Source organism: Podarcis gaigeae (genome assembly GCF_964106915.1).
Source record: "Podarcis gaigeae genome assembly, chromosome: 2".
Lineage (NCBI taxonomy): Eukaryota > Metazoa > Chordata > Lepidosauria > Squamata > Lacertidae > Podarcis > Podarcis gaigeae.
The window spans coordinates 15,159,492-15,230,815 of record NC_139679.1 but is presented as its reverse complement, the minus strand read 5'-3'; the positions used below and the strand labels follow the sequence as shown (position 1 = coordinate 15,230,815).

The 71,324-nt window shown below is 47.2% G+C and overlaps 1 protein-coding gene and 1 long non-coding RNA gene across 4 annotated transcripts; one reads left to right on the top strand and one right to left on the bottom strand.

The window, feature by feature from the left end:
- Positions 1–25,444: 25,444 nt before the first annotated feature.
- Positions 25,445–61,317, top strand: CALCOCO1 (calcium binding and coiled-coil domain 1). Of its 3 annotated transcripts, none has more exons than XM_083728875.1 (15): positions 25,445–25,550; positions 34,776–34,924; positions 40,113–40,218; positions 42,355–42,554; positions 43,926–44,084; positions 45,776–45,924; positions 46,636–46,726; positions 47,625–47,780; positions 48,849–49,103; positions 50,914–51,039; positions 52,706–52,801; positions 55,246–55,357; positions 57,258–57,472; positions 58,431–58,537; positions 59,177–61,317. In XM_083728875.1, exons 2-15 carry the CDS (start codon positions 34,784–34,786, stop codon positions 59,376–59,378), a joined length of 2,115 nt encoding a protein of 704 aa, XP_083585001.1. In that variant the 5' UTR covers positions 25,445–25,550; positions 34,776–34,783; the 3' UTR covers positions 59,379–61,317. The 3 variants fall into 3 exon arrangements, with proteins under 3 accessions (XP_083585001.1, XP_083585000.1, XP_083585002.1); XM_083728874.1 differs by having other exon boundaries at positions 25,510–25,578; XM_083728876.1 differs by lacking the exon at positions 25,445–25,550 and adding an exon at positions 25,576–25,763.
- A 447-nt stretch (positions 61,318–61,764) lies between these two features.
- Positions 61,765–66,008, bottom strand: LOC310839978. Its single transcript, XR_014561710.1, has 3 exons — positions 63,398–66,008; positions 62,045–63,350; positions 61,765–61,989 (listed from the first exon to the last, which is right to left on the bottom strand). It is a non-coding gene; the product is annotated as an uncharacterized lncRNA (long non-coding RNA).
- Positions 66,009–71,324: the final 5,316 nt, after the last annotated feature.

Sequence of the window (71,324 nt, the reverse complement as noted above, 5' to 3'; positions counted from 1 at the left end):
AAAAATGGAAAGCGCAATGCTGGTGGTCAACAAATGAGGTTTAAAGACTCTCTCAAGGCAAATTTTTAAAAATGTAGTATAAACACCAACAATTGGGAAACACTTGCCTGTGAGCGCTCCAATTGGAGAACAGCCTTTACCAAAGGTGTCATGGGCTTTGAAGACACTCGCACTCAGGATGCAAGGGAGAAATGTGCTAAGAGGAAGGCACACTTGGCAAATCCACACCATGATTAACTCCCACCCAAAAACCAATGTCACCGCTGTGGAAGGACGTGTGGATCCAGAACTGGCCTCCACAGTCACTTATAGACTCATTGTTAAAACCGAGTTTATGGAAGACAATCTTACTCAGCTACGAGTGATCGAAGAAGAAGAAGAAGAAGAAGAAGAAGAAGAAGAAGAAGAATCCACCTCATAGAGTTGTTTTGAGGCCATTTGCCCTGAGGTTTCCTTTTACACTGCATTCCCTGTTGCATTATGGAACTGTGGCTTTTTGAGCGATTTTCTACCATGTTGCGCTGAATTTCACTCACATCAGCGAGCGTGGTGTGACATAACAGCAGGCATCATGAGACATGTCATTACCCCTTTTGTGCATGTGTGCTTCTGTTCTCCCATAATTCACCCATGAAAGAACTGTATGCTAGAATACCACCACCCCCTCCTCAGCTTCTGTCACATGGTGTGATCTGTGAAAACCGCAGGGAAATTATAGTGCAAAAATCCCATGATCTTCCAGGTTTGTGGGTTGTAAATGGTTTTTTTCAAGAAGTGATTAAGGCAGAAATCACCTCCCCCTAGATTTCCAGAAGTGCCTCTTACACCCTGTGAAAGATCACGTAAGACGTGGACATTATCAGGTAAGGAAATGTTGCAGAAATGGAGTATTTTCTGAAGGCAACCTTGGTAAGAAAGCTCAAAGTGACTTATGTGAAGGGGAAAGACCGCCATTTGCTTTGTATGTTTAGGGAACTGAGTGACGTGCCACAGGCAGCGTGATGGGTGAGCTGGCCACAAATGGGTAAAATGGGTTGAAATCAATACTCAGATGGTGATGGAAAAGGTAAATGGGAGCCCTTCTTGAAACACACAAACCCCACTCTTCGACCTTCCCCTTTGCACCCCACAAAGCATTCTAAAAAATGTAGCTAAGGGGCTGTCACAGAAAAGTAGAAGGATGCCCCTCTTATAGCTTGCACAGTACAGTGGTACCTCGGGTTACAGACACTTCAGATTACACACGCTTCAGGTTACAGACTCCGCTAACCGTGAAATAGTACCTCGGGTTAAGAACTTTGCTTCAGAATCAGAACAGAAATCGTGCAGCTGTTCAGCAGCCTAACAGCCCATGGATAGAAACTGTTTTTTAGCCTGTTGACACGACTGATTATACTTCTATATCTCCTGCTCGAGGGTAGAAGATTAAAGAGGTGCTGGCCGGGGTGTGATTCGTCCCTGAGAATTTTTCTCGCTCTCCTAAGGCAATGATCCCTTGTGATGTCATCTAGCGGGCTCAGGGGACAGCCCATGATATCATACGCTGTATTCACCACCCTCTGTTAAGACTTTCTGTCTGTGGCTGTCAACGTACCACACTGTGATACAATATGAGAGGACACTTTCTATTGTGGACCAGTAGAAAGAGGTCATCAATTGTTGTTTAACATGTATGTGTGTTGTTGTTGTTTAGTCGTTTAGTCGTGTCCGACTCTTTGTGACCGCATGGACCAGAGCACGCCAGGCACTCCTGTCTTCCACTGCCTCCCGCAGTTTGGTCAAACTCATGCTGGTAGCTTCAAGAACACTATCCAACCATCTCGTCCTCTGTCGTCCCCTTCTCCTTGTGCCTCCATCTTTCCCAACATCAGGGTCTTTTCCAGGGAGTCTTCTCTTCTCATGAGGTGGCCTAAGTATTGGAGCCTCAGCTTCAGGATCTGTCCTTCCAGTGAGCACTCAGGGCTGACTTCCTTCAGAATGGATAGGTTTGATCTTCTTGCAGTCCATGGGACTCTCAAGAGTCTCCTCCAGCATGTGTGTAGCTCCCTGTTAACATTTGGTTATGGAATTCAGATTTCTCCTGTCCCCTCCCCTGAAAATGAGAGCCAATGAAATGGATTTGAGATAATGACTTCATGTTCTAAGTCACCCTTAATGAAAGATTGCCAGGCAGATTCAGGTGGAGAGATGGATTCGCAGCAGACACACATTCATCACTCATGTCCATGTGTCAGTTGAGCCTGACGAAGACAATTCCTGCCCTCTTGCCGGACCTGGCAAGGAATACACACACACACACACACACACACACACCAATTCCACTGATGGGAAAAGATAGTTGTGTGTGGAAGTGGTCTGAGGCAGGTGGGTGAGATGGCAGGATTTACAAAAATAATTTTTATTTCTCCCTCCCCAGCAAAACAAAACAAACCTCTTCCTTCAATACAAACAAATCGAAAAGATATTTGCCTTGCTGTTTTTCCCCTGCAAAGGAAAGAGCTGGGGAGGGGGGGGGAGAACCTTCACCTGAATCTCTACCTTCCCTGAATAAGAAAACAATTAAAATTTCGTAAAAGAGCCTTGATGGGTCCCTGAGCTCCATTCAAAGTCATCGGGTCTCTGCCGCCGAAAGGCTACGATGCACAGAGACTTATATATAGCTGGTAATTTACGTAAAGCAAGTCAGCAGATGGTTCAGCAATTTAGCAATTACCGGGTGTTAGAACATGTAGATCTCGGCTTTATGTAGAATTTTATTATTCCTAATTGTCTCACTTTTTTTTTTTTTTACCTTTGGCTTTTTTTTTAAGGGGGAAAAAATCTTAAACAATTTCTGTGGCTTTTGGTCTCCCCTGCTGCTGCTGCTGCTGCTGCTGCTGCTGTTCCTTCTTCAGTTGAGGGGTTGGGCTGAAGGAGGCCTTCCCAGGAGGCTCTGGGGGAATCCTTGTTTGTCTGGGGGGGTGGGGTGGGTAAGAAGGGGCATTTAGTTACAAGGTTGTTGTTTTTTCAATTTGTCCTTAAGGATAAGTCACGTTAAAGGTGTAATCGTAAAAAATAATTGCCAGGCATAAAGCTTTCGCGAAAATGTTGTGCCCATTACAAATTGCCGTTGCTTTCTTATTGGGCTCTGGTGGCACCGCACGCTAATGCACTCAGCTATTTGCCTCGGGAGAGGCTGGGTTCAAATCCTGGGTAAGGTCACTCGCGAAATGAGCCCACAGGGCATCGGCGCTGCTGCCGTAGAGGGCATTTGGCTGCTGCCTTTAACAGCCTGGTTCCGTAGTAATTGGAAGGAGGGCGGTCTATTTAGTTACAGCAAAAAAGACCAGAGAGGGAGGGGGACCCAAGAGGGCCTTAACGCAGCTCCTCTGAACTTGTTGTGTCTCTGCCAACACAGCGAGAAATTCAAGAGAAGAGAGAGAGAGAGAATGAACCCTCTGAGCAGGAAGTTCTTTGGCGCAGTTTGCATGGCAATTTGGCACCTGGTCGCTTGATGCCCATGTGCTAAGGAACAACCTTAACCTTCCTTAAGGAGGTACAGTTGTACCTCGGAAGTCAAACGCCTTGCGAGATGAACATTTTGGCTCCCGAACTCTGCAAACCTGGAAGTGATTGTTCCAGTTTGCGAACGTTCTTTGGAACCCAAACGTCCGTTGCGGCTTCTGTGGATTCTGATTGGCTGCAGGAGCGCCCTGCAGCCAATCAGAAGCCGTGCCTTGGTTCCTGAATGTTTTGGAAGTTGAACGGACTTCCAGAATGGATTCTGTTCAACTTCTGAGGTATGGCTGTACTTTGCTCCAGGGCCAAATCAGTGGGGTTAGGGAGGGAGCAGGTGGGTTGGGCCCTCAATAGTTAAGTGACGGCCTGGAAGCCTGGACTCACTGAGCACCTAGGGGAGGAATTTGATTCAGCCAAATTTCCTCAAATCCGCACTTTCTGGGAAAATGCGCGAACCGAAACAAAGCCAGCCTTCAAAATTCGCAATTATCTGAATTTTGTAGCACAATTATCCAGCCAAGCAACAATTACAAAATTGTATATATTTGGGAGAAATGTGCAGGAAAAGTGAATATATTTGTGAAAATAATGTGAAAATGCATTAGATCATAATGGTCAAAACTACAGGCAGAAATGTGTTTGTAAGTCACGAGGATTAAAAAACAAAAATTGCTGCAGAAAAGTGGGCATCTGAATTTAATATTGGAAAAATGAGAACCAAATTATCATATCCTTCCATCGCTAGTGTGGTGAGAGAGACAAAGGCAGCCAGTAAAAGAGGATGCATTGGTGGGGGCCACAATCTGCCTCCTCTGAATCTCACCCCCCTCCCCAAAATGGTGCTCCCCATTTTGTGACCTGAAAATTGGCTGGAAAACCAGAGGAGTGGGATTAAAGCCCAACTCAACAAGAAGCAAACTTGTGGAAAGTGGGGACTGAAGTGACTACCAAATTTTGCAAAAAAAAAAAAAAAAATCAAGTTGAACTTGGAGACTTCTCAGATGCTTTTACTATTCACTTCTTGACAGAAGAAAAACTAGATTTCAGTTAGACCAAAGAAATGGTTAGGTTGTATTTTCAGCTGTACCACAGTGTCATTTACATTTTGAAGATTTTGAAGTGTTGAGCTACCGTCATGGGGCATGTTGGGCAATTCACAAGATGGTTTGCTGCATCAATAGACAACAGACATGACAAGTGGCACTGCATTAGAGATGGTGTCAGAGAATGCTTATGGAAAAGAACCCTAGATCAAATTTACTTGCAAAAAAATAAATCTGTTTTCATAACTCAAATCTCCTCCAATTCCATAATCCATCTTTCCTCAAAAAGTCAAAGTAAAATTGGGAAATGTTCACATTTTAGAAAGTTACCTCTGAATTCTGAAGTTGTAACGAATTTCAAATTTGTGTGAATTTTTTTCTTTTCTTTAATGGTCCTCGTGATTTTTTTTAAAAAAGATTCATCCCATAGATAAAACCATCCCCTTCATTGTATCAGTTGACTTGTTACTAACATGGGGAGCTGGTGGCAGTCAAGGGGTGAGGACCACGTATGCTCTTCAAAGGAAGAACAGGACCCAAAATGGGATGATGAAGACACAGGAAATCTTAGTTAAAGGAAACGAAGATCTGGGTCAGTGCTGAGCATCCTTCTTTGTTGTCAGGTCTGAAGGACTATGATTCAGGTGGTCCGACAAAGGATGATGAGATCTGTGGTCCAGGAACATCTGGGAAGATTCCCCACCCCTTTTTCTTAGCAATAGCATCAGCCAGGATGCTCCATGAATAAGGACCTGCAACATCAGGACTTCTCTGCTTCTGCCTCTTTAATCTCCCCTTCGGGTCCTTTCTCCAAGGTTGCTTCTCTCCCATGAAGTTGCTCGCCTCACCCTTGGCCACGCTTGGCCTTTACACTTGACACCCAGTCAATTTTTTTGTAAGCTTCACAACAAGGGATGCAGCAAGGAGACACGGCAAGGTCATCCAGCAATGTCATTTTTAACAACATCAACATACATGAGAGCTCTTAAGCAATGCAGGCGGCGGCTTTAATGGGATGATCAACAGAAGCATATGTACAATTTAAAAGAATAATGGAGAAGCTACAGCTTTTGACTACTGAAAATGCATCACAAGTATTCCAGCAGGAATGGATTGTAGTTCATCAAGCTGTAATCCTAACCTTTGGGGAAATGGAACATTTGTCCCCACGCCAACGCCATGAGGTGTGCCCTCCTGACTGCCCTTCATGTGTTGAGCTGTGACTGAATGGGGTAGGCCAAATTTAGACAAAGGGGGTAAATAAGGCAGCTATTCTTCTTCTTCTTCTTTGGCGATCACTTGTAGCCGAGTAAGATTGTCTTGCATAAACACGGTTTTAACAATGAGCCCGTAAGTGACTGTGGAGGACAATTCTGGATCCACACGTCCTTCCACAGTGGGGACATCAATTTCCAGGCAGGAGTTGATCACGGTGTGGATTTGCCAAGCGTGCCTTCCTCTTAGCATGTTTCTCCCTTGCGTCCTGAGTTCAAGTGTCTTCAAAGCCTGTGATGCGCTCACAGGCCAGTGTTTCCCAGTTGTCTGTGTTTATGCTACATTTTTTTTAGATTTGCCTTGAGAGAATCTTTAAACCTCTTTTGTTGACCACCAGCATTACGCTTTCTATTTTTATGTGCTCTAATAGTATTACCACTGAGGCATCATTTGAGCCAGGACTCATCAAGGACTCATCTTTGCTGACATGGGTGGTTTGGTTTTTTTTCATCTTTCATCTTGTTATTTATTATGGGTGGTTGTTGTTGTTGAAACCCAGCCCTGATACATGTCAAGTATCCATTTCAAATCTGAGCAGAAGAAGTCAAGGCAGTGATGATACACTGGGCTAGAGATTTTGGATATAATGTTCAAATTTCATCTTGGGAAAAGTTATGGAAAGAGGAAATAAAATTTACTGAATGCTGTTTGCTGAAAGAAAATTATATGAAAATGATGTATTGTTGGTATCTAACACTGAGTAAAAATGTATAAAACTAGTTCAGATCTGTGTTGGAAATGCAAAGGGAAGGCGGTTACTTTTTACCATATGTGATGGACTTGCGCACTGGTAAAAGCTTTCTGGGAAACGATACATAATGAATTAAAGAAAATGTTTAAAAACACATTTTTTAAAGAACCAGAAGCATTTTTGTTAGGTATAATAGGTGTAGAGATACCAAAAGAAGATAAAAGACTTTTTATGTAAGCAGGAACGGCAGTGAGAATGCTTCTAGCCCAAAGATGGAAGGAAGGATAAGAACCACAAAAGAAGAATGGCAGACGAAACTGATGGAGTATGGAGAGATGGCAAAACTGGCATGGAAGATCAGAAACCAGGAAGATCAAGTATTCTTAAAAGACTGGAGTAAAATTTATTTAAAAGACCATTGTAAACAGTGAAAATGACTGGCAGGGATGTAATGACACTTGTAATGTGGAATAAAGTATGGGAACTATAGATATTTAACAGAAGAATAAAGGGGAAAGATACAGAAAACTTTATCTTGAATATGGAACCCACTGAGGGAGGGAAGGAGGTCCGAAGGTTCAATAGAAACTTTTATTTTAATGTTTGAAATGGTTAAAGTTAAAATGTATACAATTTTGTAAAAGCAATAAAAATGTTATTAAAAAAGAGAGAGTGTGAATGCTTCTGAGCATATGCAAGATTCATATCCCTCCCTGGTCATTACCAACTCAAGACTTTGGGGGGTGATCAGTGACGTGGGTTTTCCAGGAAATTTTCTGATGCAAATTACTGTAAAAGTTTCCGAAGCCACAGAGAGGGATCCAATCTGTCATGTGTTGTTTACTTGTATTTAGTAAACATCCCTTAAAAAACGTTGGAACTGATAAGCTTGCCTGGTATTTATTTGCAATTGACATCCTCAATGAATTTAAAGTATGGATTCTTTTTTTCCCTCACGGAAAAAAAAAAGCGCTGGAAATGTTTCTATTTTGGAATATTTTCCACCCCACATTCCTGGGGGGTTGAAGGCAAGAAAGCTTTCTGTTCTGTCTGATTTCTGGGCAAATGTTGTTCTGGAGAGGTCACATCCAAGTAAGATAATTTGTGTGGCCTCGGTTTTAGAAGCAGGAATCTCTGTGCAACTCTTTCTCCTAAACAGTATTGCTGACATCCAGTGTGTGGAAAACCTGTTCTTCTCCTTCTCTGTCTAACCAGCTTCTCTCTTTTGCCTCATCCTTTTACTCTCACATCATGCCTTGTTTGTGGCTCCAACTTTACCCTTCCTACCCCTCTCCAGGGGCATATGACTTGACTCACTTGCTCGAGTCCTTTGGAGCTATTTATTCATTAGATTTCTTTGCCACCCTTCACCCCAAAGGAGTCCAGGGCAGCAAACAGCAACGTCATAAAACAATGCGTTTTAAATTAAAACACAACATATTATGAAAGTTCTAAGAACATCAGGAACAAGTAAAAACACGTAAAAGCGCCAGCCTCTGTCTCATCTGGGAAGTAGACTCAAGGTTTCTTTTCCTCCAGCCCTTTTCTGTTTAATTAGGGCTTTAAAACCCTAACTAAATAGTAGCCCCATCCCTAAACTTAATTACAACTGGATCTGAGGCAGGGGCAAGGTGGGGGTGGTCACCAGGTTATTACACTGTGAGCAAACTGACACCCCTTGAGTCAGAGCCATGGGGCAGATTGGGCAAATGTCTACACATGCTTATTTAACAATTTGATTCCTCATTGTCTACTTTATTTGTAGCCTGTTTCACGACTTGGACGCACAACTTATACACACAATTTTATCCTTGTCCTATACTACAATAAATATGGATGCATGGATCTGATCATAATCCCAGGCATGCACACTGGTTGTTCAGTGGGCAGTGAGGCTGCAATTTAACAAACCGAAAGAATGTCAGTTTGCCGGCCATGCAGGTCAATGTTGCCAGCTTTACAAGTGAACTTGAACCATTTGCACTGTTGGTTTCAGGTGTTGAGTGGCAGGTAGCTGGGGAAGGGCTGTAGCTTAGTTGTAGGACATCTGCCTTGCATGCAGAAGGTCCCAGGTTCGATCCCAACCATCTCCAGGTGGGGTTGTGAAAGACTCCTGCCTGTAGAACTGCTGTCAATCAGTGTAAGCAATGCATACAGATGGAGCAATGGGTTTGTCCCAGTATAAGACTACTTGTTCCTAAAGCTGAGTAGACAGCCAGGGCACCTTCTCAAGTCTTGTAGGCACAATGGTTCCCTGCAGCACCTGCCCTTAAATTCAGGCCTGGCCTGTTGCATGCAGCTGCATGGAACAGGAAGGTTCACTGCAACACTGCGAGTTTCTGCTAAAGAACTCTCTTGCAAAGAAACTTCTGGTTCTCCTCTTACGTAGCCAGAGATTGATGGAAGAACTTTCACACGGTTCGCAGATTGATGGAGCCAGTTCCAGGAAAACAATTGCAGGTTGATGGCTCAGGGCTTCACTCGGAGCCTTACCCTCTGGTCTCCGCAGCAAAGATTTAATTCCTCCAGCTGGCAAAGAGGGGCCAGATGGGCAGGGCCAACAACCTTTCCCTCCCTGGCTTCAGCTGGTGCAAGACCTGCCCAATCCGAGCTGCCAAGATCCGACACTTTGCCCCTTGACTTCCTCTGACAGATGGGACAGACTTTTCCAAGACTGGCATGCTACTTGCCAGAGGAGGGGGGAAGCCATTAACCCCGAAGAAGCACCAAGATTTCATTTCTCCAGATGGCAAAATGCTGCCAGCTGGGCAAAGCCAGCAACCTTTCCTTGGATTTATTGCTCTTGGGGCCAGATCTTCCTCCCCCAGCTGCCCTCTGATCCGAGCTGCCAAGATCCAATACTTTGCCCCCTTGCCTTCACATGACAGATGGGATGGCCCTTTTGGAGAACAGCATAATGTCCCTTCAGCGCATGCCAGAATCTACACATCCACGCACAGACAGAAGAGATCCTATTCATGTAATGAGACTGAGATCCCTCAATCAAAGATAGAAACTCAGGATGAGCAAAGTTTGCTCAGAAAGTGAGCTTCGCCCATCTATCCCCAAGTAGACAGGGCAGAGGTAGGTTTGGATCCTGCCGTCAGGGCAGGTCATGAACTAAGATATGCAAAAGACTATGGATACAGATACACCACAGGTGGAGAGACTCAGGCTCCAGGGCCAAAATAAGCCCTCCAGACCTCTCTGATCTTGCCTTCAGCACTCTCCATTGTCAGGAGTGAGCCAACAGTAATTCACACCGTGCGTGTTGAAGTTAGCTCTTTATTAGCAAAAACCCGATTTGCACAGGAGTGTCAGGCCTAATGAGCACAGCAACCCATCTCTGGTAGGTCTTGCCCCTATGAAGCAGGTGCTGAGGCTGAAGGTCCCCCCCCCCTCTCCAGAATTTCCCCCCCAAGCAATCGGAGACTGCATCTACGGGTCGGCAATCTCTACTCTGCACTTTTCATGCCTCATCTGGTTCTGGGAGGCAAGTGAGGAGGGAAGCTTGTCACAGGAGGGGGAGACACTCGTGACTCTTTACCAGCCTGGTCCATCTCTGCCTCTTGGCCTCTCTCCTCCCACCCTCCTGTTTCAGCTTCTGCCTCTGACTCTGGACTTCTCTCTGCCACTGACTCTCCCAGCTCACTAAGACCTGTTACCTCTTCACCTTCTGAAACCTCCTCTTCCCAGTCTTCTCCCTCTTCTCCCTCTGACCACTCATTGTTGTTCTGCCACCACTCCCTGGGTTCAGAGCCTTCTTCCCCTGGGGGTTCCCTAGCTGGTTCCTCCCACCATTCCTCTGCATCCAGCCAGTCCATGAGACCACTGTTCCTTCTCCCTAAGCCCTGTCCATCACTGGTCCTGCTCCACCCACTCAAGTGCTTTTGTCTGGCTGGAATCTATTTGTAAACTGCAAGGGCCTCTTACTTGCATGGATAGAAGGGTGGGTGGGTGGATTTGGCAAGAGGGAGAGGAGAAAGTGGGGGGGGAAAGAGAGGTGCACCTTGTATTTGCATGGCTGAAATGCAACCTATTTTACATATCCTTTGCTCTTCCCTCTTTTCCCTCTGGCCCTGCCCATCTCTGCCAGGTGGCCCTCAGAAGGTTCCCCATGAAGGAATGTGGCCCTTGTTTCCCCATCACCCACACCACCACCCACCACCACAACAACCCTGTTGACAAGTGACAAGTGCACTGCTGTTCAAATCTAAGCATCCCACAAGTTCTATAGCGATGGTTTTCTGGGAGAATAAGTTAAGGTTTGCAAAGGTACAGGTCAGATTGCCAAAGGAACAACAGGGGTTTGAGAACAGCATCAGGGGTCCAACAAAAGCTGAGATGTCTCAACAAATGGTGTAGTGCGGTGTGTCCCAGAGTTGGGTCTCCAGCTGTTGTTGGACTACAACTCCCATGATCCCTAGCTAGCAGGACCAGTGGTCAGGGATGATGGGAACTGTAGTCCAAAAACGGCTGGAGGCCCATGTTTGGGAAACACTAGTGTAGTCGTTAGAGTATGAAACTAGGACCTGGAAAACCAGGGTTCAAATCCCTGTTTGACCCTGGGCTCAGCCTAACCCACCTCACAGGGCTGTTGTGAGCATAATATGGAGAAGGGGAGAGCCACCTTGTGTGCCACAGAAGAAGAAGAAGAGTTTGGATTTGATATCCCGCCTTTCACTCCCTTTAAGGAGTCTCAAAGCGGCTCACATTCTCCTTTCCCTTCCTCCCCCACAACAAACACTCTGTGAGGTGAGTGGGGCTGAGAGACTCCAGAGAAGTGTGACTGGCCCAAGGTCACCCAGCAGCTGCATGTGGAGGAGCGGAGACGCGAACCCAGTTCACCAGATTACGAGTCCACCACTCTTAACCACTACACCACACTGGCTCCTCCATCTTGGAGGAAAGGTGGGATGTGGACGTAATGACAAAATAATAAATAACCTTTTCTACTCAGAAATAAGTCCCACTGAATTCAATGGGGCTCACTTCCAGGTAAAGGAGTTCGGCTTGTAGGCAATTGTGTTTAAGGTTGCGACCCGAGAGCCTGAAAACCTTTTGAGGATGTGCAATGCGGGCTGGCAGGAACTCAGTAGGCAGGAAGTAAAAACTGCGTCTCTTGTGATACCAGCCCAGGAGATCCTGGAGGCAAAAGCTGGACTTCCACCCTTCTAGAGGATGCTGAGGAGCAGTGTGATTAAGCAAGCCACTGACTGGATAATTGCGGACTGTGCATGGTGGAGCTCTCCATGTTGCTCGTTCAGCTGCAGCAGAGAGCCATTACCCGCCAGAGCGGCTCTGCAATAACACACCAAATCCCGGGGACAACAGCCACCATGTGCAGCCTGCAATTATCCAGTCAGTGGCTTGTTTAATCACCGGCTGCCCAAACAACATGGAGGCACAGAAGGTCTCTGGAGTTCCAGAAAGGTGGCTCCTAACAAGAAACAAAAATTCCCCAAGCAGAGCCTAGCGAAGGCATTGAATTCCACGTTGATGGCAGCGGGCGAGGGCTCAGCTTGCACGTCCTAGTCTCATAGGAGGGGAGCATACTGTTGTGCTCATATCCTTGTGAGCTTCCCACTGGCATTTCTAATGAGAGGTTGGATCTGTCATAAATGCATTAGTTGAAATTCCTGCTTTGCAGGGGGTTGGGCTAGATGACCATCAGACCCGCTTCCAGCTCTACAGTTCTATGTTTCAGTCATCTGGTTGGTCACTGTGAAAACAGAATGCAGGGCCAGACGGCCCACTGGCCTGATCTTAGGTTTCTTATGGTCCTGTGAACATTTAGACTGGGTACACCTGACATTTTATTCTAGCATCAGTAGAGACTGAGTATTTAGGTTTGTTGTTGTTGTTTTATGTAGTCTGCACCCAATTTAGATCTACTGCATATTTTTTGCCCCTGAAAAGCACTTACAGTGGTACCTCGGGTTACATACGCTTCAGGTTACAGACTCCGCTAACCCAGAAGTAGTGCTTCAGGTTAAGAACTTTGCTTTGTTTTATGTAGTCTGCACCCAATTTAGATCTACTGCATATTTTTTGCCCCTGAAAAGCACTTACAGTGGTACCTCCGGTTACATACGCTTCAGGTTACAGACTCCGCTAACCCAGAAATAGTGCTTCAGGTTAAGAACTTTGCTTCAGGATGAGAACAGAAATCATGCTCCGGTGGCAGTGGGAGGCCCCATTAGCTAAAATGGTGCTTCAGGTTAAGAACAGTTCCAGGTTAAGAACGGACCTCCGGAACAAATTAAGTACCGTGTTTTTCACTCTATAGGATGCACCTGACCATAAGACGCCCCTAGTTTTAGAGGGGGAGAACAAGGGGGGGGAATCTCCCCCTTTCTGCACAGCGCCCCTTCAGCAAAGCAGCAGGAGAAACTGAGCCCCTTCCATTTCTTCTCCCGCTTCGCTGAAGGGGTGCTGCGCAGAGAGGGAAAGCTGCGCAGTGCCTCTCCAGTGAAGCAAAGCCAGGAGAGCAAGAGGGGTCGGTGCGCACCAACCCTTCTCGCTCTCCAGCTCCAGGGATTGCCGCCTGCTGTGCTCCAGAGGCTTCGCATTGCTTTCGCTGAAGCCATGGAGCCTGCATTCGCTCCATAAGATGCACACACATTTCCCCTTAATTTTTGGAGGGGGAAAAGTGCATTTTATAGAGCGAAAAAATACGGTACTTAACTTGAGGTACCACTGTATTGAGAAACTGGCTCCATTCCAAAAGTAAAAACTCAATTTGAAAACAGATGTAGGTGGCCCTGGCAATGGGTGAGGGGCTATATCTACACCTGTCCAATAACATTGTGGGTGGGCATATAGCAAGATCACAATCCCCACTTCCTACTTCATTCGTCTGAGATGTGCGTAGGGAAGAAAAAGGTGTGGGTAACCTAATTGAGGCGTGGGGAGATTTTCAAATGCTATCAAATGGCCCTACCCACCCAGAGGCGTACCTAGACGGTGACAGCCACAAAGGGCCCCAAAATCACACCTCTCCACTCTGGTTAGGCATCTGCCCACCCATCCAGGTGTTCCCTGGGCAAAACACACAGGTGCCTCAATACACCTCTGGTCACTGGTAGAGTTTCTCATCCATGGTCTCTCCTGGCTTCAGAGCCACCGATACATCTTGCCAAGGGTGCAAGAGATATGCCTCTGTCCTCACTCTTGCAGAAAGCAGGATCTAGAATCAATCTAGATTGAAATCAGCATGTTGAGGATGCAGGTGAACCATTTCAGATTGAGGAAAAACTACGTTTTTGCGCTGCAAATGGGTTAGTGTGTATGCAGGCTGACTTTGAAGGAAGTACTTCTGAGTTCATCATGTTCCACAAGGATGGGGAGGGGCATCCATTGACCATGCTGGCTGATGTTGATGGGAGCTGAAGTCCAGCAACAACATCTGAGGAGGACAAATGATAGCTATCTTCAAATATCTCAAGGGCTGTCAGATGGAGGATAGGACTCAAACACCAATGGCTTCAAGTTACAATGAAGGAGATTCCAATTAAACATACAGAAAAACTTCTGTTTGATAGTGGAATGGTCTCCCTCTGGAGGTTGTGGACTCTCCTTCCTTGGAGGTTTTTAAGCAGAGTTGATGGACAGCTGTCATAGATGCTTCAGTTGAGATTCCTGCATTGAAGGGGGGGGTTGAACTTGATGGCCCTTGCGGTCCCTTCCAATTCTACAATTCTATGATTTCACAAAGAGCCACTTGTTCCCTACCTCTGGCCCAAGGTTATGACCATCAGTAGATTTGACTGTTCTGGGAGTCGGCTCGACTGAATTCAGTGGGACTTACTTCTGAGCAATACATGTATGAGAGTACGTTTCTCAGTTATTTTATATCTCAGGTCCAGAGTGGTTCAGTTTCTACTGTGGGACTGCATAATGTCCTTTTCAGAATCATTATCTGGACTACCTCCCCAATCCCTGCTGAAAGCAGAGTCAATACATCTGTGTCAAATAATTTGGTTCATCCGTATCATCCTATTGAAGAGCTATTAAAAGCTAAACCACTCTCCTGTTGTCATATTTTATTTAGCGGTTTGTTTGTTTTGATTTATATCCCACTCAGGGCAGCAGATCTGAATTGTACAGCAGTGTCCACATCCTTAAAGGACTCTCAATAAATAAAATGTCCCCATAAATATATGCAGGAGTAGAGAACGCAAGGGGGTGGTAACAGGAGCAGGGGAGGGAAAGAGAATTTTGTAATGTTGATTTCAGAAAAGGAAAAAGCTTTCCAACACACAAAGCAGTAAGCAGCAGCAACCAAAAAATAGATTTTTACCCCACTGTGCTTATTAATCTATGACAAGTCGGGCACATTTTTCTCTAAAGCTTATGTTAATTCAACTGCAGAAATGTTGGGACTCAACTTCCAGGAGTCCTGCTTTGATCTAGCAGCTCAGTTCTTGCAAAGCTTCCTTTTGGGCTGCCACCACTAATGTCTTTGAATAGAGTCAAAGAATTGTAGAGTTGGAAGGGATCCTGAGGATCATCTTGTGTGGGAAATGTCAATGAAGAAGTAGCATAGCGTGGTTTGCTGGAGCCCGGGGCAGGAGCACAGGCACCGGGGGTGGAGAGTGAACATGCCCACAATGCTAGCCCAGCCCTTGACGCTGACACCACAAAGAGGCTCAGGGCTAGCCTGGCAGAGCAGCATGAGCAGTGCCCCCCACAAAAATATGTCCTGGGCCATCGCCCTGGCAGCCCCCATCACCACGCTATGGAATAAGTACCTGTTGAGAATGAGGTTACTTTGAAGAGGTTTGGGTGTACAGTGGTACCTTGGTTTAAGAACAGCTTAGTTTATGAACATCTTGGAGTAAGAGCGCTGCAAACCCGGAAGTAGGTGTTTTGGTTTGTGAACTTTGCCTTGGAAGCAGAACATGTTCCACTTCCTGTTGAGTGTGTTCCATTTGTAAATTGAGTCCCCCGCTGTTATGGGAAAGCACGCTTTGGTTTAAGAAAGCTTTGGTTTAAGAACAGACTTCTGGAATGGATTAAGTTCATAAACCAAGGTACCACTGTAACGGGCTACAAAATATTAGATGAAGGTGGCCTTTGCTAGAGAGAACACCAGTCTGCTGCCCAGTAAATATCAGGTCACACCTATCCTCTCAGTATAATAATCGTGGCTGATCCCACTTGTTGCCATGGTTTGCGGTGAGAGCTCGGAGGAACAAATGGGTCTCAAAACTCTCTGCACTCCACATGACCACAATATTATCTCATTTAAGTGTTAAGGTGAAAGGGCCCATCTGCTGCACAGATGCACTCTCCCTGACACCTCGGGGAAGGTGAACTGGCCTCTAGTTTGATGGAATCTGTAACTTTGTACAAGAAGGAGCTTGTGAAGATGCACAGCCATCGCCAGCAAGCCCTTGCACTGCAGTAAAGCCTGGCTCACTGTGGCATGGGTCCCATCTGGCTTTTGCCACACTCACACACAGCCTGGCCAAACAGGGCCGTCTGCTCAGACCAGCTGGCCCCAAACAAGGAGGTGCCAGCAATGTGGCAGCGTGATGGAGCCTTTTGAAACCCCCCCCCCCACAGATGCGTTCAGTGATACCAGCCAAGCATCCATGTAGGCAATGCGCATGGTGAGGTTCAGATGGAAAATAGCTACCATGTGGCCTAGCCATACTTTCTCTGGGCAAGTCACTCTGGTAGGAGATCACATGGTAAATTCATGTTCAGACTAAGTTGCATGTTTGAATGCTCCTGTGTCGGGAAGGGGGAACCCTGCACTGAGAAAACTACTGTTATAGGGAGAAGGCTCAGCCAGAACTTTGATTCCTAGCAGGGAGATTAGTTGCAGACCCTCCACGTGTCCCTATTTTCCAGGGACACTCCTGGATTTACAGATGCCATCCCAGTTTCTGATTTGATCCCAGAATGTCCCGCTTCCCCTATTTTCATTGGAGAAATGTTGGAGTGTATGGTTATGCAATCCCTGAGCCAAGGAGATAAGTAACTATACAACCTTTTGAAAACAGCTGAAGACAGCCCTGTAAAGGGAAGCATTTTTATGGTTTGATGTTTTAGTATGTTGGCACTGTGGTGTAAACCACTGAACCTTAGGTTTGCTGATCGGAAGGTCGGTGGTTTGAAGCCCCACGACAGGGTGAGCTCCCGTTGTTTGGTCCCAACTCATGCCAACCTAGCAGTTAGAAAGCATGTCAAAGTGCTAGTAGATAAAAAGGTACCGCTCTGGCAGGGAGGTAAACGGCGTTTCCATGCATTGCTCTGGTTTCGCCAGAAGCGGCTTAGTCATGCTGGCTACAAGATCCAGAAAAAACTGTCTGCAGACAAACATCGGCTCCCTCAGCCAATAAAGCAAGATGAGCGCTGCAACCCCAGAGTCATTCACGACAGGACTGGACTTAACTGTCAGGGGTCCGTTACCTTTTTATGTTTTTATATATGCTGGAAGCCACCCAGAGTGGCTGGGGCAACCCAGTCAGATTGATGGGGTATTATTATTATTATTATTATTATTATTATTATTATTATTATTGACATGTCCCTATTTTCATTGGAGAAATGTTGGCGGGTATGTAGATATAATAATAATAATAATAATAATAATAATAATAATAATAATAATAATAATAATTTATTATTTGTACCCCTCCCATCTGGCTGGGTCTCCCCAGCCACTCTGGGCGGCTTCCAACAAAGATGAAAGATACACTAAAATGTCACATATTAAAAACTTCCCTGAACAGGGCTGCCTTCAGATGTCTTCTGAATGTCAGGTAGATGTTTATCCCAGGTAGATGGGCATTAAGTCATGTGAGCCCCTTAACTCTGAAGTAGTACCAGCCCTCATTCTCAGATTTAAATCCCCTACTGTTAAATGGGAGCACTGGTAAACTTTCTCACAGGGCCGCTCTGAAAGTCTGCTTTTAACTTGAGCCTCTATGTGGGCTATCAGTCAGAGCAAACAAACATAAGCGCCCATTTTAAACTTTCGCGCACAGCCAAAAAAGAAGGCCCACCACTGCTTCAGTGGCCCAGTTTATACAGTCAACAGTGTCAGTGATCCAGTAACATGAGCCATGGTTTACTGAACAGCTTAGTTGCTGTGGTTTAGCACATGCTGTGGTTTAGCACTGTCTGAGGACACTTCCGGGTCACGTGGCCAGCATGACAAAGCTGCTCTGGCGAGCCTGCACCAGCGCAGCACATGGAAACGCCGTTTACCTTCCCGCTATAAAGCGGTACCTATTTATCTACTTGCACTTGAGGGTGCTTTCGAATTGCTAGGTGGGCAGGAGCTGGGACCGAACGACGGGAGCTCACCCCGCCGCGGGGATTTGAACCGCCGACCATACGATCGGCAAGTCCTAGGCACTGAGGTTTTACCCACAGTGCCACCCGCGTCCTGTGACAGGAATAGGGGTCTACTATCAGTTCTCAGTGCCCTTAGCAAACTATAGCTCCCAGAACAGATCTCTAGTCCCAAGGAATTTATAGTAACAAAGGAAGAGAAGAAGAAGAAGAGTTTGGATTTGATATCCCGCTTTATCACTACCCTAAGGAGTCTCAAAGCAGCTAACAATCTCCTTTTCCCTTCCTGCCCCACAACAAACACTCTGTGAGGGGAGTGAGGCTGAGAGACTTCAGAGAAGTGTGACTGGCCCAAGGTCACCCAGCAGCTGCATGTGGAGGAGCGAGGAATCGAACCCGGTTCACCAGATTATGAGTCCACTGCTCTTAACCACTACACCGCACTGGGAGGCAAGTGTGATGAGATGAATGTGAGCAAGACCCAACCTTAAATACATACATTAATCCCGCAACTTAAGTGGGGGTTATGTTCCAGGGACCACGTCTAAAGCCAAAATTATATATAGTCAAAGCCCATTGAGTTCAATGGCGAGTGAGATCGCCAAAGTCATTTTTCCCCAGAACCCTGTACACTTTTTTTAAAAAAAAAATTGCCACGCATGTGAAGCTAAACATGCACAAATTAAATGCACATAAGTTGCGGGCTAACTGTATATATTTGAGATGGGGGTGCAGGACTCGGGTAGCATCATCATTCTTATTAGTTCAGTTTAAATATCAGGGTTGCATTTCCAGGTTTCCTCGTTCTGTATTACGTGAAGAACGAGAAAAACAGTAAATCAAATCCTTTAACTCGCCTCAGTAACAAATTGAAGGCAGGCAGAGATGATAGATAGATATGGATGATAGAGATAGATAGATAGATAGATAGATAGATAGATAGATAGATAGATAGATATAGATGATAGATAGATAGATAGATAGATAGATAGATAGATAGATAGATAGATAGATAGATAGATAGATGATAGATAGATAGATAGATAGATAGATAGATAGATAGATGATAGATAGATAGATAGATAGATGATAGATAGATGATAGATAGATAGATAGATAGATAGATAGATAGATAGATAGATAGATAGATGATAGAGATAGATAGATAGATAGATAGATAGAGAGAGAGAGAGATAGATAGATAGATAGATAGATAGATAGATGATAGATTGATAGATGATAGATAGATAGATGATAGAGATAGATAGATAGATAGATAGATAGATAGATAGATAGATAGATAGATAATGATGATGATGATGATAGATAGATAGATAGATAGATAGATAGATAGATAGATAGATAGATAGATATAGATGATAGATAGATAGATAGATAGTTGCTTTCGTAGATAGATAGATAGATAGTTGCTTTCGAATAAATAGATAGATAGATAGATAGATAGATAGATAGATAGATAGTTGCTTTCGAATAAATGCACGTATCGCAGAACACAAGAATGCCGTCAAAAAAGAAGAAAAAACTTCCTCTCTTTTCCAACACATGAAAGAAACAGGACACGAAATTAATTTTGCAGATTCCAAATTGCTCTTTAACACGGAACATCACCACAAGAGAATAATCATGGAAGCCATCGAGATAGAGAAACACCCTCACAACATGAACAAGCGTGACGACACATCCCGCTTGCCAGACATCTGGAAATTAGCCCTCCCCACAAAAACTGACACCAGATCCAGAGGCACACAGAACGCCAACACCAATCAACCACACCAGACCCAAACCCAGACCCTCTCCACAGATGAATTACTGACACCATCCAGTAGCCAGTCCATGGTGGCACCTCCGGATGCTGCACCCCCCTGCAATCCCTACACAGATCTGGCTGACACAAGCCACAAAACCACAGCTCGCCCCTATACACGAAGCCAAGCCAAAGCACAACTAAGTGCAATACAGCCATCTTCTCAGGAAAACTCTTCACAAAGTTCAAGAGGTCAAGACACAAAGACTTTAGCAACTAATCCACACCTAATGACCCACCTAAGTGGTACTCAGGATATCACTCAAGAAATCACTCAAGGTATCTCTCAAGTAATTAAGGAACAAAAGAAGAAAAGGCACACTAGCCTGGGAACTTCCTCTCTGCCCAGAACATTGGAGGCTAGACACCACACCCCCTCTACAGTATTTATAGGAACTCAAACATTGAGATCCCGCTCTGTTCCAGTAACAAGAAGCCGAAAGCACCAGCCTGAAGATGACGAGTGAGACCTCGTCGAAACGTCGCCTAGACACCCCAACTTTTACACGGGAAGACACCCGAGGACACCAAAACCTGCATAGATAGATAGATAGATAGATAGATAGATAGATAGATAGATAGATAGATAGATAGAGATAGATAGATGATAGATAGATAGATAGATAGATAGATAGATAGATAGATAGATGAGAGAGAGAGAGAGAGAGAGAGAGAGAGATGATAGATAGATAGATAGATAGATAGATAGATAGATAGATAGATAGATAGATATAGACAGACAGATAGATGATAGATAGATGCTGGATGAATACTGCACTGCCAAATCTTCTTCTGATGAGCATTTTCACTTTAAGCCCAGTGACTGGCAGGCTAGAGGAGGACAGGAGCAGCCTGGCGAGACGAGGCGAGCTGGCACTCAGTGCGGGGCTGGCCACAGAATGCTGAGCCAACAACCCCTTCTGTTCACTTTAGTGCCAGGCCTGGCATCAGAGGCACTAATGAGAGGCAGATGAGCCAGCCGGATCGAAGACTTAATTAGGTCCCTATCAAGCCGTGGTCTCTGTTTTTTAGCACTGCCCCGCGTCGTCATCCTCCAAACGGCAGCCCCATCTACAGCATGCTGGGGCGCAGGAAAACATTTTTTATGTCCAAGTTACGACGCCCTCAGCCTACCCACCAGCGCATAGACGCACACACTCATGCACTCTCAGCACACATCCATGCGCTCCATGCTAGCCTGAAAGCTGCTGACATGGGGCTCTGCGGGATCTTAAAGCACTCTCTCAAGATACTCCAACTCCTGCTTAAAACCCAACAAGACTCTTGTTGCTTTTTACGGCATGAGGCCCCAAGCAGCTATAACAAGCAAAGGCTTATAGCGGCAGATATTTCTTGCTGTATCTTCGCTTCCGCTGAGCGAAACCTGTGCAGTGCACCGTCAGAATTAACTCTGGCCAAAGCACATAAGCAGGGGGTGTGTCCTCTGGGGATCAGGCTTATGGGTCCAAAATGGTAGGCCTCTCTGCCAGCGCCCACAAGGGTAGCAGCAGTGTTTGACAACTCCCATTGTTCTGGGCGCATATTGCAACAGGGAATTTCATTAGCGCCAGTAGTTTCTGAGCTCTGGGCGCAGTGCCACGCCTGAGATTTCAGATTAAAACTGCAGTGTGGAAGGAAAGGGGGGCTTTTTTCTGCCTCTCCACTTCCAGCCACTCTCTGAAGAATGGAGAAGAGACCATCTTAAAAATATTAAGGGGCTGGGCAGGGGAAGCATGGCTTTAGGTTTTGTTGTTGTTTTGTTGTTTTTTGAAGTCTTCAGATGAAGACTAAACCATGTGAAAAAGGAACATAACACTTTTAGCTGTAGTTCATTCATTTTCAGCTTTGTATTCTTGTACAGTGGGCGCTCGGGTTGCGATTGTGATCCATGCGGGATGCATGTTCGCAACCCGCATTTGCAACCCGTGTCTGCATGTCTGCGGGTTGCGATTTGGTGCTTCTGTGCATGTGCAAAGCGCGATTTAGCGCTTCTGCGCATGCACGACTGCCGAAACCTGGAAGTAACCCATTCTGGTACTTCCGGGTTTTGGCAGTCCGCAACGCGAAAAAATGCAACCTGAAGTGGACGCAACATGAGGTATGACTGTACTAAAAAAGTGTGCCTAGACATTCCATTGTTGTACCCATAACCTAGGTTTAAGGTGCCATTTAGCTCCTAGCTTTCATTTCTCAGTTTCTAACACTGGGTAGCAGCTCCTGCGCGATCATCTAGTCTGGATGCTTCTTCCAATTGGTTCTGAAACAACAGGAGTGCTGTTTTTGTGCTGCCATTTCCGTTTAAAGCTGCAGGATGCTTCATCAGCCCATCTGCCTGACAGGAATCAGCAGGGTACTCATATGCCCCAGCATGGGCATAGCTGAGATTTATGTTAGAGGGACAGGACGACACCCACCCGTTATCATCCTCTGTCTGGCTCTGTCCAGCAGATTCAGAATGAAATGTCTCAACAACAGTTGCTTTAGATTACTTTCTTTTGACCCCAAGCACTCAGAAAAATCTGTCAAAGTCTTTCTACAATTCCTACTTTTAGTTAAGTGTTTTTATTTGTTTACTTGACGGGGGGCGGCTCCCACCCCCCTACCCGGCTACATCCATGTAGCCCAGTGAGATTCAGGACAGAGTGCAGGGCACACCGGTGTGTATTGAATTCTAACAACAAACGAAGACCCAAATTCTGCATCAAGGTTCGCCTAAGCAGCAACATCCAAACACATTCTGCAATCTGCATAAATTCAGCCAATTAAACAGATTTGTGTTCATTCCCTTTATTTTGTATGATTCTGCCATTGTTTGGCACATTATTCTGTTTTGGAGAGACGTAAGGGATGTGGGTGGCGCTGTGGTCTAAACCACAGAGCCTAGGGCTTACCGATCAGAAGGTCGGCAGTTCGAATCCCCACGACGGGGTGAGCTCCCGTTGCTCGGTCCCTGCTCCTGCCAACCTAGCAGTTCGAAAGCCCGTGCAAGTAGATAAATAGGTACCACTCCTGCACGAAGATAAACAGCATTTCCGTGCGCTGCTCTGGTTTGCCATGCTGGCCACATGACTCGGAAGCTGTACGCTGGCTCCCTCAGCCAATAAAGCGAGATGAGTGCCGCAACCCCAGAGTCGGCCACGACTGAACCTAATGGTCAGAGGTCCCTTTACCTTTACCTTTAAGGGAGCCTCTGATGGATGGAAATCGTATATAAGCAGCTACTTCTTGAGCTTTTAAGATTTCACCAGACATTACACACATGGACACATGCATACTTTTAAGTATATATTTGCAGCCGTAAGGACTAGAAATTTGTTTTGTTTTTGTTTTTAAGCAATGAAACCTGAGATCCCTGCAGTCAGTTAGTCTCATGGTTTATGGTATTTCTGCATTTCCACAAAATCACAGCATGAATAACCTGGCGCAGGAGTGTTAGCAGGGAGGAAAACAAGCAGCTAGGAGGACTGAAAAACCTGTCACCTTAAGTGCAGGCAGAGTCATCTCTCTATCCCTTTGCACTCTCTAAATTTGTGTGCGTGATGCCGGCCACAGCATGAGACAAACAGGCTGGAGATGCCTCACGGAAAAGTCCTTGCAGAGCCACTTCTTTCAAGGATGTAGCTGACAAGGCCTCCCTCTCGCCCCCACCTAGCAGTGCCGCCAATGTTTGGATTGGCTCTGCTTTCCTGCTTTAGTCAGCAGCCTATCTCACTGACATTTTCCAGATGACATTTTTCCTGGCATGGAGACGGAGGAAGCTTAATGTTCTCCCTATCTTTTGTCAGGCTTCTATTAGGCAAAGGAGCATGGATGACCTCGCTTCCTCCTCCTCCTCTCACTGTTGCTGGATTGGTAGCAATGGTAGTAGCTCCCCTTCACAATAGCCAGAGAAAAGAGGGAGGAGAAGGAAATGAACCCATCCAGTAGGGTTTGGCTGATAGAATGAGTATCAAACACTGATGATAAGGATGGGAGAGACATCCTATCTGGCTCACATTTAAAGGTTAATCTACCTATTTGGCACTTTCTGAAACACAACGTGAACGGAAGTGCAGGTATCTTTCAAAATTCACACTTTTTTGAATTTTGCAATGCACTGCAAGTAACGTGCACCAAAATATACCAAGGTGACATCTGCCTACAATATGTATTGGTGGAAATAACTTTAAAATCATGTGTTATATTAGGGGAAATATAAATCTTGGGGGAAATCCGCTTTGCAAAAAGTGTGTACATTGGGGGGGAAATGTATACAAACATGTACGTATTAGGAGAAACGCACATTAAATCACTGAACAATTTTCATGAGGACTTTTCGAAACAGAATTTGCAAACTGATGTGGAAATGAGGACAACTGAATTGAAGATTAGAAAACTGAGAAAATGTGAGAAACTGTAAAGGGCAGATTCACCTGTCCCTAATCATAGATACTCTCCCTTAATTCTTATCATGTTAATAATAATAGCAAAAACACCAATAATATAAATCCTGCAAACCTGAAGTCTTTCCAACCCTCTTTTTGTGTGCATGTGTGCATGCTGTTGTGTTCTAGTCAACATCCATGTTGTAGGAGTACAAAACCCTGCTTTCACCTTGAAATCCTTATCCCCTAGCTTCTGTCTAATTCTGGTGACTTTCCCTGTCACTGAAGTTGTGTAAAGACCTGGTCTTGCCAAATCAAAGCAGTACCATGCAAGAGCTCAACTCCTCCGCAAGTAAACTGAGCTTTGCAAAAACCCAAGTTGCCACATTCAGCAATAGGTCCTGGGACATCCTGAGCCCTTTAGCAAGTTAATTTAGATAAATGTGGGCAAATTGCAGGACTTCCCAGGGCTGGGGGCACAAAGTTGCAATGCTTGGAGCATAGATCAGAAATGTCTAGGGTACCAACCCCTGCCGTTCCTAAAACTACACCAGGCCAGGAGGAGAAAGAACTTGAAAGCCAGGAATTCCAAGGAACAGGGAACAGGAAAACCAGAGACCTGAAAATGGAGAAGGGAACAGAAAGCAGAAAGGGGAGGTGAAACCTGTCTGAGGCTTTGGAGGCAGGCAACAGCTTTTGCATGAAACACCGAGAGCTTTGCATTGCATACCGCCCATCTTTTCCTATCAATTACACTAGAACAGGTGCAGTGTTTGGCTCTGGCGATGACTCATCACACATGGCACCGACTTCCTGTGCACGATTTCGCTCTCTGCGGGTTTTGCGCGGTATATGAGAATGCCTCTCTAGAGAGTTTCGCACACCTGCGGGTGCACGTGCATTTGTTTCTTCTTATTTGTGGAGGCGGCTGCAAACCAGCTACTCCCTTTTATGTCTGACTGCTTGGATAAACTCTCCATGTGCATGTCGGGGGGTGTATGTGTGCGTGTGCATGGAGCTGCACATTTTTGCACGCGTTCCTCCGCTTATTCCTTCCTATTTGTCTGTGCTCCATCGTTGTGCTTCCACGTCTCTTTTCCATCCGTGCAATTTGCCCCCCGCGAACCCGCGTGTAAACTGCTTGCAATGTTCTTAAAGCGCCCAGGGCAGAAGCTGGGCCCTTTACTCCACAAAACCTTCTCAGCATCCCTCTCTTGGGCAACTTGAGCCCCCTTCTGCATTATCTCCTTCCAGCAAACTGCGCCCGTGTTTCCCCCCCCCCCCCAGCCGATGCTGCTCCCTGGAACTTGGAGTCCCCGGGGCCCCATCCTCCCCTTCTTTCTCCGAGCCTTGGGACTACGAAGCCCACAATCCTTAGCGGCCTCCCCTGCCTCGCGCGGCTCTTTGGGAGATGCAGTCTCTGCGCTGCGCTCCTGCCCATTTACGAGCAGGCGGAGAGGACTACAATTCCCAGCAGCACTGCGAGCCTGGCCTGCCTCCGCCTCCCCAGCTGGCTTGAAGGCTGTTATTGTTGTTGCTAAAAGGTTAGTGGAACAGCTGGTTGCTCTCTGGGTAAGAGACGTCTTCGGGATTGGGGAGGGGGACGTGGCTACTTTCTCTCCTCCTCGCCTTTCTTGGCTGCTCAGAAAGCGGATGGCTCAAACGGACTCGGGGTGCAGTGGGGCGCAATCCTCTATTCCAGGAGCTTTTTAATCCCCCCCACATACTTCCTGCGAATGCTGTGAGCAAAACAATATGTAAGCAAAGAGGGGGAGTGACTTGCCTCCCCCGCAGTCAAAGGAGTCGTTTGCATTGATTTCCACTCCTTCGTCGCTGAAATGAATCTGGGGAGGGCTGGGGAGGGCAAGAAATGCTGCAACGGGCCTTTAATCCTGAGCTTGAGGCACAAAGGGTTGAGGTGGTTATGGGGGAAAAAGACCAAGGGAATCTCTGAACCCCTGTACCAAATGCTAAGGTCTTTCCTGGCTACTTTTACTTTCCTTCCTTCCATCCTTCCTTCCTTCCTTCCTTCCTTCCTTTCTTTCTTTCTTTCTTTCTTTCTTTCTGCCACCCCCCTCTTTGCACACACAAGCCTCCAGAATCTGTCAGTTTGGAGACAGCCCAAGCCCTCCTGCCTCCATCCTTAATAGGCCTGGGATATTCTATGCCTGCCATGTCTCCCTCCTCTCTGTTCTTCTTATTACTCTCTCTCTGTCTTGGATATTATTCCTGTCCTGGGGCCTCCCAGAAAATGTCTTAACTGCGAATGAGATGCGAGGTCTGCTGCGCGAGAGGCTTGTGTTTATTTGAAGACAGCCTGGGACTTCTGGTTTCTTGAAAACAAAGTTTCCCTTTGTTTGGCTTCCAGCCGCAGGACTCCCAGCCCTGACGCCTGCTAGGAGGACGCTTTTACAGGAGAGTCATAATAGCCTTTCCCAAAACAAGGTGGGGATTGAGGACTCCAAATGGCAAGCCATTTCACCATCCCCTTGTAAAGGAGGAGGATGGGCTTCTCTTGCGTAAGCCTTGCAGCAGGCCAGCCAGGTCCTCAAGGCTTCTCCTTGAGCCTTCCCACGCTTCTGCCTGTTAGATGGAGAGATCTGATTGCTGGTTTGTTTTGCTGTACCCTGCACAGACATGTCTGGGCTCTCTGCTGGGCTCTGATTGGTGTTCCTCTTGCAGAAGCACCACCCAGATGCTCCGGGAGAAGGGAATTTGGCCAAAAGTGCTGGGAGCTGCCAGGCGTTCGTTACCCATGTGGTTTGGCCGGGACTCTGCCTGGGTCATGGGGCATATTGGGATAAGCTTGTTGCCTTGACTTGTTGTGCAGATCCAAAAGCATCTCGTGTGACAAGGGTTCATCACAGGCTTCCCCTACTAAGAAAGGTTGGAAGGCCTATTTAGAATCGATCTGAGAAAAAGTGGACTGGTGAGGTTGATCAAATTATGTATGGTGTGTGGCAAGTATACAGGGGAAATGTGTCCCCCCCCCCCCATTCTCTCTCTCTCTCTCTAATGTACAAAGGGATGCGGGTGGCGCTGTGGGTTAAACCACAGAGCCTAGGACTTGCCGATCAGAAGGTCGGCAGTTCGAATCCCCGCGACGGGGTGAGCTCCCGTTGCTCGGTCCCTGCTCCTGCCAACCTAGCAGTTCGAAAGCACGTCAAAGTGCAAGTAGATAAATAGGTACAGATCCGGCGGGAAGGTAAACGGTGTTTCCGTGTGCTGCTCTGGTTTGCCAGAAGTGGCTTAGTCATGCCGGCCACATGACCCCGAAGCTGTACGCCGGCTCCCTCGGCCAGTAAAGCGAGATTAGCGCCACAACCCCAGAGTCTGCCATGACTGGACCTAATGGTCAGGGGTCCCTTTACCTTTACCTTTACTCTACTGTACACACTACCTGGGGTCATCCAAGGAAGCTGAGAGGTGGGAAATCCAAACAAACAAAGGATGTACTTCTTTGCATATTAATGGAGGATAACACTGGCAGTCTGGTCCCGGTCATAGGGCTATTTCTCGCTTGCTCTGCTGTATGGATTTCCCATATGCCCCTGTGAGAAACAAGATGAGGAACTAGATAAGCCTTTGGTCTTTTCCAGCAGGGCTGCTCTTATGTTTCTGTACACTAAACGATATGTTTGTATGTGTTAAAGTACCGTATTTTTTGCTCTATAATACACACCAGACCACAAGACGCAGCTAGTTTTTGGAGGAGGAAAACAAGAAAAAAAATATTCTGAATCTCAGAAGCCAGAACAGCAAGAGGGATCGCTGCGCAGTGAAAGCAGCAATCCCTCTTGCTGTTCTGGCTTCTGGGGTAGCTGCGCAGCCTGCATTCGCTCCGTAAGACGTGCACACATTTCCTCTTACTTTTTAGGAGGGGAAAAGTGAGTCTTATAGAGCAAAAAATACGGTAATTGTGATGGGTCCGTTTCATGCGCTTGCAAGCACCCAGCCAAGAGATCGGCGCTGTGCACTCCCATCCCTGTGCAACACGCCTGCTACTCCAGCAGCAACATAGAACTCGGTTATTTGATCCTTAAGCTATGCTAATAAGAATCTAAGAATTGCCTTGCCCTTGCTGGGTGACAGCAACTTTCATATCACTCCGCATTCCCTCTTCCATCCCATTGTGCTAGTACTAACCCTTGCCCTAGCACAACCATTCAGTTGAATATCACCCCTATTTGTGCAAGGTTTGGGGTGACAAAACCTTCCTCTTTCTAAAAAAGCTATTGTGCATGAAGACTAGAAACTTTTCATTAAAAAAAAAATACTCGGTGCTGCAGCATGGCAAAGTGTCACATGAGACCTCTTCATTCCTGGTCTGGGCAGGCTCCAAGATTTGCGGGTGAGGGAGCGGAGAAGTATCAGATATGGTTATATCATTAGGAAACAAATCGGTTCCTTGCATTGTCTCAAGGCCCAAGTTAATAATAATTGCTGTATATGGTAAAAGCCAAGAGTGCTGGTATCTGGACTACATTCCACCGTAGATGACTGATGCCTTACCTTGATGACAAAGAATCCTTTTCATTCTGCCTTCAAATTTACGATGCTATGAGCCTGGGTCTCAGTTTAGCTGGTTTGCGGCTGGTCTTTATTGTTACGTTTTGTTTTTATAAATGTATAAGCTTGAGGTCCCCGGTAAAACGTATTTTTCCTAGTGCAGCAAATTTAAGTCAAAATAAATAAACAAGACCAGTAAAGTCACAAAACCAGCAGGCCATAGCCAGATGACAAAACCCTAGAAAAGCCATCCCATTAAAGAAAAAAGAAAAAGTTGGAATGTCTGGGCAGATAAACAAATGTCTCTTGCCCTAGTACCATCATAAGTTTGGGTACCAGACAAGCTTTTCTGGGGAAAAGGTCCCAAATATGCAACACCACAGCCAATAAAGACCTTTATCTTGTTATCTCCCACCTGCCTTTTGATGTTCATATGTTGACCCCTGAGGATGCATATAAGGGGACTCGTATAATGGCCTCTACCATGCGCTCGAAAGCACATCAAAGTGCAAGTAGATAAATAGGTACTGCTCCGGCGGGAAGGTAAATGGCGTTTCTGTGCGGAAGTGGACGCCGGCTCCCTCGGCCAATAAAGCAAGGTGATTGCCGCAACCCCAGAGTTGGTCACGACTGGACCAAATGGTCAGGGGTCCCTTTACCTTTTTTAACCATGCGCTCAGTGAGTTCCAGCAGCTCAGTTTGTCAGTGGGCTCTGCTCCCTTGTAGGCAGAGGCCAATAGTTAACACCTGGGAAGACCACGAATGAGGGCAGGAAATGCCAGCGAAATAATCTGGGCACCCTAGGGACACCGTGTTATTTCTGTTGCTGAAACCGGACGTGAATGTTGTTTTTATTCTGAGAATCTTCTGTGAGCCTCTTTGAGAGCCTCTCAGCTCTATGATGCGGGAAATATTAGTGTTCTAAAATAAATACATATAGAACAGGCTCATATTGTAGGAGCAGTCCTTTATATATGGTGTGCTCTGGGCAAAACTAAAGAGAGTGCTGTCTGCCAGCGGCCCACAAAAGAAAGAAACCTCCAGTTCCTCGATTCTTTAGGTTTAGTCTGTGGTTTTCAAACACTCTGCAGGGAATTTTTCCTCTGTTGACTTCTGCGCTAAGGAAATCCTATACTGTACATTTCCCACAGAACCAATTAGCATTGCAATGCATTCTGGGATGCATGCCAGTTGCCCAGTAAATTTATATGCACTGCTAACTGGGCCTGTTGGGTCTAGCTGTCGCCCCACACCAAGAGTGGCTGTGTGTGACAGGGGGACAACAAATAGTAGTGGGTAAACTGTCTTTCAAGGAAATTTGTTCACCTCTGTTGGTGTTTTGGGTGAGGAGCCCACAGTGAGCTTTTAAGGAATTTCTCCTCACAACACAATTTGAAGACCACTGGGTCCAATGAAATCAATGAGTGTTCGATTTCTTACTCATCTCTAAGCCAAGTCTGTACGAGTTTCTAGTCTCTTGGTTTCCCCAGCTATATGCTATGGCACTGCTACCTGGGGCTGGAAATAAAACTTCATGGAGAACACCAGCAAATCGTTCTCACCCGCCTTGGTCACTGGTCTTTCAGTTCCAGTTATGGGCAGCACTGGCAAAACCTGAACTCTTAATTTCTTTACTGCCAAAAGCCTTTTCAGCCGTGCCCCACCCACTCCTGACTTGACAATGGAAGTGCAGCAAATCTATGTGAAGCAGTGGAGACCTATCTTCCTATTACATAATATTATATAGCATTTTTGTAAGATGAAATGGAGCAAAACAAGCAGGCCAGCAGCTCCAGTGAGCAGAGGAAACGAATGGGCAGGTGGGTGGCCCAGGCTGGCTTTCTCATGATCCCTTGGTTGTTGCCACCTCCACCCGCATTAATAATAATAATAATAATAATAATAATAATAATAATAATAAAGCCCCGTCCATCTGACTGGGTGGCCCCAGCCACTTTGGGCAGCTTCCAACATACAGTACAGTGGTATCTCAGGTTAAGAACTTAATTCATTCTGGAGGTCTGTTCTGAACCTGAAACTGTTCTTAACTTGAGGTACCACTTTAGCTAATGGGGTCTGCCGCTGTGTCACCAGAGCATGATTTCTGTTCTCATCCTGAAGTAAAGTGCTTAACCCGAGGTAATATTTCTATAACCTGAAGCATCTGTAACCCAAGGTACCACTGTACAGTCATACCTCGGGTTACAGATGATTCAGGTTGCCTTTTTTCGGGTTACAAAAGCGCCGAAACCCAGAGGTACCTGAACAGGTTACTTCTGGGTTTCGGCAGTCGCGCATGCGCAGAAGCGCTAAATCGCAACCCACGTATGCGCAGACGCGCGCTGCTGGTTGCGAACACTGCGGGTTGCGAATGTGCCTCCCCCACAGATTACGTTCGCAACCCGAGTGTCCACTGTATATGAAAACACAACAAAACATTACACGTTAATAAGCTTCCCTATACAGTGGTACCTCAGGTTACATACGCTTCAGGTTACAGACTCCGCTAACCCAGAAATATTACCTCGGGTTAAGAACTTTGCTTCAGGATGAGAACAGAAATCGTGCAGCGGTGGCACAGCGGCAGCAGGAGGGCCCATTAGCTAAAGTGGTGCTTCAGGTTAAGAACAGTGTCAGGTTAAGAACGGACCTCCAGAACGAATTAAGTTCTTAACCCAAGGTACCACTGTACAGGGCTGCCTTCAGATGTCTTATAAAGGTTATAGTTACTCATCTCCTTGACATCTGATGGGATGTCAAGTACAGAAGCATTCTGTACTTGCTTGCATGTATGCACAGCAGGGTGAGGGAAGTCAGGGGTCCGAGAAAGCAGGCAGCCCAGCTGAGCAAGCAGGCTAACAGGTGGTGGGGGGTGATCTAGAGCGAGCAGGCAGGCATCATTGTCACCAAGGAGGGGGAAGTGTTTTCCCCCTTTGTCTGCCACCACAACCATCAGAAGGAAATGCACCCTTCCATCTGTCGGGATCAGCACAGGGCGAAGGGGAGAAAGACTTTCTCTTCGTTCCCTTCTCCATGAGTGGTGTCAGCAGTGGGATCCTGGGATTGGGCAAGCTGTGAGGGGATGGGGGATTTGGAAGAGGGTAGGGGATAGGCGGGGTTGGTGAGCAACACATACAGGGGCGTTAGCCCCTCATAAGAACACAATACAAACCCTGCTAGATCAGGCTAATGGCCTATCTATTCCAGCAGCCCGTCCTCACAATGGCCAGTCTGTGGGCAGCCTACACGCTGGACCTCAGCACAACAGCACTTCTGCATTTCTCGGCAATTGGTATTCAGAAGTTTATTTCCTCTGACAGCGAAGGGAACTATCGTGGAAGATCCTGCTTCAAATCTCTGCCCATTCAGTAATGAAACTTGCTGCGTTGCTCGGAGGCAATGTCTCCCTCAGCCTATCATATTGGTTGTGTGAATCAAAGATTTGGATGCAGCCATGTGCCCTTTCCACTGAAGGTGCCAGAGAAATTGTTACGCTTAATTATAATAATGCCAAACGAACACCGATAAAGGTTGCCAACCTGTCTGGGTGTGGCTGTTCACTCCCTCCCACAACTCTGCATTGCACAGTTGTTGTCATTAGTTTTCAGGAAAGGAGCATGACCTGGTTGTGTCATTTCCTGTAACCAACATTGGCCTAACTCTGTGATTTTACAGAGGATGGAATCCAATCTCATGCTAAGTCTCTTGTTCTGCTGGTGCGAGAATTTCTCCGTGCCCGACAGGGCATTAACCCCTCTCTCCTCTCCCCCAGTCTAAATCTGCTGTAGGGCTTACCTCAACCCTCTAAAGCAAATTTGGGGAGGGTGTGACGTGCACGATTGGAGGGGGGGGTTGGCATTTGTGCTGCACAAGCAAAAATCCTTGCATTGGCAAGGCGCAGTTGGTGAATAATCCTGAATCTCATGCAAAAAGTGGATTTCATGTTCGTTTTCTAAATCCCTCACTCGCAGAATATCAACACGTTATCGCCTCTCTCTTTCTCCCGCCAAATTCCCCACTGCCACCACCCCTTGAAACCTCATAGCTGCATATTCCTGCACGGATCCTAAGAGTCCCTTCCAACTCTATGATTCTTCTGCCATGTCCTTAACTTAACCCGTTAGTCCCACTGAAACAACACCTTATACGCAATAGCGCTGAATCACATTCATTAAGTCTTTATCCTTGCCTCTCCTCTCCCTCTGTTGACTTTCCTCATTGTCTCAGTGCAGACTGTAAGCTCCTTGGAGCAGAGACTTGCCACACACACACACACACACACTGCAATGCAGTGGTATAAATCAGTCGTGACACTTCATAATGAATAGGTCCTCGTAGTTGTGGAAATACAATCTGCAAAAGATCGAGGGGGTGATATTTCTGTGTCCTGCGTGGCTATGACCTTTCCTCGTGATCTCTATCAACGCTGCTCTGCAAATGCATCCCCCACTGCCCATTGCATCCTTACATTTCCCCTTCCTGCCTGAAGGCAACATTTTGCCGAAAGTTTCCTAGTTGTGCAGAACAAAAACACAAAACCCAGTTATTGGATTGGGAATGAAATGCGTCAAGGGTGGGGGATCTCAGGCCTGGGCCCAGAATGTGGCCCTCCAGGGTTCGCTTTCTGGCCCTTAAAACTCTCACCAGGCCATGCTTCACAAACTTCCTTGAGTGCTTTGACTGCCGGAATGAGTTCTCACTTGCCTAGGTGGGAGGTTAGAGAGAGATGTGCAGAATCTAGCCTACTTTACAAAGGTGACATTTGTGTTTGTTCCTCACCTGCTTTTGCATACTCTCCAATATTTATCTGATGAAAGTAGGGATATCCTATTCCATCGTTATCATCATTTTACTATTTATACCCCACCCCCATCTGACTGGGTTGCCCCGGCCACTCTGGGCAGCTTCCAAAATATATACAGACATAATAAAACATTAAGCATTTTTTAAAAAAACTTCCCTATACAGGGCTGCCTTCAGATGTCTTCTAAAGGTTGTATAATTTCTTATCTTCTTGGATCAGGGGTCACATAACTCCAGACCCTCCAACATTTCTCTGATGGAAATAGGGACATCCTTAGGAAAAGCGGGACATTCCGGGATCGAATTGGAAACCAGGACGGCTTCTGTAAATCTGGGACTGTCCCTGGAAAATAGGGACACGGGTCTTTTTTGCCTCCCATCAGTGGCATTTGGCCCTTGAAAGATTGCCCAGAATGTGGCCCTCAGACAGGAAATGGTTCCCCACCACTGAAGTACATGGGATTAAGTACACATGCATAATAAGCAGATAATTGCACTGCAGTCTTATTTTGATCCACGGAATTTGTAATTTGTTGGGGTTAGGGAGGATAACAAGGTCAGGCCTGATGCAATCACATCATCCAGATATGGAAACCGAAACTGTGCGGAGAAGTTTGCATCTGAAGAATCAGCATAGTGCAATCCTGTTTATTATTACAATCGTACCTCGGATGTTGAATGGAAATCCGTTCCGGAAGTTGGGTTGACTTCCAAAACGTTCGGACACCAAGACGCGGCTTCTGATTGGCTGCAGGAAGCTGCAGCCAATTGGATGTTACTTTGGACATTGAGGTTCCAAAGAACGTTCACAAACTGGAACACTCACTTCTGGGTTTGTGGCGTTCAGGAGCCAAAACAGTTTTTCCGGGTCATGTGGCCAGCATGTGTGAACCAGAGCAGTGCATGGAAATGCCGTTTACCTTCCCGCCAGAGCACTACCTATATATCTACTTGCACTTTGACATGCTTTCAGACTGCTAGGTTGGCAGGAGCTGAGACTGAACAACAGGAGCTCACCCCGTCATGGGAATTTGAACCACCGACCTTCCGATTGGCAAGTGGTTTGGACCACAGCGCCACCCGTGTCTCAGGAATAAATTCCATATTATTCAATGCAGCATAGTCCCATAAGTGTTGTGGCTTCAGTGTCCCCCGCCCTGCCCCCCGCAGCCTGGGCAGATAATTCTGTCGTGGAAGATAACATTCCACCCCACCCCCCTAAAAGAGAGAGAGATACTGGTCCCTGCCCCACTGAGCTTACAACCTCGATTTCAACAGTGGGGAAGAGAAGCCAGATGAAATGTTCAGATGTTTGGTGGGTGGGGTGTCCATGCCTATGGAGCTAGTTCAGATTCCTGTCTTTCAGGGGGTTGGACTAGATGACCCATGGGGTCCCCTCCAACTGTACAATTCTTTGGCCTTCCTTGCCCCACTAACCACCCTCATTTGCCTCACAGCCGCCAAGATGGAAGAAGTGCAGTCCCAACCCGGCGTGGCTTTCCTGAATGTGACCTCGAGCTACGTGCCCCACACCAAGGTGGAGTGTCACTACAGCCTGCCGCCTGGCATGAAGCCGTCCGCCAGAGACTGGATTGGGATATTTAAGGTACTTCAGCTGGGCAGTGGGGGGAGGGAAAGTGGGACACACTACAGTGTTAGAAACTCAGATATGCAAGCTAGGCGCCAAATGGCTCCTTAAACCAAGGTTACAGTCACCAAAACAGAAAGTCTAGTTGCCCTTTGGGGGCAAGATGGCTCTAAAGTCTTGTTTTTTCAAATGATGGGCTGACTGATTGAGTCTCAGTTAAACATCTGGCTAATTCAGATGACAAACTTGAGCTAAGTTAAGAGCTTTGAGAACTTAAAGAAGTAAAGGCACTTGATTCAGGGATAGTCCAAATATCTATTGGCCTATTCCGACCTCTTTTTCTTAATGGTGACACGGACCATTCATAACGTAAGAATATTCTTCACAACTGTTAGCAGGACTGTGAGGTGGGGTAAGCTAAGACAAGCCGCAACAATTTTTATTTTATTTTTTGAAATAATTTTGATTTGATTTTACAAGTGTAAAATTATAACAATACAAAATACATATCCATATTTAGAGATTTCTCCAAATCTCTAGACTTCCCACTTTCCTCTCCATGGGTCCTATTGTCAACCTTTTCAACTGCATACTATTTCATAATCTATATTTTATATTTCTCCATTTTATCCGCAATATTTACTACATTACAAGTGTTATTTCAATCCTGCTAATGTTTTCATCTGCTTACATTGGTCTGTCAGGCCAATTGTAATTTCCCCACATTATTTATTAAAGTTTTGGTCATCTTGTTTCCCGAGCTTTCCAGTCAGTTTTGTCATTTCAGCATAATCCAACAGCTTAGTTTGCCATTCTTCTCTGGTGGGGACTTTGTCTTCTTTCCATCCATTTGGACTAGTAACATCCATGCAGCTGTTGTCGCGTACATAAAAAGTCTTTTCTGCTCCCTAGGAATATCAATACCTATAATTCCTAATAGAAAAGTGTCTGGTTTTTTTCAATTCATTATATATCATTTCCCAGAATGCTTTTATTACCTTACAGGTCCACCACACATAGTAAAAGGTGCCTTCCTTTTCTTTACATTTCCAGCTGATATTTGTACTTGTCTTATACATTTTTGCTGACATACAGACTGCAACAGTTGCTCACTGCTCCTGCTCAGGCTTCACAGAAAAAAAGCATTTTTGTTCCAGAAATTCATTCCGATTGTGCAGATAAAATATAACAGATAGAATTCTACAGGATGGTGTATTAGCGTGTGAAAACAGTCCAGATTCAATTATCCCCAGGCATGTACCTCCAGACGGTGGAGGTGTCAGCCATCTTTACTTGGTCACAAGTTGTTGGAAGCCAGGTGTGAAATGTTGCCCAGCACCTGACTAATTTTGAACACAGGACACATACAGTGGTGCTTCGCAAGACGAAATTAATTCGTTCCGCAAGTTTTTTCTTCTTGCGAGTTTTTCGTCTTGCGAAGCACGGTTTCCCATAGGAATGCATTGAAAATCAATCAATGCGTTCCTATGGAAACCGCCTTCAGACCAGGTCCGGGGACAGTCTGTCCCCCGACCTCTTCTGAAGGCTGGGGTGGGGGGACAAGGGCTTTTCTTCCCACACCCAGCATTTTAAAAAACCCCGGGACAGCGGAAGACTCCTCTGCTGTCCGGGGCGATTTTAAAAGCCCCCGGGAAGGCAGGCAGGGGGGAGCAAAGACTTTTGCCCCCCGCCGGACTTCAGAAGAGGTCCAAGTCTTTGCTCCCCCTGCCTGCCTTCAAAAGCCGTCTGGGATAGCGGGAAGCGCTTGCCTGCTATCCCGGACTGCTTTTAAAATGCTGGCGGTGGGGAGCAAAGCCTTTCGGCCCCCGCCGGCCTTCCTGGACCTCTTCTGAAGGCCGGAGGGGGGGGGAAAGGCTTTGCTCCCCACTGCCAGCATTTAAAAGAGGTCCCCGGAGATTTCCCTATGGGCTTTCTTCTTGCGAAGCAAGCCCATAGGGAAATTCGTCTTGCGAAGCAACTCGCAAACGGAAAACCCTTTCGTCTTGCGGGTTTTCCGTCTTGTGAGGCATTCGTCTTTGCGCGCTCTTTAAAGGGAGCGCGGCTCTTGGGGGAGCCTTCATCCCGCTGCCCGGGAGAAGCTGCGCACAGCTATTCCATAAGCCAGAACAGCAAGAGGCTATCCCAGAAGCCAGATCCCTCTTGCTGTTCTGGCTTCTGGGATTCAGAATATTTTTTTTCTTGTTTCCCTCCTCCAAAAACTAGGTGCGTCTTAGGGTCTGGTGCGTCTTATAGAGCGAAAGATACAGTATGTTCTCATTTCCCTCAGCTGTTGCTTTATTGCCTTTATATATGCCACCGTTTTCTCAAAGAAGTTTGAGGCAGCATATCCTGCTCTCCCACACCCCATCCCCACAACAACCCTGCGAGGTGAACTAGCCTGATAGGCTGTCATTGACCCAAGGTCTCCCAGTGAGCTTTATGGCTAGGTAAGGAATTGAACCCTGGCTTCCCGGACCCTTACTCAAAGAGGGCCTTGATTGCACTGTTGATGCATACAATTGCCAATTCTGGTCTGCACAGAGAGCAGAATGAGATGGGAGAGTCCTGAAGGTGGAGTGTGGGCTATACCACTTCAGACTGCCAGTGTCTTGTTTTCACGGTGCTCTTCTGCGTTTTATTTTTATTTATTTGTAAATAGAATGCCAACACAGTAGGAGGTGGATGTTCTCGTTCTCCCGCTTTGAGCCTGCTGTTACAGGATGTTCTATATACAGGGGAGCGTTAAAAATGCCATTTCTTCCCTTCCACCCTGCTCCATGTCTAAGACCCAGCGTCCATCCAGTGCGGTCCTTGGGGGAAGGGGAAGGGAGGAGAGAGAAAAGGAGGAACACAGTCCCTTTGTGAAGCACAGTGGAGGGCTGTTTATGCAGGCGCAGGCTGCGGGTTTCCTTTTCTGTCCAGCTCTCATTAGAAATTGAAATTCAGGGACCCAAGTCAGTATGCTTCCTTTTTTCCTGCCCCCAACAGCACTGGAGAAATGGCTTCCCAACTCAAAGTGAATTTGCAGGGGGGGGCAGGGAAAGCCTGGGATAGATAGATAGATAGATAGATAGATAGATAGATAGATAGATAAACAATTTATTACGGTCAAAGACCAGGTCGCATAACACAATAAAAACAGCGTTCATAAAGATAAAATATACAAACAGAGCAGATTGCAGCAATAGCTCATGAGTTAAAATTGAGATACAGTGGTACCTCAGGTTAAGTACTTAATTCGTTCCAGAGGTCCGTACTTAACCTGAAACTGTTCTTAACCTGAAGCACCATTTTAGCTAATGAGGCCTCCTGCTGCCACGCCGCCGGAACCCGATTTCTGTTCTCATCCTGAAGCAAAGTTCTTAACCTGAAGCACTATTTCTGGGTTAGCGGAGTCTGTAACCTGAAGTACATGTAACCTGAAGTGTATGTAACCTGAGGTACCACTGTATATACATACACCCGTACAACTGAGATTTGGGCTACCATAAAAGTTGACCCTGAGGCTCCCCAAAGGGCGACTTCAGCTTTTCCCTAGTGTTAAGTTGTGGGTTGACATAGCAGACGACACAGCGATTTCTCCAAAGCAGCTCTTTATTTTGTAAGCTGGAACGGAACTAAGCTGAGGAGTTCAGTCACCCTTCTTATATAGAGCTCCAGAACAATGTAACTGTTGCCATTTTCTAAAACTATCCATTCACTGAACGTCACTTTTCGATCCTTCATTTGCATACAAAACTATCCAATCACTGAACGTCACTTTTTGATCCTTCATTTGCATAACTATCTACAGTATCCTCCTGCTGGCCCAGGGTGAGAACTTCAGTACATAACACCTAGTAAGCTATTTTATTCTAGAGGATATCTGTGCCTACAAATCTGGGTGCAGAATCTGGCTACCAGCCAGGTCGTCTTGTGATCTTTGCCCAAGAGGAGAGAATTAAGTTTAGACTTGCCTGAAAGATTGGCGAGCCTCTTCAGCAAAGGATCAAGGGTGTCTCTACGAACCCTCAGCGTAAAAAGGACATCTAAAAAATATATGTTCGGTGCTTCCTCTTTCCCCTAATGGGCAGGCGCAAAGTCTCTGTGCGTACGGGACTCTTCTATAGGAGCCTTCCAGAACCATGAGGGCAAGGACAAGCTTCTAGCAAGAGTGAAAGCCCTTCTTGGGTTTCTGGATGCGAGGAAATAGAGATATATTGCTGGAGCGGCTACATATCTCCTGTTTTCTCTGATTTTATAATCGGGGACCCTTGTACAGTCCTGTTGTCTATCTCCATGATTCTTTGCCTAACCATGGAAGCCCGGGTTTGCTTTGCGACTCAGGACTTGAGAAATTCCTCCTCCATCCTGGAGGTGCCGAACTGTGGTTGTTTAGTCCCGTTGCTGCTGGTGTTAAGGGTGAAATGTAGATGCGTTTGTCACTGAGACAGTTCAGAAATGAGGCAGAAGATTCACAGAAGGTTAGAGCCGGGATGGACCTCTGAGCTCATCTGCTCTGCTGTATCCAAAGAACCTCTGGCTCCTACCTCGTTTTGAGGATGGGGGGGGGGGGACAAAGGGTAGCCCACGCCAGATTCAAAAGTGAATGAGTCTGTAATATTCCCTGAACCTCATCCTGTATAATAATGTGCTGATCTAAGCAACATGCTCTAGGGGAAGCTCTAGGGACATAGGCTACTCTTCCCATTCCCTTTCCCAAGTGGAGTCCTCTTCATATTCCCCCCCCCCAAGTTTTTTTTATTCATTTTATAACACAGCTAAACAACACAAAAGAAAAACAAACAATACAAACAAATTCTTGTCTTATCCTTATTGTTTCTAAACATTGTTAGATGGGCTTCCCCAAGTCCCCCCTATCTGATTTTCATTTTACCTCATCTTTAGCTGTTTACAGTGGTACCTCAGCTTAAGTACTTAATTCGTTTCGGAAGTCTGTTCTTAACCTGAAACTGTTCTTAACCTGAAGCACCACTTTAGCTAATGGGGCCTCCTGCTGCCGCCGGAGCACAATTTCTGTTCTCATCCTGAAGCAAAGTTCTTAACCCGAGGTAATATTTCTGGGTTAGTAGAGTCTGTAACCTGAAGCATATGCAAACCTGAAGCGTATGTAACCCGAGGTATCACTGTACATATATGGTAATTTTTAACCATTTTTTTAATCACACTTACTTTTACCATAAAAATCTTCACATTTTATCACTAGGTGGAGTCCTCTTCAGTGCGTGATTATTATACCTTTGTGTGGTGCACAGTTCCAGATGGAGGAGCTTCTGCAGGAGCCCTTCTTCACTGTAACGTTCAGTTCCAAGGTGGGTGCTAGGAGGTCCGATGGTCCGCAGCAGGTTACTCATGGCTAGAGATGCCCAAAGGTAAAGGTACCCCTGCCCGTACAGGCCAGTCGTGTCCTACTCTGGGGTTGTGCGCCCATCTCACTTAAGAGGCCGGGGGCCAGCGCTGTCCAGAGACACTTCCCGGTCACGTGGCCAGCGTGACGAAGCTGCTCTGGCGAGCCGGCACCAGCGCAGCACACAGAAACGCCATTTACCTTCCCGCTATAAAGCGGTACCTATTTATCTACTTGCACTTAGGGGTGCTTTCAAACTGCTAGGTGGGCAGGAGCTGGGACCGAAAGACGGGAGCTCACTCCGCCGTGGGGATTCGAACCGCCGACCATGCGATCGGCAAGCCCTAGGCACTGAGGTTTTACCCACAGTGCCACCCGCGTCCCAGAGATGCCAAAACAATACTTAAATTGTGCTTTTCTAAAACAAGGTGGGGTGGCGCTGTGGTCTAAACCACAGAGCCTAGGGCTTGCCAATCGGAAGGTCAGCGGTTTGAATCCCCGCGACGAGGTGAACTCCCGTTACTGGGTCCCTGCTCCTGCCAACCTAGCAGTTCGAAAGCACACCAGTGCAAGTAGATAAATAGGTACCGCTGCGGTTTGAAGGTAAATGACGTTTCCGTGCGCTGCTCTGGTTCACCATGCTGGCCGCATGACCCGGAAGCTGTCTGCGGACAAATGCCGGCTCCCTCGGCCTATAGAGTGAGATGAGCGTGCAACCCCAAAGTCATCCGCGACTGGACCTAATGGTCAGGGGTTCCTTTACCTTAACCAAGGCAGAAAGGTGACTCAGGAATCATAGAAGGGGACAGGTGGCGACCACGGGACCCTGCTGCATTTGGTTTGAGCAACATTTTTTGACTTGTCCTTTTTTTCCCCCAAAACCCATGCATAAGTTCAAAAGCATGCACGTATGTGGATGGGAGTCAGCTAATGAATTTCATCAGTGGAAACCCTCCGCAAGAACGACAGCTTGCCCAAGGGGGCTTTCCCCCACTCTCCCCCCCCCCCCATGTGTCCCCTGTCCCCTGAAATTGACTCTTGGAAGAGTTAGGAGAACCCCTGGAATAGCATATGGGGGTGGAGAAGGGGGGGTTCTACCATCTGGCAAGCCAAAATATTTGCCCTGACAAAATGATTGCCTTAGCGTGATGTTGAATTCCTCCCATACTAGGCTTTGCCTTTTTGAAAAAATGGTTCTATCCATAGCCATTCGCTCAGCTGCTGTGACATCACAGAATGCTTGTAAGCATTCTGTCCAATGAAGGAGTGCTACTGGGTTTTTTTTTACTACTACTGTTACACAACTGTTAAATTTATATAAAGTCTCTTTATAAATAAATAAAGAGCAGCTTTGACTGAATGCAGTTTTCATGAAATACAAATACGAGAGGAAGCCAACCAACCTCAAGAGCAGGCATAGGCAAACTCAGCCCTCCAGATGTTTTGGGAATACAGTTCCCATCATCCCTGACCACTGGTCTTGTTAGCTAGGGATGATCGGAGTTGTAGTCCCAAAACATCTGGAGGTCCAATTTTGCCTATGCCTCCTCAAGAGCATGGGTCGACAAACTATGGTCTGCGGTCCGGATCAGGCCCAATTGCCTTATGGATCTGGCCCGCGGACGGTCCGAGAATCGCCGTGTAGATCGCCAGTGCTCGCGTTCTTTCCCTCTCCCTCACACGGCGGCGGCACCTCCCTCCCTCCTCCTGGCTTCTCCCTGCCCTGCCTAGAGGAGGAAGGGGGCTGGGCTTTGTTGGTGCCAGCAGCAGCGCTTGAGCGGCCGCCATTTTAAGCAGCCCCTCTCCGGAGCCTTTTCGCATGCCACTCATCGTCCCTCTGCCATAAACCCCTGCTGCTCGCAAGACACAGGTAAGCAGCCACCAGGGCTCATGGTGCTCTTGCATCATTTATTTTTTTCCAAAATATAGTCCAGCCCCCCACAAGGTCTGAGGGGCAGTGGACCGGCCCCCTGCTGAAAAAGTTTGCTGACCCCTGCTTAAGAGCCTAATTTCTTTCCTTTGCTGCGGTGTCAACCATTTTGCTTTCTTCAGACTGTACGTAACACAGATCAGTAAACAAACCCACTTGTTGTGTTTACAGCCAGCTACCTGCCCAAGCCAGGCCCCCAGCAGTACCAGTTCCGCTATGTGGATCGCCGTGGGGAGGTGCGTGGTCAAAGCTCCCCTTTCCAGTTCAGCGAGCCGCGGCCCATGGATGAGCTCGTCACTCTGGAGGAGGCGAGCGATGACGGTGGGGGCACCGACATGTTGCTGGTGGTTCCCAAGGCCGCCCTGCTGGAGGTAACGTACTCCCAAGCAACACCCTGAATTTCAGAAGCCCCCTGACTGTTCAGCCTGGCGGATCATTTGCCCAACAATGCCCATCATCCCTAGCCCTTGGCTGTACCATTCAATGCTGATGGGAGCTGGGAGCCCAGCAAAATCCACACAGGTTTCCCAACACTAAAATAATGACTTGGCCTTGAAAGCAACATGGTACGGTCTTTCCCAAACTGTACCACATTGGTCTGCAGGAGGGGAATCACATATTTGAATTCTCCCTGTGGAAGCAGTCTTCCTGTAGATGGAAAGCTAATTTGTCTAGTAAAAGACTACGCTAATCTTCTTCTCTCTGGTTTCCATCTAGCAATGGTGTGTGTCTCTTTTAATAAATTTAGAGCACTCACATATCTGCCCCTTCAAGTCTATTTTTCCCATTTCATTTCACTTTTAATTTGTATACCGCCTTTCTACATTACTGTATTCAAGGCGGTTTACAAGCTCTGGAAACAACAAAAGAGACAGCAAAGATCACACACCTAACAACAACCTGATCTGATACAAAAAAAGCCATGATAAAAGCATAACTTTAAAATAAACAGCCTGTATCAAATAAAAGCAATATGCAACAATCCATTAGAATGTAATTGTAAATTGTAAAATGAAATATCGGCAAATAATAATTAAACAGTTTATACTGAACCATTACAGTAATCACTAAAAACAAGTCACAATGCATAAAATACCACAAAACCATACAAAAGAATCAAATTGAGGGGGAAAGGACAGACAGCGTATAAATATATACAGTGGATGCTTGGGTTGCGAACGTGATCTGTGCAGGAGGCACGTTCGCAACCTGCAGCGTTCGCAACCCGCAGTGCTGCGTCTGCTCATGCGTCGGTTGCGATTCGGTGCTTCTGCGCATGCGCGACCGCCGAAACCCGGAAGTAACTTCCAGGTTTTTGGCGTGTCCGTAACGCAAAAAAACGCAACGTGAAGCGTCTGTAACCCAATGTATGACTGTGTGTGTGTGTGTGTGTGTGTGTGTGTGTGTGTCTGTGTATAAAAATCCCTGAGCTTCTCTCTTCCCAGCTCCTTCTGTTGTCCTCAAAGTCATGGTCTAGGAAAGGCTCCAGGGCTGGAGGGTGGAGCAAGGCAGGTGGAAAAAGGCCTTGCCTGACAACCAGCAGAACGTTTCTTTCCGCTCATCAGTTAACAGCCCAGAGGGGCTCTGTCATGCTGTTTCTTCTGAGCCATCTCTCAATTCCAACCCTGTGTGATAGCAACACAGGGATGGTGACTTTAAGGTAGCGGCTTAAGCAAGTCTGCTAAACATGTTCCCTGGCCTCCGATAAGCCTCGCGGGTGTCTCTCCTTATATCCTTCACAGACGCAGTTGGAAGAGAGCCGGCAGGAGCAAGGAGCCCTGCTGCAGGAGTCGTGCCGCCTGAAGGATGAGGTTCAAGAGCTGAGAAGCCGTGTGGCGGAGCTGGAAGCAGTCCTGGGCACACTTCGGGATGAACACACCAAGCTGGCTGCACAGTACAAGGCAAGAGAGGAAGCCCAGCGATCTGGGATTTCTCAATCTCTCCAGGTCCCCAAAGCTACTCAGGGCCAGAGGGGAATTGTGCCCTGTTCTCCTGCCTTGAGGTTCATTTCAAGGCAGGTCAAAGAACCTTCAGCTGAAATTTGCTAAATTTTCAGAAGGGTCTGCCTGTCATAGCCCCTTTGTTAAAGGTAAAGGTAAAGGTACCCCTGCCCGTACGGGCCAGTCTTGACAGACTCTGGGGTTGTGCGCCCATCTCACTTAAGAGGCCAGGGGCCAGCGCTGTCCGGAGACACTTCCGGGTCACGTGGCCAGCGTGACATCGCTGCTCTGGCGAGCCAGAGCCGCACACGGAAACGCCGTTTACCTTCCCGCTGGTAAGCGGTCCCTATTTATCTACTTGCACCCGGGGGTGCTTTCGAACTGCTAGGTTGGCAGGCGCTGGGACCGAGCAGCGGGAGCGCACCCCGCCGCAGGGATTCGAACCGCCGACCTTTCGATCGGCAAGTCCTAGGCGCTGAGGCTTTAACCCACAGCGCCACCTGCGTCCAGCCCCTTTGTTAGACACGGGCAACTCGTGCAATTCATTCCTTCATTCGTTTAAGATTTATGCACTGCCCTTCAAGCACTTTGAACGTTAAAATGTTTTAAATGCCATGAAGTACCTAATACACAAAATAAAAGCATCTGATCTGTGAAAACAACACCAAACTAGTCCAAGTAAAATGAATCAACGGACGTTATAAAGCCTGAAAAAAATGAAAAAGTTATTTGATTTAAAGACATCAGAGTAGTTATTGCTCTTCAGATAGCTGGGGCAGTGGTGTAGCGGGGGGAGGGGGGCACGAGGGACTGTTGTCCAGGTGCAAAATTTCAAAAGAAAAACAAACCACTTTGAGGGTTTTATGTTTAGCAACCAAGTGGTGTAAAAATGTCATGAAATTAATAATAATAATAATAATAATAATAATAATAATAATAATAATAATAAATGGCTGCGTCAGCTGTCCCCTCCCCAGCTTCCCTCTCCCTGCTGGGAACACCCTTCCCCACCACCATGACCAACACTGCCTCAGCCCTGACAGGAACCGCGGGTTAGTAGGTGTAATATTTGCCTTGCCCCGGGAGCCAGCAACCCACGCTACACCACTGATATGATAGATTATGATAGTCTTTTTAAAAAAATAGAAGCTGCCCATCTAGTTCCACTCTGATCCATTCATCTTACCCATTCATCTTGGCATCACTGTCACGCTAGCTCCTGATTCTTTTTCTTCTTGGGGCTGATCCCATCCAGTCAGGGATTCAGAGTGGACAGAATGGTGTCACAATGCCACCTAGCCAGACACCACCTAACCAATCAGCTTTAGTTGCATAGTGATGTCACTGTAGACAAGAAATAGCAAAGAGGAGTAGCAGCAACCTAAAGAAATGAGCAAATAAATAAATGGAAATGTGCTGAGAAGCCACTGAAAAGGGAGGTATAGATTTCAGGGTGTAGAAAAGAAGTAGGAAAAATTTACGTGATGGTCGCCTTGTGCTCAGATACTACCCATGCCTGTAGGCTGTGTTTCCTTCCTTGGAACTACCAGGTTTTCTGCCACACACACATTATCAGAAGTATTGTGTTATGTCTCAAGCATCCACCCAATGCCATGAATGTTGCTCACTCCTCCATCTCCCCATGCTACCAGGAATTATCGAATTCTTTTGCGGAAGTATCCGAGCAGAGAGATACACTAAGCCTCCAAGAAGCTGAGCACATGGCCCGAATCCGAGAGCTGGAGGGTGACATCCAGGCCATGGGTGAGAAGATGCTGCAAAGAGAGACGGAGTTAGACAGGTGAGGGTCATGGCTCAATGTCTGGTGCCATATGGCCTAGTTGCCATGGTACTATAATAATAATAATTTATTATTTATATCCCGCCCATGTGGCTGAGTTTCCCCAGCCACTCTGAGCGGCTCCCAATCAAGTGTTAAAAACAGTACAGCATTAAATATTAAAAACTTCCCTGAACAGGGCTGCCTTCAGATGTCTTCTGAATGTCAGGTAGTTGTTTATCTCCTTGACATCTGATGGGAGGGCGTTCCACAGGGCGGGCGCTACTACCGAGAAGGCCCTCAGAGCTGTACCTCAGCGTCCAGGCTGAACAATGGGGGTGGAGATGCTCCTTCAGGTATCCTGGGCCGAGGCCGTTTAGGGCTTTCAAGGTCAGCACCAACACTGTGAATCGTGCTCGGAAACATACTGGGAGCCAATGCAGATCTCTCAGGACCGGTGTTATGTGGTCCTGGCGGCTGCTCCCAGTCACCAGTCTGGCTGCCGCATTCTGAATTAATTGCAGTTTCCGGGTCACCTTCACCTTAACATGTAATTCCCTAAGCTTACCTGCCCACCATCACAGTGGGCGGCCTCCACTATGGCTTACAAACTGAGCTGAGTCCTTCAGAGGGTGCTAATTCTTTTTTCAGCCTGGTTCATACTCTGGCCCACAAGCTGAGTAGGTCCACTGCTTCTCACCCCACCCTCTCCTTTCTCCTTTTGGGCCCCAGAATGAAAGATACTGTCAAGTCTCTGCTGCGTGAACAGGAGCAGATTCACAACCAGCTCAAAGAGGAGAATGCGGAGAAGGAGCAGTACCAGGTGAGTGCTAAATCTCAGGCGTGTGGGCCAAATGTGGCCCCGGGGCTCTCTGCCTGGCCCTCAGAGCTCCCTCCAGGCCACACCCCTCGCTGGCCCTTGAGTGTTTCTGCCTGGCTAGAATGCATCCTTGCTTCCCTGGACAGAGTGGGGTGCTAGCCTACTACACAAAGGTAAAATTTGTGTCAGTTGTTCTTTGCCTCTGGACCTGCCCACTAGGGCTGGGCGATATATCGAGATATCATCCAAAACCGATTTGAACTCCATATTGATATATTGGTTTCATAGTTTTTGACCTGGCAATATATCGCAAATCAGGATCTGTGTTAGAGGTGACCAACATAACATCCAAAACTGGTTACAAGTCCATATAATGATATTGGTTTCATAATTTTTGATCTGGCAATACATGATCTTTGTGTGTGCTATGCAAAAATCACAACGTGGGAAAACTGTGACGCCAGCCCATGCCTCTACATAGCTCCATCTTTATTTCAGACATTGTAATATATCAGTATATCGTGATGTTAATTGGCGATATATCACAAAGTTGAAAACCAGCTCCATCCTTTTTTCCAGACATTGTTAAAAATGAGACTATTGCGATGTTTAACGAAGTTGGAAACCAAATATCACCCAGCCCTACTGTTCGCGTCTGCATAACTCCATTCTTATTTTAGACAACATGATATATTGGTTTGTTTAGCTGGTGATAAATCACAGTGTTGAAAACTAGATCTCACCAAGCCCTATTGCCGTTGGGATGTTGACCCCAAAAGGCTTCCCAGAAGGGAATGACGTCCTTGAGTAGACCAAATCAGAGAGTAGGAACTCTGAGTCAGTGGAAGAGCAAGTATCGCAGCCTCAACATTGTGACTATGACCTCCTTTCTCCTTCTCAGGTAAAGCTGCAGGCCTCAGAAGAGGAGAGCCGCAGCCTGGCCTCTGATCTTCAGGAAGCGAAGACCCTCCATGGGGAGAAGGTCTCGCAGACTCTGGGGCTGCAGGAGGACATCAGCAAATTGCAGCAGAAGCTGACAGCTGCTAATCGCCGCACTGTAAGTGCCGGACAGCAGAATATTCTGAACCACAGCAAGGCACTCTGTCTCCAAGGCAGTGTTGGGCTTGGGAGACCAGGGCTCAAATCCCCACTCAGACATGAAGCTAGGCTGGGTGACCTTGGGCCAGGGACTGTCTCTCAGCCCAACATATCTCGCTGGGTTGTTGTGAGGATAAATGGAGTGGGAGAGGACCGCATATGTAGCTTTGAGCTCCTTGCAGGAAAAGGCAGGATATGAATGTAACCATGAAATAAAGCAGTGGGCACTCAAATTTTCCCCTCCCACTGCCATTCTAAAGGTAAAGGGACCCCTGACCATTAAATCCAGTCGTGGCCAACTCTGGGGTTGCGGCGCTCATCTAGCTCCTCTAGAATGGGGGTAAAGGGTGGCGCTGTGGGTTAAACCACAGAGCCTTGCTGATCAGAAGGTTGGCAGTTTGAATCCCCGCGACAGGGTGAGCTCCCGTTGCTCGGTCCTAGATCCTGCCCACCTAGCAATTCGAAAGCACGTCAAAGTGCAAGTAGATAAATAGGTACCACTCCGGCAGGAAGTTAAGCGGCATTTCCATGCACTGCTCTGGTTTTGCCAGAAGTGGCTTAGTCCTGCTGGCCACATGACCCGGAAAAACTGTTGAAGGAAGCAATAAGCTTGGCCCCCTGCTCCTTCCAGTCCTATCTCTCTTTGCCCACTTCACCCACCAATGGAAACCAACTGTAAACAGTTCCATTCAACATGAAGTGAGTCCATCTTTGTCAGAAGAGAAGATTCATGGAAAGCCTATTGGAGAACTTCACCTCCCCACTCCATCAAACCCCAATCCACAAACCCACACATTAGTTACACTGGCAGCAGCTCTTGAGGGTTTGAGATGGGATATGATCCAAGCCCTACCTGGAGATTGAATCTGGCACCTTCTGCTTGCAGAGCGAATACTGTTCCACTGAGCTGCCACCCTTCCCAAAAGTAGCATGGAGAATTCTGGGAGGTCATATGGGCTCATCCCTACCCACGCATCCCCTCGTTGCCTCCCTTGTCCCACCCGTGCCCCATCCTGTCTCTTCTCAGGTGCAGATGGAGTCTCTGTGCGAACAGCTGCGCTCCACACAGGACGTTCTGGCTGCCAGCCAGCAGAAAGTGGCTCTCTTGGGGGAAGAGTTGGCCAGCGTGGCCTCCATCCGGGACCGCACCATCTCCGATCTGCACAAGAGCCGCCTGGAGGCAGCCGAGATCAACATCAAGCTGGCTGACATGACTCTCAAGTGGAAAGAGGGCAAAGGGCAGTGGTGGAAGGAGAAGGCCACACTGCTGCAGAGCATGGAGGTTTGTTTGAGCCACCCAGGTCCCCCAGTCGTGCTTAGTAGCTGATGATAAACCCTATCACTTTGGCTTCCCGGGAGGGAGACGAGGGAGGATGAAGGTCAGCGCAGTGCAAACTCACCCTTGAAAGTTCTGAGTTTGTTCCCCGGTGCATTTGCACCATGTTGACATCTCCCTTTTCCATCTCAGTAAGTTGCAACGACACTGGTGATCAGGGGCGCTGCGTCCCATTTTGCCACCTGAGGCAAAGAGGGGAGCTGCCACACCACCCTGCTGCCGCTACCCCCACCTTCCTGCCGCTACCCCACGCCTGCTGAAGCCTCCCTTACCTGGGTTACGCGGTGGCACCTGCAAAGCAGCAGTGACCACGACAGGTTCCAGTGAGATCTCGCAGAGTGCATGAGATCTCGTGAGATTTTGGCGAGAGCCTCAGCCTGTCCCTTGCCAGAGATGGGGGGTCAGGGAAGTATCCTTGGCCCAAGAGCTGCTACCTGCTTCAAGCACGCATTCAGCATTGTCTTCTGTTTTTAGTGGGAAAAGGGGTAAAGTGCCATGGATGAAGTGGAACGTAGCATACACAGATTCAATCATAGAATTGTAGAGTTGGAAGGTACCCCAGGGGTCATCTAGTCCAACCCCCTGCCATGCAGGAATCTCAACTAAAGCATCCATTACAGGTGGCCATCCAACCTCTGCTTTTAAACCTCCAAGGAAGGAGAGTCCACAGCCTCCGTGTCAGGAGCTCGGCCTACACACGAGTAGGACCCTGGTAGAGACACATGCCCGACTGGCATGTTCTCTCCCTCCTGGTCGATCATTCGGGAGCTTCAAAAGCTTTCTTCTGCCTAAACATCACAGCGACCGATGCCAACCGACACCGGCACACTTAGGAATCCGCAGAGTCTGCACAGTTGCGTAACAGACCTCAGCAACTCAGCATTTTGGCTAATCTACTTTATTTACATATAAACACACACGGAGCACTGCAACATGGCTCCCTCTCTCTCTAGCATCAGGCAGCAAAGAGCAAAAGAACAAAGGACAATAGTCCCACTTCATGGAACACAGTAACACAACCATCCTGTCTCCATCACTTCCCACTCTGTGGAGTCAAAACATATACCGTCATGTGAAAGACAAAAATCCCATGACTGCAGTCATGAAGTAGGAATTCTAACAGACTGTTCCCCTGTCGAACAACTCTTACTGTCAGAAGGCTTTTCCTAATGTTTAGTCGGAATCACCTTTCTTGTAGCCTGACACCATTGGTTCGAGTTCTATCCTCCAGAGCAGGAGGAAACAAGCTTATTCCTTCTTCCATGTGACAGTCCTTGAGATATTTGAAGATGGTAGTCAGTCATTCTTTGTACAGGGATTCTGATGGCAGGCCAGTGTTCAGGGTGAAGGTAGGGAATCAGGAAACTCGGCGTTCTGTCTTTTCAAACATGAAATATTTGTTACTTCTTTCCTATAAGGCATACGGAGATGTGAATAAACGTTTCCAAGTATGCTGCACTAGACAATCTGATTTGCAAACTAAAGCTACGTTTTAAATGCAGGGAATGAATGGGAGGGACATTCTGTCATCTCCCGTGTTACTTGTAGAAATCACGTCTTTGAATTTGACTTTGGAACTGTGTGTTTTAAATGTTGGCACGATTTCCCCTCCAATTTGTGGATTCCATACACGCTCCAAAATGATTCCAAAACTAATGCATGATTAGTTTGCTGCGTTGAGGGATGGGCATAGGGTGGGGAGGAGTCCCATCCAGCCCCTCCCCACCCATTCAGTGCAACCCTGTGGTCTCGGCAGGCAGAGAAGGACAAGATCCTGAAGCTGAGCGCCGAAGTGCTGCGCCTGGAGAAGAGCCTGCAAGAAGAGCGGGCACAGCGCCAGGTGTTGCGTTTGGAGTTGGCACAGGAACGTGACTCCAGTCTGGTAAATTGGGGCCCTGAGGGAGTTGGGGGGGTCCCCATTGCCCTGGGCAGGAGAAAAATAATAATCCCTTTCAGTTCTGATGGTTTCATTATACAGCAACTAACACCCGCCAGTAGAAACTACTTGCCCTTGTTTATTGTTAGTGTCACCAACTCAGGTCCATTAATTTCCGTGTGTGTTTTCTGAGTCAAGGTTGGTTCAATACCACGCAGTGTCCTTACCAATTTGCAAAGCCCGCATCAGATACATTATACAGTGGTACCTTGGGTTACAGACGCTTCAGGTTACAGACGCTTCAGGTGACAGACTCCACTAACCCAGAAATAGTATCTCGGGTTAAGAACTCAGGATGAGAACAGATACCGCGCGGCAGCAGGAGGCCCCATTAGCTAAAGTGGTACCTCAGGTTAAGAATGGTTTCAGGTTAAGAACGGACCTCCGAAATGAATTACAGTGGTACCTCGGGTTAAGAACTTAATTCGTTCTGGAGGTCCGTTCTTAACCTGAAAATGTCCTTAACCTGAGGTACCACTTTAGCTAATGGGGCCTCCCGCTGCCGCCGGAGCACAATTTCTGTCCTCATCCTGAAGCAAAGTTCTTAACCCGAGGTACTATTTCTGGGTTAGTGGAGTCTGTAACCTGAAGCGTATGTAACCTGAAGTGTTTGTAACCCGAGGTACCACTGTAAGTTCTGAACCTGAGGTACCACTGTACTCTTTTGGGAAGCTTTTCTTGCCTTCCCCTTTAGGGGTTTTTGAATTTTAAAACAAAACAAAAAACCATTGTACTTCTACAAGCCTTGGGGTCCCCATCACCCAGGTTTGCTGGCGCCTCCCTCTTTTATGTGGATGCTGTTGTTTTGGCTCCAAAGGGATTGACACTCGCTCCCGAACATTTGAAATCGAAGGAAAGAGGGTCAGATCCCAACAGGAGGAACGTAACAGCAGGTATTTAGGGGGCATTTGTTGGAGAGGGGTGAGGTCTGGCTCATAGTTGAAAACAGCCGAAGCCTTAGGGATGCGTAAAACTCTGCAGATTGGATATTTGGCTCCACAGCCAGTTCCCTGGCTCACCACCTGCCCTGCCCTGCATCCCACCCATTGCCTTAATATTCTGGGATGTGCAGGCAGATGAAGATGATGGACTTTATGGAGCTGGCTGATCTCACTGGGAGAATCCGCGACCAGAAAGAAGATGAATATCAAGAAGACTGGAAGAAATTTAAAGATTATTTGAAGAAATATTGCAACATTAAAGATTCGTAATTACTTGAAAAAACAAAATAGGCCTAGGATTAAATTAGGATTAAATAAATAAATGAGAAATAGAACAATAAGAAAAGTTAAGAAATTTGATTATAACTGATATAATGATATTGCAAAACTGCTACATTCAATTCAGATGGAAGAGATTAGAGGAAGTCAAGTAATATGTTTATGAAGTTGGAAGCTTAACTAACTAATCAAGTTTTATTGTATTTGTGTATGTGGCTGTATTCTTGGTTATTATTTGCTAGGTTTGTATTATTTCACTTTTTTCTTTTACTATTATTTTTCTTATTTTTGTTTTATTGAAGTAATGTGTTTGTATGAAATTCAATAAATATTATTGGGGGGGGGTGGAATAATATTCTGGAATGTGCAAACTCTCGCTTTTGCCCCATCAGGTGCAGGTCTCTGAGAGCCGCCGGGAGCTGCGGGAGCTGAGAGCTGCACTGCAGGTTGCCCAGAAGGAGAAAGAGCAGCTCCAAGCCGAAAAGCAGGTTGGTGAGAGGCCGTCTCGGAAAGCTTGCAGAAGAGGTGCAAAAGGGGAGAGCAACCAGGAAGCACAAGTTTGAGAAAGAGGGGAAAGGCGTCCTAGGTTATATCGGTTGCTAGGTTGCACGACATCGTGGCCCCCTTCTGCGTGAGGGTTTACGCTTGCACAGGGGAACTCCTTGCCCTCGCACCCCCCCTAAATCATAGAATCATAGAACAGAATCATAGAGTTGGAAGAGACCACGAGGGCCATCGAGTCCAACCCCCTGCAAAGCAGGAAACACCATCAGAGCACTCCTGAAATATGGTTGTCAAGCCTCTGCTTAAAGACCTCCAAAGAAGGAGACTCCACCACACTCCTTGGCAGCAAATTCCACTGTCGAACATCTCTTACTGTCAGGAAGCTCTTCCTAATGTTTAGGTGGAATCTTCTTTCTTGTAGTTTGGAACCATTGCTCCGTGTCCACTTCTCTGTTCTAGGGGTTGCCCTTGCAGCCCCTTTTGGGAAGGGTATGGCATTAGTGTGGGGGGAGGAGAGGGGAAAGTCCCATTGTGCAAGCAGATATGCTTGCGCTGACGGGTCACATTCGCTGGATGCTGCCCACAGCCCATGGCTAGAACTTGAACACAGAACTTGATTTGGGGACATGTCTGTATCCAGGGCAGCTGTTTACCAGCTCCATCTGGTACGCAGGCTGAGACCCTACCTGCCTGCGGACTGTCTCGCCAGAGTGGTGCATGCTCTGGTTATCTCCCGCTTAGAATACTGCAATGCACTCTACATGGGGCTACCTTTGAAGGTGACCCGGAAACTACAACTAATCCAGAATGCGGCAGCTAGACTGGTGACTGGGAGCGGCCGCCGAGACCACATAACACCGGTCTTGAAAGACCTACACTGACTCCCAGTACGTTTCCGAGCACAATTCAAAGTGTTGGTGCTGACCTTTAAAGCTCAAATAGCCTCGGTCCAGTATACCTGAAGGAGCATCTCCACCTCCATCGTTCTGCCCAGACAGTGAGGTCCAGCGTCGAGGGCCTTCTGGTGGTTCCCTCGCTGTGAGAAGCCAAGTTACAGGGAACCAGGCAGAGGACCTTCTTGGTAGTGGCACCCGCCCTGTGGAACGCCCTCCCACCAGATGTCAAAGAGAACAACAACTACCAAACTTTTAGAAGACATCTGAAGGCAGCCCTGTTTAGGGAAGCTTTTAATGTTTAATAGGTTATTGTATTTTAGTGTTATGTTGGAAGCCGCCCAGAGTGGCTGGGGAAACCCAGCCAGATGGGCGGGGTATAAATAATCAATTATTAATAATATTATGATGATGTGGAATAAGGTTCCTTCATTTTGTTTCCATCTCCCAACACATATTGCTGTTATTGTCATCCAAGTTAGCAAAAATAAATAAAAAGAACAGCAATATGTGTTGGAGATGTAAACAAAACGAAGGAACCTTATTCCACATGTGGTGGACATGTCCCTTAATAAATTTTTGAGACATGATCTATGAGGAACTAAAAAGAATACTAAAACACACATTTTTAAAGAAACCTGAAGCTTTCCTATTAGGAATTCTAACAATTAGCATCCCAAATGAAAATAAAAGAGTGTTTCTTCATGCGACAACAGCAGCCAGAATGCTAATAGGAAATAGTGGAACAGTGAGTTAAAAGCAACAAAAGACGAGTGGCAATTAAAGTTATGCGAGTACCTCAAACTAGCCAAAATGACAGAATTAATAAAAGATCACTCAGGTGACAAGGTAAAAAAGGAATGGGATTGCTTTAAAAACTACCTGACAAAATATGGTTCCAAAAGCAATATTTGGTTGTGCTTAGATTAATTTCATAGATATAATAGGAAAAACTGGTTTTAATACACGAATACAGAATATTTGTCACTTAAGAGAAGTGTTGAAGCCGCAAAGAGGTAGAGGGAAGTCAACTAATATAGCAGGGATTCAAACTAGTTTTCTGGAACAGAAAGAAAGTGACTGTAAAGACAGAATGAAAAGAAGGATTTAAAATGTATTTCTTTCTGAGAACCTGTAGAACATTCAAATTAGTGTTTGCATCTTTTGAACAATTTTGTTCTTGACTAATTCTTTTTCATTTTTTATTATGTATCAATTTTCTTTCCCCCTCCTTTTTTGTTTTTTTATTTTTATTTTCTTTCTATATTTTTTCTTTTCTTTTGTATTTTTTGCTTTTACTTTTTGGATATCTGGATGTAATGCTTAATTTATGCTTTCTCTGTAATTTTTAAAAAATGCAATAATAATAATAATAATAACAACAACAACAACAACAACAATAAAGTAGAACTTGAACCTAGAATGTGGGAGGTGTATGGGAAGGGTCTTTAACAGAAGGTGGGTGGAGTGACACCTCCTACTCGGTTTCTTTCTGGAAGTTGGTGCTGACCTTTTCCCGATTCCCTGCCCCTCAGGAGCTGCTGGTATACATACGACGCCTTGAAGAGCGTCTGGAGAAAGTGGCTGACGAGAAATGGAGTGAATCTATTCTCTGCGATGAAGAGGAGGCAGCGCCAGAGACTCCTGGTCAGTCTCCCACCCACGCCACCCTGCCTCGCTTTGCATGCCCAGTTATACGTACCAATCCCCATCTCCACTCAGTGTCGTGGCAAAAAAAAAAAAGTATTTAATTTTCTTTTTACAACTTGAAAGCTCTTTAGATCCTAGAAACCCAAACATCTATTAGCTCAGCATTCCCGAGTGCCAAACCACCACCGCCCTGCCCCCAAATCCCAAGGGCCTAAGTAGGGGCCCCAGACTCTAAGCTTTTCTCCTTATTTTTTTAAGGAAATCTCTAGCCCCCCTAGAAATGAAGTAGAACATGTGGATACCCTTCTAAGCAGTTTCTATGAAATGAATAAGCTTGGCTGCTCCTGCCGATTGGTTTATTTAGCCAATAATGAAGCCACAGCTATGATTGATGAATAAATTGTTTGGCCACCAGCCAGTAGGAATCTCCAGGGTCCTAAAGAGCTGGTGTTTTCCCCTCCCATTTAATGCACTTTTGCTGCTTCTCTCTTAATTTTAAGAAAGAAATTCAACAAGTTAAGCCTTTTCTCATATGGAAGTACAATTACGGAAAAGGCTTCTCTAATTTTGTGTTATGCGTTGCCCGTGGCAACCATGTTGCATTATGCAACAGCTTCTCATAGCAGCCATTTTGTGACTGGTGCCTCCAGCTGCTCAGAATTCAAAATATGCCCCCTGGTCCAAAAAGGTTGGGTGACCCCTCCCCTAAAGCAGGCACCCCCAAATTCAGCCCTCCAGATGTTTTGGGACTACAACTCCCATCATCCCTAGCTAACAGCACCAGTGGTCAGGGATGATGGGATTTTAGTCCCAAAACATCTGGAGGGCCGAGTTTGGGGATGCCTGCCCTAAAGGTTTTCCTGAGGGCCAGCATCTAATCTTTTGGCGTCTAAGCAACCCAGCACCTGATATTTTTCCACCTGTCCCTGAAGCGGCCTGGTCTAATTTTGCATCCTAAAATAAATTATTCGAGAGAGAGACGGATTTGCTTCTGGAGCCACAACCTGGCATCAATTGCACCATTGTTCTCTAGGAAAATTACCGTATTTTTCACTCTATAGGATGCACTTTTTCCCCTCCAAAAATTAAGGGGAAATGTGTGTGCATGCTATGGAGTGAATGCAGGCTCCTTGGCTTCAGCGATAGCAACACAAAGCCTCCGAAGCACAGAGGGAGTGCTCCCTCCGCGCTCCGGAGGCTACGCGTTGCTTTTTTTGAGAGCCAGTGTGGTGTAGTGGTTAAGAGCGGTAGTCTCATAATCTGGGGAACCGGGTTCGCGTTTCCGCTCCTCCACATGCAGCTGCTGGGTGACCTTCGGCCAGTCACACTTCTCTGAAGTCTCTCAGCCCCACTCACCTCACAGAGTGTTTGTTGTGGGGGAGGAAGGGAAAGGAGAATGTTAGCCGCTTTGAGACTCCTTAAAGGGAGTGAAAGGCGGGATATCAAATCCAAACTCCTCCTCCTCCTCTTCTTCTTCTTCTTCTTCTTCTTCTTCTTCTTCTTCTTCTTCTTTCGCTCTCCAGGCTTCAGGGATAGCCGCCTGAAGCCTTTGGAGTTCAGTGGGAACTCACACTGCGCTCCGAAGGCTTCGGGTTCCTTTCGCTGAAGCCAGGAGAGCAAGACTCTCCTGGCTTCAGCAGAGAGGGAGAGCTGCGCAGAGCCCCTTCAGCAAAGCGGGAGGAGAAATGGAAGGGGCTCCTTTTCTCCTGCTGCTTCGCTGAAGGGGCGCTGAGCAGAGAGGGGGAGATTTTTTTTTTCTTGTTCTCCCCCTCTAAAACAAGGTGCATCCTACGGTCGGGTGCATCCTATAGAGTGAAAAATACGGTAACTCTGACACACACACACACACACTTTCTCCCTTGACCGTGTGTTTTTGTTCTCCTGTCCCTTCTCCCAGGCTCCCTGGACTCGCCGCTGTCCGACTCGGAGGATGAGTGTCCCGAGGACATGCGCCTGCCTGCGCAGCTCGGGTCCTACAGTTTGTGTGACAACCGGGCAGCTACTACCACTCCGCCTTGTGCCCGGGGACCCGCTCACACCGTGGTGATCAGCCAGCCGGCACCCATTGCCAATCAGATCAAGCAGCTGCCCGAGGATTCCAGTTCCGACTCGGTGAGGCCCTGGGAGGCAGAGATGGGTGCAAATCAGCTGAGGGGAGGTCATGGATCTGGCCAAACCTAAGAACTGAAGAATTTCCTTGCTGGTTGTGGCCAAAACTCCATCTAGCTAGTGTGTTGTGTTAATCATCGGCCAGTTAGATGCTCCTGGGAGGCTCTCAAGCAGGGCGTGTTAGAGAATGCAGAAGTTCCCATTTTAGCTAGCGCAAGTGGAACCTGAAATAAACTGTTTCAGTGCAGACTGCTCTTGTTCACTGCCAGCCAGCAAGCAATGCCCTTCGCCACAACACTCCATTCCATCCCTCCTCCCACTTGCTTTTCCTCCCCACTAGGGCTAGGCGGTATATTCATACAGTGGTACCTTGGTTTGCAACCGTTTTGGATGACAGTGGTACCTCGGATTAAGTACTTAATTCGTTTCGGAGGTCCGTTCTTAACCTGAAACTGTTCTTAACCTGAAGCACCACTTTAGCTAATGGGGCTTCCTGCTGCTGTTGGGAGTACGATTTCTGTTCTCATCCTGAAGCAAAGTTCTTAACCCGAGGTACTATTTCTGGGTTAGCGGAGTCTGTAACTTGAAGCGTCTGTAACCTGAAGTGTATGAAACCTGAGGTACCACTGTACAACCGTTTTTTATTACAACCACGTCAAACCCTGAAATGTGTGTCCTTTTCTTTGGATTACGACCCTTGGCCAATAAAGCGAGATGAGCGCCGCAACCCCAGAGTCGATCATGACTGGACCTAACAGTCAGGGGTCCCTTTACCTTTAGTGGCTTCTCATTTGCTCACATACACAAGAGAGAACCCAGGACAGATTCCCCTGCCAACCTAGGCATGCCATCATCTGTTTCCCCTCAGTGATGGGCAAAGGAAGTTGGGGGTTGAACCGCGTTGGGTTGGCAGAAGCCAGGCCTGCTTGTACCGCTCCTTACTTTTGCATTCTGTATTTAGGAGGCTGAGGACGAGAAGGCAGTGCTGATGGCAGCTGCCCAGAGCGGTGGTGAAGAAACCAACCTGCTCCTTCCAGAGCTGGGCAGCGGCTTCTATGAAGTGGCCAGGTAACGGAAGCTAGGATGCTCCGGAGTCTATTTTGATTACAGTTCCCCCTTTTCAGAGAGAGGGCTGTACATCAGTGGGGGGGGGGGGACCTGTGGCTCTGCAGATGCTATGGAGCTCCAGTTCAGGGATGTTGGGAGATGTAATCTTAACAACATCTGGAGGTCCGCAGGTTTCCCAGACCCGCTTGTACAGGCTCTTAGTGAGTTAGCACCTTGAGATAGGGTGTGTGCATGCATATGTCTTAAAATGGGGCTGTACCTAACGTGACGGCCCCATCAGCATCTCCAGGAGTCATGCACCTTGTCTGCTATTGCAGCAAGCTTCAAGACTCTTTACTCTACCGTGGGTTTGCATGGCGTAGTCCAGGGTTTCCCAAACTTGTGCCTCCAGCTGTTTTGGGACTACAACACCCATCATCCCTAGCTAGCAGGACTAGCGGTTAGGGATGGTGGGAACTGTAGTCCAAAAACCACTGGAGGCCTAAGATTGCGAAACCCTGTTGTAGCCCCACGCCAAAGCAACCACCTCCACTCCGAACCCAGCCAGGACATCATTTTGCCAGATTTCCAGTTCCATGACGTAGCACTTCACCAGCTCATTTTGCACTGTTTCCTCTTTCTCCCTCCCTCTGTTTGCAGTGGCCTGACAGGGCGGCAGATGTCGGAGCCGGGGGCTTGCGGCATGGGGGTCTCTCCCTTAGACCTGCCCTCACCGGCCCATTGGAAGGAGTGCCCCATCTGCCACGAGCGCTTCCCGCCCGAGAGCGACAAGGAAACATTGGATACACATGTTGACGGGCACTTCTTTTTCAGCACCCATGACCCCTTCACCTTTGAGTAACTGTCTCTCCCCTCCCCAAACCCCCTTCCTCCCAACCACCACCATGCCCCTTCTGTTTCCCCCTCTCTCTTCCATGGGATCCAGGCTGGGGATATAGTCCCTTCCTTCTCCCTTGATAGTGAGATTGCTATGAGGAATGCTTTGCCCCAGGAAGGGTGGCTTCAGCTGCTAGGTGGTAGCAAGGGGTTCCCAACTTCCTGGGACACCCTCTCCACGGTCAGAGTCAACTTGCATTAGGAGCAGCAAGGTTAGTTAGCTCAGAAGTTAAAAGCATGTCTTCATGACACCCAGGATAGGCACATGTGTGCAAGGGGGGCAGAATGTGCCAGCCTCGTCGCCAATGCAACGCCAGCCCCGATGATCCCAGCCTTGCAGAGCGGCTCAGGGAGGGTGGTGTGAGAAAGACAGCCTTGCACCTCTTGATCCCAGGCTCACCCTCGCTTTGCAAGGCTGGGACCCAAGAGCACATGGCTGTTGTGTCCTTCTCATGCCACCCTGCCGGTGCGGGCTGGAGGGGCAGCGTGAGGAGGGCGCAGCAGAGCAGGCAGGCTCCCTATGGTCCATGCCCATTGTGCCCTCCTGATGCCCTGCCAACCCTCTGCTGTTTTGTGAGGCTGGGATATGGGATCAGACTCGCAAAGCAGCACAGGGCTGGCAGGGGCGGTGTGAGGAGCAAATTGTGCCCTCGGAAAAACTGCACACACACACACCCCCCGCTACACCTCATGAGACCCTGTTTACTCACAGCCAGTTATCCTGCGATGGCAAGCAAGTTTGAAAAAGGGGCCGTCAATCCCTGGCAAACTCAGAGGCCTCTTGACTCTCCTCTTCTTGCTCATCCTGGCGAAACAATAACAAAGGGGTAGTTCACATGGCATTGTCCATTGGACTCCAACTCCCATCAGCCCTGGCCAGCCTGGCCAGTGATGAGGGGTGATGGGAATTACAGTAACAGCGATAGCTGGAAGGCACCGCATTGGCTGCCCCCGCCCAAAACAGGCCTTGCGAATGGTTGTCACCTTTTGGTGGGCTGAGCTCTCCATTCAGCGGAGGTCCACTGCAACCTCAGCGAAAGGGTGTCCTGTGATTCTTTGTTCGTGCAACATGGGTTGCTTGTTTTTTTAACCACAGAACACTCTTAAAATGGTAAGCACAGCCTCATAGTGTTGGGCAGTTCAGACATGAAACACCCCTTCATCCTCACATCCTTCTGCAGTTGTAGCCTGGGGACAGAAGAGTCACTGGGACACGTGGCATTTCAGTATTCCACTCTGAGCACCAGAATGCCAAAGGTTCACGCAATCATGCATGGTGACACACGCACACGGGTGGCTTTCTCACTCAAAGTCCGTTCGCTCCAGCTGCTGGCCCTGATAGCGTAGGAAACAACACAGGTCAAGTTGTTCAGGAAAACCCAAAACACATTTTAAGAATTATTGAACTGCTAAGCCCCCTGGGCGCCATGACTGCGATCCCTGCACTGATAAGCTTAGAACCGGCTTTGGCCATGAGTTTGAAGCATACTGTAGACATGGTGGTAAAGGGATTCATAGCACACATAACATGCACCCGTCTTAAGACCCTTGATGGGGTCTGGACCTGTACTATCCTTCCCACATACTTGAGATCTCAGTCAGAGGCCCTCTTGGGGAGTCCACACCCTCGGTCTGTGAGCTGTGTCCCCCCTCCCCCCCCCAAAGGAAGGGAGTCTCCTCTTTAGCAGCTTCATGCCTTTGGAACTCCCTCCCACTAGAACTGTGGCATGCCGCAGGGTTTTCAGAAGGCCTTTGAACCTGTTTTGCATTGGCCAGTCTTTTCTGAGTAATGTTGCCCCCTTTTGTTGGATCGAAGCTGGAATGTTACGGAGATTTTGAGTGTGCTTTATCTTTTTTTTGTTTTTGTAACACTGGTTATATATAAATATATATAGTTGCAGTTATGTTCTTTATTGTTCTAAGCCGCGTTAGACGTGCTTGACATAGGATAATTTTTAAATAAATAAAGAGGGAGAGGGAAGGATATATCTTCACAAGGAGAGGGGCTTTGGGGCGAAGCAAATGAGCAGGAACCCCCCTCCCCCCACACACACACTGAATAGCAGCATCCCAGACTACAGGTTGAATGATTTGAGCACTTTCCTCCCATAGAATGCCCCCTACATGTACAACATTTACATGTCAGGAATATAGGAAGTTGTCTTAAACAGAGTCTGCCCATTGGTCCACGTAGCTCAGTACTGGCTGCACGGACTGGCAGCAGCTCGTCAGGGGTTCAGGCAGGGTTTTTCCCGAGGCATTGAACCTGGGATTTTATGATGTCCTACCACTCGACTATAGCCCTCCCCAAAAGTAGCTGGACCCAACTCCACAACACACACACACCCGAGGCCATAGAAAGCTGCCTTTTACTGAGTTGTCAGACAATTGGTCCATCTCACTCAGAAATGTCTACTCTGACTGGCAGGTTTCAGACGGCATCTCTCTCTTTCCCCCTCACCCCCTTCCTAGAGATGTCTAGGACCATGGGTAGGCATACTAAGGCCCGGGGGCCACATCCGGCCCAATCGCCTTCTCAGTCCAGCCCACTGACGGTCCGGGAATCAGAATGTGTCCTTTTATTTAAAATGCATCTCTGGGTTATTTGTGGGGCCTGCCTGGTGTTTTTACATGAGTAGGATGTCTGCTTTTATTTAAAATGCATCTCTGGGTTATTTGTGGGGCATAGGAATTCGTTTATTTCCCCTAAGAAAAATATAGTCCAGCCCCCTGCTGAAAAAGTTTACTGACCCCTGCCTAGGACTGAACCTTCTACGTAAAGAGTTGGTGGTCCACGGCTGATTTACAACTAGCGTTTCCCTAGCGAGGATGGCATTTCCCTGGTCAGAGTATATATTCCCCACTCCTCCCTGTAGTCTGAAAAGGACCAGCCCAGCCACAGATGCCTAGTGAGGCTTCTATTCACCTAACTTTTAATTCTTGAGTGTGCGTGAGCAGAAAGCAAACAGATGGATGCAAATGAACGAAAGTGTGTATTTATCGTTCCAGCTATAGCCCATACTCCAGCAATACCCAAAAGATTTTATTGCTTGTGTTTATATGGTATATAGCATTGTGTGTGTGTTGTTTTGTTTTAAATAACAACTAAAGCAACCAGGGTAGTAGACACATAAATTAGAATAAAGCAGAGAAAAGACTTCTAATAAAAACCTTCTGTATGCCTCAACACCGCCAGGGAAAGAAATTATATAAATTCCAGGCAGTTCCCCTCCCACTTTAAACATGATCAATATATTTCCTAAATGTAGCTGCTGCCTTTGCATAAGTAGCTAAACACTAAGGTTATTTATTCCATGATAATTCAAGCTCAGAAAATAGTCCAGCAATATTATTTAAACTTTTTGGGGGGAACAGGAGCACTAGAGTGATGCGAGGTAAAAGCCATTCCTTTCTTAGCAAGGAATAAAAAGTAGAGAAGTTCACTCACAAGGGGTATTTTTAAATTAAGGATGAATCCACATGCTGTTGATCAGGGTGGGGGTCTGCATCCCCCTGCCCCAATGTAAATTGGGCAAATTATGCACAAGCAGCGAAGTAATTCTGCATCCACAATAAAGAACAGCAAATATTTATATTTCAGAATCAAAGGCTGGATTGGGCTACTACAGGAAAGACAGTGCAGCAACTCATTTATTGTAGGGTGCAATAATAAGAGCTAAAAACATGGGCAGCATTAGGGGTTTGCTTTAAAAAAGAAATTAAGGAATTAGGGTGCAGAATTAGAGCTGGGGACTAGGCATCTCAGTCCTGATTATCAGAGTTGTGTTTCCTACTCAGCCCATACCCCTACATTCTTCCCCAAAAAAATAAATTAGGCAAAGTATGAATATTTTTGCACCATTTTGGCACAAATTCTTCCAGAATAAAGGATAGCAAATGGGGTTAAATTTCAGAAGAGAAGCAAGAAAAGGAGTTTCTTGATGGGCGTAAAGCCCAATAAACATTTTGATGGTTTGAGACTACAGGAGAGGTAGAGGCCAGTAGCACCTTAAATCATATGCTGATTTATTGAAGCATCCATTTTAATAGGGAAGAGCCTGCATCATCAGAAACAGTACCAAACCACTGTAGGAGCCTTTCGAGAGAATGAGACGGGCAAAGAAGAGCATGGAGACTGATGCCCGCAGCAGAGGGGTGTTAGTCAAGAGTAGCCACAGAGGAAAGTTGTGGAGGAAGGATGCCAACCTATGAAAGGGAGGGCATACCTGGGCAACCAGAATCACATTCATCAGCCTATCTTTGCCATCCTAAGTGCATGAAACGAGGAGAGCTTTTGGGTTTTTCTGAGCTGGGAACCATTGATGCGCAGAATACACACGGAATGGCTGTGATGATCCCCATTTTAACATGGAGGAAACCCAGTTTCTTTAAGAAAAAACAGGTTTAGCATGTTTGGGCTATTGTGCAGCAGGAAGATAATGATCATGAGTGTGTGTGTGTGTGTGTGTGTTTTTGCTTGCCAGTACACACAGGTTTGGGACGCTGGTGGCTGGCGCTGTGGGTTAAACCACAGAGCCTAGGACTTGCCGATCAGAAGGTCGGCGGTTCGAATCCCCGCCACGGGGTGAGCTCCTGTTGCTCGGTCCCTTCTCCTTCAAACCTAGCAGTTCGAAAGCACGTCAAAGTGCAAGTAGATAAATAGGCACCGCTCTGGCAGGAAGGTAAACGGTGTTTCCGTGTGCTGCTCTGGTTCGCCAGAAGCAGCTTTGTCATGCTGGCCACATGACCCGGAAGCTGTCCACCGGCTCCCTCGGCCAATAAAGCGAGATGACCGCCACAACCCCAGAGTCGGTCACGACTGGACCTAATGGTCAGGGGTCCCTTTACCTTTACCTTACACACAGGTTTGACATGGGCAGGACATGTGGGGTTTCTTTTATGCCCAACTTCCACAAAATAGGCATCTCCACTACGGTCACAGTTAGGTGTGTTATTGGTGCCATTGGGGAGCAAAGGTGACCCTGACATACCATTTCTGGTTGAGCAGTTATTCCCTAAGATCTTCCTGCCTCCGTTGAAACAGGAGCAAAACCCACATCTAGCTGCAGTGATAGTCAAAGCTAGTTAAGGAATAGTAGTCTGCCCCCCCAACCGGACGACCTTGTCGTCTCCCAGCCTGGTTCCCATTGTTGGGCAGTTGTCTGACAGCCAATCTACATGTGTGGCTGGCCTGTACCATTTAAACTATAGTAGGGGGAATCACACCTTTGAACTCCCTGCTCACTGAAAGCTAGTGTGGCAGGGAGAGCGGTTCAGTTGGAGCCTCCCTCGCTTTCTGCTAGTTTCTCTAGTTTTTTGAGGGGAGAGCATTTTGAACACTTCAGTGGCCCGAAGTGATACCTTAAAGCAGTGTTTCCCAGACTTGGCTCTCTGGCTGTTTTTGGACTACAGTTCCCATCGTCCCTTACCGCTGGTCCTGCTAGCTAGGGCTGATGGGAGTTGTAGTCCAAAAACAGTTGGAGACCTAAGTTTGGGAAACAGTGCTTTATGAGGAAAGTTGCATGCTCCGATTCTGCTGGATGTTTCAACGGGCTCTGAGACCGGTTTGGAGGCCAGGGTCCCTGATGGCTCATCACATGGTGGTTGATGATAGCAGATTTACACCTTGGAATTGTACTCTGTGAGAACTGCCAGAAGCAGAGAAGGGATGAATGAAGAGGTGACCCTCCTCCCCAGTCATAATTCCTTAAGTAGACTTGGTTCCCTGCCCTTTTTCCTTCCTGTTTTGTTGTTTTTAAGAAGCCCTTTCTCAATGGTGCCCTGCCACTTGCCTCTCCAAACTCCCTACTGGCTGCTGCTACTGCATGCATCTCCCTTGCAGTACATTTGCACCCCTTGCTGGGGTCCCATTGTGTTTGGTTTATTAGTTTCCCTCCCTTTTGATCCCTCCCCCCACATCCCTGTAAATATACCCTCTGGCTCCCCCCTGTTAGTTGAGCTTTGCACTGGCTTTCTGCTAATTTTTGGTTGCAAATCCTTCATTTTATTCTGCCTGTTCTTCCTGGCGTCTGTGCCAGGCCCTGAGAAGAAGGATGCAAGGCTTGTATGCAGCTGGAGAGAAAGGTCGCATCCGTGCCACTCATTTAAAGCACTCATATGCCACTGCCTCCCCCCTCCAAAAAAAAGAACGCTGGGAACTGTAGTTAAGAGTGCTGACCTCATGGAACTACAATTCCCAGAACCCTTAAACTACAGTTCCCAGGATTCCCCATTAGGTGTAGGAGGGCTTTAAATGCATGGCGTGGACATGACCAGAGATGGTGACTCTCTAGTGACTGTGCCTTTTGGGGAGGCTGTGACGCCTCTGTTCGCTTGCGCGGGAACCTTTGGATTGTGTGACGCATTTGTGGCTGTGAGCTCTTCTCACCTGCTTTTCCCCCACCCAGTGGTTTGTTTGTTTTTTACTGAATATAATAGTCAATGGCGAAAAGTTCAAAGCAATAACCCCTCCCTCCCCTCCCTCAACATCTTGACATACCCCCAAGTCTATGTATAGGGTGTACATATATATATTTATATTTATATTTATATGACATGTTGCAGCTATTCTAATAAAATGCGGCCTCTCTGCAACAACCTGCCTATCTTGTCTGTTGAATATTGTGGTTCCTGGGGGGAAACACACACATCACACACACACACACACACACACACACACACAATGTTCCTTGGCTCCTCTCTCTGTCATCAGTCCTGGCCAGCACCCGGAAATGACATCAGCCATGGATGCCAGCAGGCCACAAGTTTTGCTGAGTGGGAAAAGCAAATATTGATAAAAAGTGATGGGGGTGTGGTCAGTTTTCATATGGTCAAGATCAATACAATGGGCACTCGGGTTGCGAATGTGATCTGTGCAGGATGCATGTTCACAACCCACAGCATTCGCAACCCTCAGCTGCGCATTGGCGCTTCTGCGCGCGCGCGCAACCGGCAATACCCGGAAGTAACCCGTTCCAGTACTTCCGGGTTCCGGCGGTCCACAACCCGAAAAAATGCCACCTGAAGTATCTGTAGCCCGAGATATGACTGTGCCTGGGTTTTGCCACCATGGAATTTTCCATTACCAATTCCCATAGCCATAGCTGTGGAAATGTATTGACTAACTGAGCTTGGATCTAGCCGCCCCTGCCCTCTGAAAATGTTATTATTATGGAAACTCTGAAAATGATCAGGAACATGTTTAGTCGTGTCCGACTCTTCGTGTCTTCCACTGTCTCCCACAGTTTGGTCGGACTCATGCTGGTAGCTTCAAGAACACTGTCCAACCATCTTGTCCTCTGCCGTCCCCTTCTCCTTGTGCCCTCCATCTTTCCCAACATCAGGGTCTTTTCCAGGGAGTCTTCTCTTCTCATGAGGTGGCCAAAGTATTGGAGCCTCAGCTTCACGATCTGTCCTTCCAGTGAGCACTCAGGGCTGATTTCCTGCAGAATGGAGAGGTTTGATCTTCTTGCAGTCCATGGGACTCTCAAGAGTCTCCTCCAGCACCATAATTCAAAAGCATCAATTCTTCGGTGATCAGCCTTCTTTATGGTCCAGCTCTCACTTCCATACATCACTACTGGGAAAACCATAGCTTTAACTATACGGACCTTTGTCAGCAAGGTGGCACCTACACATACACACCACTTTTAATTGTTCTCCAAGACGTGGAGGGGTGGAAAAAGGAAAACTGGAACAGTCCAGGGTCAAATCAGAAACTGGGATGCCTTCTGTAATTCCGGTACTGTCCCTGGAAAATTGGGACACTTTGAGGGTATGGAATCATCCTCCAGAAGTGCACCAAAGCAAACCAGGCTAGAGAGGGTGATGGAAACAGGCAGAAAGGGGAGATGGGCCAACAAGACAGACATGGGTGGTGGAGAAGGGCCCTAGCTCAGTGACAGAGCACATGCTTTGAATGCAAGAGGTCCAAAGTCCTGTCCCTGGCATCTTGTCATAAGGAGCCTCAATGAACAGGCACCTCTCTGGTTGAGACCTAGTTGGTGGAGAACCTTGTGGTCTTCTGGATGCTGTTGAACTATGACTCCCATCATCACTGGTATCAGGGAGCTTTCTACCCTTCTAAACCAGGGTTCCAGACATCCCCGGTTCCCGGGGACAGTCCCCGGATTTGCAAACCTGTCCCTGGACAAATTCCCTCCCCAGATTTGCACATCTGTCCCCGGGAAACATGGCAGCAGCAGCCTCAGCAGCCCAGAGCCAGCTTGGTAGCGCAGTTGGCTCTGGCTGGCTTCAGGAGCTGCTCGCTGCCGTGGTGCCCACCATTTTTCCTCGCCAGACGTCTCAATATGATGTGTCTTGTGTGCAACACATCGTATGGGGAAAGGGGGCAGGAGATCGGGGAAGGCTTGGGAGTCACGGGCGGGCAGCACACCATTGCCCAGGAGGGGTGCAAGGTGTGCGGTTTCTCTGCCAGGCAAGGTGCAAAGCCCTTCTTTCGCACCCTGTGAATGGTGCGCCACCTGCCCATGACTCCCGAGCCTCCCTCAATCTCCTGTCCCCTGCCCCCTGCCCCCTTTGTTTTGACTGATCAGGGGAGGCTCAGGAGTTGCGGGCAGGCAGACGTTGCCCAGTTTTCAAAAGACTCTGCGCATTTATGTTTCACAAGGTGCGAAAGAAGGGCTTTGCACCTTGCCTGGCAGAGAAACCGTGCACCTTGCGCCCCTCCTATGCAACGCTCCCCCGATCAGTCAAAACCAAGGGGGAAGGGGGAAGGAGATTGGGGAAGGCTCGGGAGTCATGGGTGGGCGACACGCCATTGCCCAGTTTTTTAAAAAAACCTCTGCATTTAAGTTTCACCGGGTGCGAAAGAAGGGCTTTGCACCTTTATACAATATGCATGTGTGCTTGGGCCCAGGGTCTTTTGCCTCACCATCCCCACTACTGACTCCCTGTTGCTACTCAGCTTCCAAAAAAAAAAAGTGTCCCCAGATTCATAGAAAAAAATCTGGTAACCATTTTCTAAACATAATTGCGACACTGAGGGAAAGGGCAGGGCCAAGGAGGGGAGGTTAACATGGATCAGATCCAACCTCTGGGCTGGTGGTTCCCTATTCCATCCCTGCCCTACACCACATTGTCTCTTGCAGTAGAGAGCTAGGTTGTGCTGGAGTATGGAGGTAATGAACTTCCATCATCTCTCTCTCGTCCCATCAGTAAGCAGGCATCTGCTGCCAGCGACCCATGCCAGCGTGGCCCTTTGGATGAGATTCATGTTGGCCCAGCGCCTAGTTTCCCTTTCTGAATTCATTCCTGTTTCCAGTCTCCAGTTGCAAGGGGGTTTATAAACCCTTTGGATCATTCAGAGCTAACCATCAGTTCATTCATGAGAAGACAAGTAATTCTGGGCAGTCTGCTGAAAAGGTGTAAAAATCACTGTCGTTGTTGTTTGTTGTTGATGCTAAGGACAGGTTTAAGATGCTCACTAGCAAAGGTGGTAAATGGATTCCCTTTGCCATCTCTGGCCAAGTGTGTCATTTCATCACAGAATCAATCAATCAATCAATCAATCAATCAATCAACATTTACAGTGGTACCTCTGGTTACGTACTTAATTCATTCCGGAGGTCCGTTCTTAACCTGAAACAGTTCTTAACCTGAAGCACCACTTTAGCTAATGGCGTCTCCCACTGCTGCTGCTGCTGCCACGCCGCCACCGCGCGATTTCTGTTCTCATCCTGAAGCAAAGTTCTTAACCTGAGGTGCTATTTCTGGGTTAGTGGAGTCTGTAACCTGAAGCGCCTGTAACCTGAAGCGTATGTAACCCGAGGTACCACTGTATTGGCATACAGAGAAAACAGGAATATGTGGGTCGAAACATAAAATTGGCATCTCGTCGCAGAATCAGAATTGTTGACTTGGAAGGAACCTCAAAGGCCGTCTAGTCCAACTCCTTACAGCGCAGGAATTGCAGCTAAAGAATGCCTGATACATGGCCATCCAGCCTCTGCTTAAAAACCTTTGATGAAGAAGTGTCCACTACCTTCCATGGGAGTCCGTCCCACGATCTGGCAGCTCGTAACATCAGCAGCTTTCTTGTAATTTGAATCCCTCAGCTCCAGAACAATGCAGTGACAGTGAGTTCCGCAGTCTTAAGTAGGAAGTTGGGCAGGAAAGCCATCTTGATTAGTTTGCTGACAGTGTCCTTTTCAGAGGCAACCTCTACCATGTCTGGTCCCTCATTCACTGCAGACTTCCCCACCCAGCCCAAAACCAAGCCAGGGAAACCAGCATCCCCTGGAAGGAGGGGAGCAGCGCTCTCCTTGTTCCAGCACTAGAGCAGATAACGACAAAATCAATTTTTATCACCCTTGGCTTTTATGGACCCTTTAAAATATAACAGCAAATCATTGAGGAATTCATTATTCTCTCCCCACTGCCACCGCCACCTTCTTTCTCTCCCAGTCTGTGTACATCTCGGGTTGTCTGTGTGTGTAATTTTATTTAATTAGAAATGTAAAATACAAAAGACCTGCAGGCAGGTGAAGATGGACAGGCGGAGTGGTGCTGAGTGATGGCTCAACGAGGCCGGATTTACGGCTCTACGGATGGAGGCTTTGCCCTTGTATAGCCAATAGTAATGGAGTGTTGCAATCCAAGTCTTAAGCGCAATGGGTGACCTGGGATCTATAGATCATTAATACAACCTGACTCACGGCTGCTGCAATTATCCGGGGTGAATAAGATGGAAACGCGGCAGAGCGGGAGGGGCAGCCAGCTTAAAAGAGGCCAGGGGCTGAGCTGCGGAGGCTTCTCAGAGGGTGATGGAAATGGCTCAGTGATGCGAAGGGGGTGGGGAGGTAAGGAACAAGTGCATGCAAAAAGAAAAAATAAGTGGGTGTCAGATTTTTTTATTATTTAAAAAAAAATCCCCATAAATGTCTCAGCTGTATCAGCAAATAAGTCCGTGGGGGAAGCCTCGTCGCATCTCATTTTCCATCTGTCCATTTTATTATCTTCTCTTTTTTTCAAATTTTTTAATTAATTTTCCAAATTTATAACAAACATATCAACAAATACAAAAGTAAACATCAAAAAACAACCACAAGCAAGCAAACACAAATCCCAACAGGTCAGCAACTGGGGCTGGGTGGGAATAAAGGTAAAGTGTAAAGCGACCCCTGACCATTAGGTCCAGTCGTGACCAACTCTGGGGTTGTGGCGCTCATCTCGCTTTATTGGCCAAGGGAGCCGGCGTACAGCTTCCAGGTCATGTGGCCAGCATGACTGAGCCGCTTCTGGCAAACCAGAGCAGCACACGGAAATGCCGTTTACCTTCCCGCCAGAGCGGTACCTATTTATCTACTTGCACTTTGACGTGCTTTCAAACTGCTAGGTTGGCAGGAGCAGGGACTGAGCAATGGGAGCTCACCCCGTCACGGGGATTCGAACTACCGACCTTCTGATCGGCAAGTCCTAGGCTCTGTGGTTTAACCCACAGTGCCACACGCGTCCCGGAAGTGGGAATGGCCCCCCTGGGGGGAAAAAAGAAATTTAAAAAGATGAATCCCATTGTGGAGGAAGCAGCTGCAAGAGGATGAATCCAGCCCATCACACACATGAACAGTTGATTAGTGCATTTATAACCTTTTAGGAAGTCTATCCAGCCCAGGCTCCTGGAATCTCATGCAATACATATTTGTGTGAAACAGCAGACCTTCCAAGTGTCCCTATTTTCCAGGGACAGTCCCGGATTTACAGAAACCGTCCCAGTTTCTGATTTGATCCCTGAATGTCCCGCTTTTCTTTGGGACATCCCTATTTTCATCAGAGAAATGTTGGAGGGTATGGAGTTACCTCAAAGAGATAAATAACTATGCCACCTTTAGAAGACATCTGAAAGCAGCCCTGTATAGGGAAGTGTTTGAATGTTTAATGTTTTATTATTATT

Bases quoted from the DNA above. Each gene is read 5' to 3' on its own strand.
- CALCOCO1 (XM_083728875.1), top strand. From the start codon at position 34,784: ATGGAAGAAGTGCAGTCCCAACCCGGCGTGGCTTTCCTGAATGTGACC. The intron at 40,219-42,354 runs GTGGGTGCTAGG...TTGTGTTTACAG, and splicing joins CTGTAACGTTCAGTTCCAAG to CCAGCTACCTGCCCAAGCCA. The intron at 58,538-59,176 runs GTAACGGAAGCT...CTCTGTTTGCAG, and splicing joins GGCTTCTATGAAGTGGCCAG to TGGCCTGACAGGGCGGCAGA.